Here is a 72089-nt window from a genome sequence, read left to right on the forward strand (position 1 = left end):
TCATATGATCCTGGCCATGGATTTACTTGTTCTGTCCTTGAGTATCTCTACAGCTGAGGTGGCCTTTGCATCTCTCTGACTCCTTCTGATGTTGTCTGCCTTCCACACCACATATATTGGTAGCTGGGAGAGACAACAAAGTTATTTCTCATCTGAAGAGAAGAGCTAAAAGTGATAATGAGAGTACAGCAGAGATTTTGAATTCCAAAGTGCCTTTTCTACACCTACACTGCCGATGACAAGTGACAGTTTTTGTTTTCTAACCTGAGGAAAAACTGCCTGCCTGTGCTAAAAGGGACATTCTAGCCATTGCATGCCAGGAGCCGTGCTGTGCACAGGTGAAATGGTCTTATTTCTGTAGACATGCCGCTTCATGCTTTAGCCTAATAAACACTCAGATGTGATACAAAAAGACACAAGAAATCTTGTGCTAGAAAAATTTCAGGAATACAGTTGTTTTGGTGTCTCTCTTTAGCATGTGGTATCTAGTTTTGCCTATTACTGAAGAATTGTGAAATAGAGGCCATTTCTGAAGATTTGTGAAGAACTCTCTGCTGGAAATGTGTCCACCTTGCTAGATGGGCAACTTCAGTCAAATTTCTATATAGAAAAAGGCAGCAAATATTAGCAAAGAACATTTTCCCTGAGGCAATAGTAACACTTACACTGTGCTCATATGCCTTCTAAAATACATTTGGCAGAAAAGTGCAAACAGTTTCACTATCATGGCTTTAGCTGATTTTAATCTTACTAAGACTCACTGCCACAGTTCAGGAGTAGCTGTCACCTTATTGTGCAAATATGAGCAAACAATACCATCATTTAGATTTCCAGATAAAAAAAATGTGACACTAAATGAGGAAATTGGTAAACTCAAGGTTAACTCTAGACTGGGGTTCAAGGAATTTTGTTGCATATCTTTGCTCCCCTAAAATGTGTCTCTCTCCTTCCTCCTTCCCTGAATTTGCACTTCCTATCTTATATTCTTGTACACCATCCTCATGAACTATTGAAGAGCTAACACATTCCTTACCTGAGGGTTTTCACTCATGTGGTTAAATTGTCCCTATGTTTCTAAGTTTATAGAGCATTTTGAAGCTTTTTCTTGAAAGAAAATGTTTTTCCTGGAGCTATTTCAGGAGATAGATAATGCCAAAATGACCTTGACTTTTAAGACATTTCTGTGTTCTAAAGTTATTAGAGTTAAAATGCACTAGAATAAAAAACCAGCTGGATCTTTGGTCAGAAAATCCAAAACTTTGATCTTTGCTTACAATGTCTACATTTGGAGTCCTTTTCTAACCAGTTTCAATGCTGAGGATCTTGCAGTTACACAGTGGTTGTCCACAAAACATGCATCAGTAACTCCTCTTTTTCTGGGGTTCTGTTGTTTAATATCCAGAAAAGCATAGCAACACAATGAGTATTTCGAGTTCGTTATTTTCCCATGAAAATAATTGCTATTGCTTGCACAGTGCTCCTTGGCATTACTGGGAGGCTCTGTGGTTTGGGCAAGATAACCATCGCTGTCACTCAGAAGATCATGTGCAAGGACCCGCAACAAAACAGTGAAAAAGCTGGAGAAGTTTAGTTGTTTTGGTTTTTTTTCAGTAGAAAACTGGCTGGTAAAATTGTCTCTTTGTGATGAAATGGAGAACACATAATTTTTGTTGCTTTCAGTTTTAAGGATCTCATGACTACTGTGAAGTGAGCACAGTTTATGTGGTTATCAGATGTCCTTTTATATTAGTTTCTCATGTGCTGTTTTAAAACTATACCTGCACTTAACACTTCACCTAAAAAGTGAATTTTAACTCTGCATGGTGGCAAAACAGGAGCACACCAAAATTCTTATATCATTCCTGTCAGATGCCCTTGAGGAGCTGTAAATTGGAGGTGGAGTGGTGGTGGGTAAGGGGCTTTTGCCATTGAAGAAGACAGGGTTACCCAGGACTGAATGGCCAATACATTAATATTCCCATACCATTACTCAAATATTCTCAGAAAACTAGGCATGGGAAATGAATTTAAAATTGAATCCTCTTTAGTACATATTCTTGAAATTACTTTTATTAATCAACATTGATTTTTAAAACATTTTTTACATAATAATTTTTGCTGTTAAAGAGAGTAGCAGGGAACCTAACAAAGGCTTGGGAGCTCATGAATCTGATTTTGTATTCCATGTGTCATGGCCCAGAATCCAGGCTCTGACAGATTTCTTTATGAGCCTTCACTCAGGTTCTTTGTGAGAGTCAGTCTGTAAATGAGGGTTTGTAAGCTGTGACCATGGAAAAGGCTCATTGTCCATAACAGTGGATGCTACAGGGGCCTGATTAATAGTAGTGAAAAAACACTTTCACCTTGGAGGTTGCCAATTCAGGTTTAGCTCAGTCTGGCAGTGACAGCAACTTCTTTGCTTCTCAGAACTGTTAGGGACAAGAATGATTGACAGAAACTCAAGTGGCACCATAAAAATTTACACTGGAGACAAGAGGGAGAACACTCACCTCTATAGGGACATGTTTTGTAAAGGTTTAGCTAGTCTGGTAATCTTCTCAGACATCAATTGTTTTGGAAGTCTTTTGGACAAAACTCTCTCACTATGTGGTCTCTTTGGTGAGGCTAAATGGACTCATTAGCTTAACTGGGTCATAGAAGTACTGTCCCAAACATGAGTCCTGGTGACAGGTTTTCTGGGAAGATTGAGTAGCATTGGGGTGACATTGGTGAGAAGTGTTTCTGCCATGCTATGTGTACTGTGGCATGTGAAGTTTTGTCTATGAAGTGCATGAGCTTTTATCACTTACTTGGCAGGGCTATTTCCTATTTCCTTCTGTTGTTGTGTCTGTTCCTGGCTTTGGTATCCATCTGTAAGATTGCCAGGACAGAAGCTGTTTCCTGCAATCATACAGTGCTTGGATCATTGAAGAGAGCTAAACCCCTTACTGTCTCTGATTGCTGTTTAAAATGCAACATGTGCAGTGGATGAGGAGGAGATAATTTCACTGATGCTGCTCATGCTGACTCTATTTTGTTGGAAGTTTTCAGAAGATGTGATTGCAACAAATGTTCCAACTCTGGTTTCTTATGAGCAAGTAGAACTTCTGAAGATTTTTTTGTGAAATGAGAGATTTGCCCCGATCAAAGTGTTCCATCTTTAAACGGATTTAAACATACTTCCTGGGCTAATTGGTTAGTTAAGAATCTACTGGAGATTAGGAAGAACAACTACATGCTTGTATCAGTGATGTGGCCAGATGTCAGTTGAAGTGGGAAGACCAAACAAAGATCACACCATGAAGTGGATCTGTAGGAACAGGGAGTAGAATGTGATGAGGCATCTAATTGCTGATTAAGCATCAGCTAACCATGCAATTAATCAAAAAATCAAAATCAGATTGCTGGATGATAGGGTCAGTGCACTAATTCTTATTAGCAGCAAAGGGAAAGAAGGATGAGGGTGGCTGTTATGCTTTTCTCATACTGCTTTCCAAGTAGCTTTGCAGGCAAAATTGAATTTTACTTTGTTTGCAAAACTTATTCTTCACAATGATATTTCCTTATGCTTCTCAAGCACTCTTTTCTGTGCACCTTCAGAGTACATAATAAATTTCATTAATTTACCTTCAAAATATTCTCTACTCTGCTTAGCATCTGCTTGTGTTTGCTTTTGCGCTACTTCTCTATGTTATTATGGAATTTAGGATATGAATGGCAAAATGTAAATTTAACAGTGCAGCACTTACAACTGGAATGAACTGTCAACTGCTAATTATTCACTAAGAAAATTCATGGACAACTGTGAATAACAGACACATCTGAGAGTTTTTCAATCTGCCTCTGGACATTTCATAATTACCGAAATGGTGGCATACATTGTATGATTTATTTGTTGTGAAATGTTTACTTGGCTCTGCTCCCACCTATACCACCAAGCCAACAGCTGTAGGAACCTAACAGACTTTCTCATGAGATATCCACGACTTGGTTTTTTTTTTCAAATCTGTTCAGCAAATACAAGAAAACCAGGGTTTTTTTCTGACATTTTAGTATTTCTGTTTGATCCCAGAAGCTTAGAAGCACCAGAAAAACAGAAGCAAATGAAAAGAGAAGGGACTCCTTAAAAAAAGATCTTTTGCAAACAGAGGTTATTGGCAATCAGTGATTCCTTCATCAAATCCAGTAGGTACCTGTGTGCTAGTCTGCAGGAAATCACACTGAACAGTTCTAACACTACCTTTGTGATCCTGTCAATTTTAAAGCCTCCAATGAAACCTCAGGTGAACATCTAAAGGTGAAGTGGAATCGGTACTGACATTTTTTCTGAACCATTTCTTCCGTATGGCTGGAAGTAAAATGTGTGCTGTCAGGATCTGCAGCAGCCCAGTGAGAAACCTCTATTTAAAGAGACCTGTGGACACCCAGTACTGTGCTGTCAAAATTGAAGCTGACCCTGTGTAGCCCTGGTGTCAGTTTGGGCTACAGAGCTTCTCTTTCCTCTTCAGTTTCTGAATACTGCGTGAGGATTGTGAACTCAGGCTCTCTGGGGTGGCTTTCAGAATTGCTGGTCCAGAAACCAGAAACTGGGTGTGGACTTATAGGACAATGGGTGATGGCTTTCCACTGGGGGTAGGTTTAGATTAGATATTAGGAAGAAATTCTTCTGTGAGAGTGGTGAGTCCCTGGAAAAGACAGTGCCCCAACACTGGAAGTGTTTAAGAGCAGGTTGAATGAGACTTTGAGTAATCTGATCTAGTGGAAGGCATCCCTGCCCAAGGCAGGGGGGTTGGAATTTGATGATCTTTATGGTCTATTCCAACAAACCGTTCTGTGGTTCTAAGAAAATAAACTGCCTCTAAAAATGTATTTTCTAAGAAAAGAAAATGCCTCTGATTTTGATTTACAGTCAGAAATCTTAAAACTTCTGGGGATATTTGATATTTTTGTCTCTGGGTAATGAGAATTTTGTGTATGACAGTGGTCATGTTTTCTCATGTCTCAGAAACTACTAAGTAGAGAGACTAGAACTATAACAACAACAACAACAACAAAATATCTCCCCAAATTCCAGGAGCTGGAGCATTAAGTAAAACACTGTTTTTTATGAGAACTGTCTGTCCTAGTTTTGGCTGGGCTAATTTTCTTCATAGTAGAAAGTATGGGACTGTGTTTTGGATTTGTGCTGAAACAGCATAACATAGGGATGTAATTGTAATTGTAAATGTAATTTCTGTAATTGCTGAGCAGAGCTTACATAGAGGCAAGGCCTTTTCTGACTCTCACCCCATCCCACCAGCGAGGGAGATGGGGATGCACGAGGAGCTGGGAGGAGAGCCATCCAGGACAGCTGATTCCAACTGACCAAAGGGACATTCCAAACCATATGCAACCAAACCTCTATATGCACAGCATACAGAGCTGAGAAGAAGGAAGGAGGGAACATTCAGAGTGATGCCATTTGTCTTCCTAAGTCACCGTTGTATGTGATGGAACCCTGCTTTCCTGGGAATGGGTGAACACCTGAGGAGTACCCCTGCACAAAGAGGCGGGGATTTGATTTTAGACAGGCAGAGTTAAAGTGAGAGGAGTGGCTTTAAGTCCCTGTAAGAGTGTATTCCACTCTGCTGCCTTGGGGGATGTGCCCTATAAGCCTGGGAAGAGTTGCTCCACCCCCAAATCCCTTGTGGGGTGTCAGCCCAAGGTGTTCTGCCTTCCTTTTGCTGCTATTCGTTGTAGTCTGCTCCATTAAGCCCTCCTATTGTACCCCTATTGGTTTATGTTCCTGTGACTTCTCCCTTGCTGTGTCACTATTAGACCCAGACCCTAAACTCTACCCTGGCTTGACCTGACAAAACCCACCACCCTGCCTCTGTTTGGAGTTCTCCGTCTCTGGTTTATGCTGGGTCAATTCCTTTGCTGGTGACACCCCAATAAATGGATTCCTGACTTTAAATGGAGACCTATGTTGTTGATTTCCCACGTAGGTCAGCAGTGGCTGAACCCTCCCTGGACATGACAATGTTGCAACATGAGATGCAACAAACACCTGCCTGCCAAAGCGAAGTGATGAATAAATTCCTTGTTTTCTTCTGCTTGGGTGTATGGTTTTTGTCTTACCTATTAAACTGTCCTTATCTCAACCCACAAGTTTTCTCACTTCTCCAGTTCTCTGTTGTCCCAGTAGGGTGTACTGAGTGAGTGGCTGTGTGGCCCTTAGCTGCCAGGGGTGTTAAATTCAGTGCTGTTCTTTCTCTGGAGTCTGGCCTCATATATGCTGTCTTCTCTGTATCCAGTGTGTGCTTGTAAAAGCATTTCACTCTTCTTTGCCAACCTGTGTGATGACTGCAGATCATCCCAGCTCCTCCCTGCCCCCCTGTGTTGTTTTGGTATGAAAAGCGTAAATGTTTTAGGCAATAGATGTTTCTCTGCCTAAAGATGCCGTCCATAATGGGGAAATAATCTCCTGAAATGGACAGGGAACATTAGCCTGGGCTTTGACATTTCAGATCTGAGAGGAGAGTGGAAGTGTTCTGTCAGCAACCTCAGGCATAACAAGGCTGGCAGGGTTGCCTTGGCAATTAGCTTGTTTATCACATCAAGGTCCATATAAACAGACAGCAAAAGATGTAATTCAGAAAGCAATGAATGTAAAATATGCATATCTGTATGTATTAAGTTGCAAGAAAAGTTGGCAAAGAGATCAAATTGTCTCATCAGGTTATGTTCTTTTGGTTTAAATAAAATAAGCATCAGATTTTTCAGCAACTTCAGTGTCAAGAAGTGATACTGATCAAAATACAGATATTATTGTGGCATGATTACAAACTGAAAGATTTGTTCAGATGTGCAAACTGAAATCATACTCAATTCACATGAAGAACTACCCTATGTTGCTTAATGATAGTTTTTTTATTCCTCCCATTTTCATTTAAATAAATGGTCAGGCAATCATAAAGTAGTGTTAGTTTTGGCCTTGGTTTGAGTGGAGTGAAATAACTCACAAAAGCTGAGAAGTTTTGTTACATAAGTCAGTGTTTGCCTAAGAAATATGTAACACCTTATGGGAGGATCAAATTATAAGATAAAGCAGATCGGAACCAAGGGATATTAAAATATGTATGCTTAAAATTTTAATTCTTTAATTATTGAACTCTTATTGATATAAGAACGACTCTGTGATATGCAAGCTCCTATACAAATTTACCTGGTTCCAAAGTGTAGCAGTATCAGTTTAATTTTGAGGCAAAGCTATAGGTGTGATTGAAAGAAACAGGCATCAGTTTGTATGAGATATCTGCAGTAATCACTAACCTGCTTAACTGGACTTTAAAGGTCAGGACACATGTTAGTGGAAAAATCATTCCCTTTGGATTCATAAAACATTCTTACACTTCATCTGGGACTGCAGATTCAGTACGTGCAAATTAACAAAACCAGGAATATTACTTAAGCACGGGAGTTCTTGAGCAGGGAAATTCAGTTAGACACCCTCAGCCTTCCTACAGGCATCGGAAACCCAGGTATCTCTGCAGACTCTACCTTCCCACACAAATGGCCTTTGTGCTGTCTGTGGACTGGGTCTTTGCACATATCATTGGAAAGCTTCAGAAACAGATAAATGACCATGCACGAGAGAAACTGGAAGCTTACAGTCAGGGTCTGATGTAGCAAAAATAAGCTTAAAACATGCACCAAAGTGTAATGTCATAACTCAGTTAATTATATGCTTCTAAAGATCCCTGCATACATATTAAGCAAGTGCTGGCTATGCATCTACTCACACCATACTGTGTATATTTGAGTGACTGGAACAATTCCTGAGGTTAATTACTATAATAACTGAAGGTCTTGACTTATTTGGAACTGATGGAGAAAGCTGCACTTATTCCTCAAATTTATCAAGCAAACACAATTATGCTGGTCCTGACACACAGTTTGACTAATAGCACAGTCTATTGAAGTAAAACTCTCTGCCTTGGCATGTGCCTTTCAGCCTCAGAGACCATCACACATCATGAGATGAGAGCTGGTATAGGAGGGAAAGCAATCCCCACCCATTGGGTATCCCCCCTGACGCCTTGTTAATTACACTGCATTACTGGAAACTGCAGAAAAAGAATGACATTCTCTATCCTGGAAACCTGAGATATGTCTGCAGTAATTCTCAATAAGTAGTTTTCTGTTTTTAGATTACAAAGCACTCTAGTTGGCTACAGCAAGCAGGACAATAAGCAGGATGAACACAAAGCATTGAGGTCTGAGGTGGTGTCTGAACCAGCTGTTGGTGAAGTTCCATCAGAATTTTCAGTGGGAACAAGAGCTGAAAATAGCTGGAGAAGAATGGCTCCCAGCCATCCGAGAAGCCCGGTGAAAACTGCTGATCTGCTTATCAGCCTTTGCTAAGGCTGGCACATATGCAGTGGGTCAGTGAGCCATTGCAGCAGGAATCAAAAGATCCCATCTCCAGCTTGCCTCCCTTGCAAGCCATTGTTGGCGCTTCCTTCCCTTGTGTTTTCACTGCATGTTTCTGTACCCTGCATTGTTGTCCTTGTTCATGAGGTTTCTCCAGGAGAGACTTTCTTTCCCTAAATTAAATGCCTTTTTAATTAAGCTTTCTGCTAGATGCACACATAATCACAAACCTGTAAACAGAGATGAAGGCAGGCCAATGAACCTATAATTTCTAAGGTTGGTTAATTTATGATCTGAAAGCCTTTTCCACTTCTAAAGTAATAATAATCATATTCTTAAAAAATATGATGATGTTCCTCATTCATGACTATCTTAGATGTGCAGTTATGGACATCTCCACTTAATAAAGCCCTCCAATATATGATTAAATCCTACTAAAGCGCCTTCTTAAGAGTTTAGCTGAAGTGGCACTTAATTAGTGCTTTAAGAGTCCCTTTAACAAATCCTATCAAAATACAGAATTATGAAGAAGAAAGTGACATCCATAGCACCAGAATGATGACATTTTTTCCTGGTTCTAGACAGGATGGGGTTCATTTTTGCAGTAGCTGAGGGGCTGGGGAAAGTTAAGACTCGGAGGTTTTTCTATACCACCTCATGTATTACCAGGGGTGGGGTGAAAAGAATTTTCCAGTGGAAAAGGAAGTGCATCCAGAGAGAAGGGGTCTCTTCCAGTTAGGATAGTGTGACTGCAGTTGAGTTGGCTTGAGCTCTGCAGTAAGAATTTTGCATGTGAATCACTCTCTCTCTTTTGTACACTTTTATTATTAATATTGTTGCCATTGCTGTTTGTTTTCTTATCTCACTCTTGTTTCCAGCAAATTGTTCTCTTCTCAGCTTCTGATCTTTACCTTTTGTGTCTCTAATTCTTCTCTCCAGCCCACTGAAAAGGGAAAAGGAAGGGGCAGCAAGCAAGTACCAGTCTGGTGTGGAGAGTCTCAGTGGAAACACTAAATTGGGGACTGCCATTCCTAAATCACGACACATTTATTAATAGAGGTGGTCCTGAGCACTACCTGCTTTTAGAATAGTTTTCAATTTTTGGTTAGTGAAGGTGAAGGCTTCACCCTGCCTGCCTTGAAGAACTGTCTGGAGCACCTCTGATGTGGAATTTCCAAGCTTCCTGTATCATTTTGGCTGTACCAGCCTTTGGGCACCTCATCAAGTGCCGTACAGACCCCTGCCAGCACCCCTGGCAGAGAGCCAGATGGAGGGATATTCATGTGGACATGTCACCCACAAGTAGGAATGTGTCTGGTTCAGAGTGAGATGCCTATCCTGCCCACCCCCCCCCCGCCCTGCTAGCTCTCTGTAAGGGCATTGGTGATGTCCTTGTGCTTGGGGTTTGCTTTTAGTCACAAAATTTGAATGGGACAGCTTAAGTGTCAGACAATTGCCAGGAGTATCTGTTTTCAAGTGGGAAAATATGAAACCCGATTAAAGAGCTAGTGTAGGAAGACTTGAGCCAAGAATTGTAGAATCATAGAATGGTTTGGGTTGGAAGGGTCCGTAAAGGTCATACAGTCCAACACCACTGCTAATGTAGAGTACTATGTTGGAAGGGAAAGGAGCAGCAAGGGCAGGGAAAAGGCAGGGCAGGGCAGGGCAGGACAAGGCAAGGCAAGGCAAGGCAAGGCAAGGCAAGGCAAGGCAAGGCAAGGCAAGGCAAGGCAAGGCAAGGCAAGCTTTATGACCCTTTTAGAGTTTGAATGTGTTTCATGTAGCAGGATTGTAGAAAAGCCAGCTCTTTTTATGTATAATCTGTATCTTCTGGAAGACTTGGTGCACTTCAGAAATCAAAAAAAAAAAGTAATTTTGAACATTCTTCACATAAAAAAGAAGTAAAGGGGACGGGGGAAAAAAGGGTTGAAAGCACTAGTTTGTTCTATCATAGGTTTAATTTCATGTGGTTTTGTGATCACAGTAGCACTCTGCCAAACTTGCCCTTTTTTTGTGAAGCGATATAAATCAAAGTTTAGTCATTTGCTAGAGTGAAAACCTTTTTGTTCTATTTAAGTAGGAACCAAATTGCAGTGTGCGCCAAGGAGAAAGTAAGATAAGTGAAAGTCTTGCACTGTACTAGTAAGAAGTCAATGTAGTATTTGAGGATAGTGTATCTAGACACATAGAGCTTATAGCATAGGCACCAGTAACGCTATGAAGTCAAAAAGCTTAAGATCAGTCAGTGAGACAGTAATTAAAATAAGTGCTTCCCATAGAAGACAACAGAGACACTAGGCTGCAGCAGGTGGCAGAAGTAGAGCTTAACAAATATCTCTAAACCTCCAGGAGTGCATCCTGGTTGACAGCAGTGTGTTGAGCCACCTGCTGCTCTCCTGGGCAAGGTCTGGTAGCCAGTGTGGGACACATGCAGGGAGAGACAACACTGATACTGAGCCACACTTCACTATCTGCTGGTCCCTGGTTTGGACAAGGAGCTGTGTTTTGCTGCTGGTTGTCATTGCTGGGCCTGCAGGGTCTGCATGCAGGATAACTCATGTTCTAAACACCTAGGTGTACTTGTTTGACACTAGTGAGGGTTGAATCATGAGAGTGTTGAATCTGCTTCCTTCAATAAAGTCCTTCATGTCTTCAATAAGCAAAATAATTACAAATTATTTTCCCTGAGTCTGAATTATTCCCCAAGATCCTATGAAACTTAGGAATTTCACAGCTGAAATACCCTAATGACTCAGGGTTGTTATGATTTAAAATCCTAATAGGCTTCCTCTGTGCATTATGACTGATTCTCTAATTGTGATATAGCCTGCTATGCTTTTCTACAGGATTTCTGTCTCATTCAGTGAACATGATTAGTCCTGTTCTGAGGGGTCCCTTTTTGCTATATTTCCACTTCTTAGATGGCCTCTGTGTTTGATAGTCTGACTATAAACCTTGTGCTATAGAGTGCAGGTTAGGGAGAAATTTGGGTGTGTATCAACCCCTTCTAATGCCCTGATCTGCCTAGCAAGGAAACCCTGACATACAATGAAAGAAAACCACTGTATTCTCAAAAAAAAAAAAAATCTAGTCTGGATAATCAGGGAAAGAGGGATATTGAGTGCCTCTTCAGGTAAAGCAAAGTACAGCTTACACAGACTTTATCTTTTACTGCTGTGGACTTGGGAAGGAAACATTCACTGCAAATGCTTTAGGGACCTGGAGAAGATGGTGGATGGGGCTGTCATGGATTCTGTCTGCACTGCAGCCATAGGGCTTGTGTGTGATGCTGGGCAGCGAGGTTCTAACTCTGTGTTTTCCATATCCTGCCTGTGCACAATGCAAACTGTGGAGTCTGTTGGTATAACAGAGGAGAGAAATCAGCAACCAGACTAAAAGCAATTGAAGTGCCTCAAAACCTAATGTCCCCTACCAAATCAGAACTTTCAAATGCAACACCCGGCACAGCTGGACATTTCAGATGAAATATATCACTGTACCTGTTCCCCATCTCCATGGGAAGTAGCAATGCCACATCAATTCTCAAGATTTGCTGATATTTTATATATTTGCTGAATTTATATATTTGTGTATATAAATTAATTATTTTTGTAGACAACTCAAACACTGGTAATGATGAATGTTTTAAAGAACTTATGATTAATGTTGTCTTCAGATTAAGTCTTCACAGTGTACATAAATAAGGCCTGGGGCTGAACATAGACAAATTAAGATAAAATTAATTACTGAACAGCTGGATCTGGAGGAAGCAAACCCACTGTACTCTCCAGGTGGTGAGGGCACTTGAAGATGGTATATGTGGGCATTAAATTAAAGACCAGGACATGTCCTTTGCCTGCACAGGACTGAAGCAACACTGTACAAACCTCTTTTCATACTTATCTTTGTAACTTCTGTAACTTTTCAACATTTTTCAATCAATGTGATGGTTTTTAATGTATTAAATGTACCAAGGCAATGCAACAACTCAAAGAGTTAATTTATTTTTGTTGAATACACATTTAAAAATGTTGAAGCACATTTAAAAAAGAAGAAAACAATCCTCCTATGTAAGTAACAGTAGTAAATGCTGGAAACCACATGGCTGGTAGTGACATGCTAGCTCAGCCTTGTCATGGGCACTGTGGAGGCTACAGCCCCCTTTAAACAGTACCAACACAATATTCTTTTCTGGGTCATATTGTGTAGCATCCCTATCCAGAATTTTACTTCCAGCCTTCAGTGCCTATGTATCTTGGTACACTTTATTCCTGGGCAAGAAAGCCATCTGCTGACTTTTTGAGGAAGGACTGAAGGAAAAAGAATGGAAAGGGGATCTTACCAATCCATACAAATAACTTAAGGGTGGGTGTCAAGCGGATGGGACCAGTAGTGTTCTGTGACAGGTCAAGGAACAATATGCACAAACTGAATCTTGAGAAGTTTTATCTGAATATTAGGAAAGAAGTTTTTACTTTCAGGATGCTAGAGCACTGTCACGGGCTACCCAGAAAGCTTGTGGATCCTCCTTCTCTGGAGATACTCAAAACCTGCCTGGATGTGATCCTGGGTAGTCTGCTCTAGGTGAACCTGCTTTAGCATAAGGGTTGGACTAGATAATCTCCAGGTATCTTCCAATTCCAGCCATTCAGTGATTCTGTGGTTCTGTGGCTGACAATCCCTCCATCTTTCTGCTTTGGAGTTAGTGGGCTAAAACTGGTCTGGTTTTCTGCCCTCTGTTAGGAGTTTGGCTGTAATTTAGTGTGAGCATGAGTTATGGTTGCCAGCAGCAATAAAAAACTGGACTATGCTTTCTGGCTCAGCTTGAGTGTCTCAGGAAGCCTGTAGTGAGGGCTTCCCAGGCACAAAAATACAGCCACCCGGGAGCTAGCAGCAGCTCTGCATCCCTTCACTTTCAACAGTGCAGGGGGGACAGCAGATGGGGACTGCTGATCCTGGGGACAAGGCAACTGAATTAGTGCTGCTAGCAGAAAGTCCCAGGGAAGGAACTCAGAATAGCTCAGACTTCTCTGAAGTGTTACCTGGGCTAGTGATGAATTAGCACACAGGAGTCAGTGAACTTCTAGCCCTGAAGTTTAGTGTACATCCCCAAGGCTAAATTAGGAGGCTGTGTCACAATCCAGCTAAAGCTTATGTGTCTTTCTTCACTTGGGTGCATAAAAAATATGGAATCAAATCATCCAGTGGTTCTAGCCACAGAGATCCTCCAGAGGATAGCAAACAGAGCATCTCACTTGACGGGAGCTTTAGGCATTTTTGTGCTTGAATGCTTCTGCTATAGCACCTCCTTGGAGACCAGACCCAGAACTAGCAGTGGTGGATTTCTGACTCTCATCCTCTTCCCTGCCATATGCACCATCTTGCTGTAAAATACCTGAGCACTCCTTTGCATAACTAGTACTTCGTTGTGTAGGGAATCCAGCCTATACTAAATTACAGGATGACCAATCTGAGCTTGCCAGTTCAGTTGAAAAACAAGCACATCTGATTTCCTGCATGTATGTTTTTCCTGCATATTCTTTAGCTTTGCCTTGGCATTTCAATAGCAGCAGGAGACAATTAGCTTGTCAACAATGGTTTATTGCATTGACATTATCTCTTAATTACACAATTACTTTGTTATGTACTGTAGTATGAGCAATAAAACATTTGAAGTACTTCAATCAAATACAGTTTTAAGGTTTAAAAGAAAAAAGACACAACCCAACTCTGTTTCAAACTACCTGATAAATGTAAGTACTTTTTTTCCCCCCTTAATAGATTAAGAAGTTAATTGTACAATTAGTGCTAGAAAAGGTGTAGGTGAAATGATTGGTAAAATGGTTCTCTTTGTATTTTTATACTGATAGACACATCAAGAGAACAGGGCTGCTTTACTCACATCACTCCTTGTCCTATCACCATGGGACCCCTCAGAAATGAACTGGATCCAGTGCATCATATGCCATGCGGCTAGAGGCATCCTGATAATGACCTGCATCTGTTGGCTATGCCATCAGGGATGTGCTGGCCTGACCACACACCTGGGTACTATGGGGTCACCTCCTAGCACCAGGTCCAAATCTGTGGTAACACCACTGGGTTTTCACTTGAGAAAAGCTAACCTGGTATACCATACTGGCACTGGTGTTGCCTGAAGGTGTGCTGTAAGTGCAGCTCACAGCCAGGCACTCTGGAAACCCACTCCCATCCTTGCCAGGATCACTTACTGTCAGCTGTGTTGTCATGCCCCAGACATCCCAAAGGAGTCAAGGCTACTTTGTCATTACCCTTGAATGACAGTAAAACTTGTGACTTTGTAGTCTAGACAAAACTGGTGCATTTGGCAGAGGTTTCATTTTAGAAGCAAATCTCCTTATTCCCTTAAAAGTCCAACACTGCTGACTCCTAGACTTACATTTTTTCCATGCAACTCTTTCCTCGCCTTGTGTCAAAATGAATATCTTAAAAATAAATAAATAAGCATATAAGCATCTAAATTGAAAAGCAGCAGTTGGCAGAACTGTGCATTTTTAATCTAGATTTAGTCACCCAGATAGAGCAAAGCTTTGCAAGACCCGTCAGGCAAAGCATGTCAGAAATTTCCTGTACTTCACTTCAGAAGGCCGTGAGTCCTTTCCCTGTTACAGGTATAAATGAACAACAACATGGGAATGCTTCCAGTCACTTCTCCCACAGCTCCCCTCTGCCTCTCTCCTGAGATAGATGAGAAACATGGTGGTGACTTTGGCTAAAGATTTCCATGTCAGCATAATGGAGGAGAAAAACCCCAAGGGTTGGTGGCAAGGAGCTGGGATAAGCTGTAGGAGCAGGCTATAGATCCAAACACCTGGCACAGTTTCACTGGCATCCTTTCATTTTGTCAGCCCCTGTACAAGAGGAAAACCCATTTAAAAAGAAGAGCCCTGTTTTCCTGGAGGGTGCTTTGTTCTTTTTATTTTATGAGAACCCTACAGGGAGGATTCAGGGATGATGACTTGAGCAGGACTGCTTTTCTGCTAATGTTGCCAGTCAAGAACTGCACAAATCTATAACAGAAAGATACAGAATACAGATACAGATAACAGAAAGATACCTGAGCAGCAGCTCAGGTCCTCACACATTCACATTGTCACAGAATTTTACCCGGTACCCTATTATGTGACTAGCTCTTTCTGGCAAGTAGAAAAAGATATCATAAAGCTGCATTATTAGTAGAAGAATGAGAGAGGAGAAAGTGCAGGTCTGTTACATGTCACTCAGGGAATGAAAATCAGCAATTCTGAAGAACAATCTGAATGCAGATATTACAGCGACGGCTAAAGAATAAGTCAGTGAACAGAGCATGCAGGTTTTTACACCACTCTCTTTGCTTCCTTGGGCTTCTCATTGGGTTTGCAACACACAACTTAGCTAAAATTCAGTGGGCTGTTCTGCAATATTTTTCAGCACTAAGCTGTGCTGAGACGTCAGTGGAGATCACAGCTCCCTGTGACATATTGGAGATGAGTTTGAGCCCATTCAGGCTTTGCAAAAGTGTGAATAATTTCAGGAAAGATTTTGAAGGCAGAAAATATCAGCAATTTTGGGAGAAGGAGTCCTGTGCACAGAAGTAACAGGGAATAGGTCAGAAAACCAAAAAAGGGAATGCTTTTCCTTGCACAGATATAAATGTTTCCTAGTAGCCTCTGGGTAATGGGTTAAGAAGTGGATAGAGATTTATCTGTCCTTTTAAAATATTCATGTTTCTGTGGCTGTGTGTTAGTTTCATGCACTAACTGCTCTGGCAACCCTGGTCTCAGACCCACAAAATGTTTTCAAAATAGGATTTTTTTGTTTGCTGCCTTTGGCTTGATGGAACTATAATGGCAGAGAAGTTCAGAGGCAGCAGGTGCTGAACCCTGGCTCTATGGTTACTTTTCACCACATAGATGCAAATATCAGCTGCCAGCTAGAGATTATGCAAAATAATTCATTTTGAATGATAGAAATAAATACTTTTCAAACATCTGCATGAAGAAGAAAAACAGAAGATGATGACAATCTAAGAAACAGGGGGACAAGAACAGCATATACAATTAGTATGTATGGGTAGACCTGAGAAGAAAGGGGCATGCTTTGTGATATTTTTGCCACAAGTGCTGTACGCTATAGAATTATGTGTTGTTTTTGCCTTCTTTTTGGCACTACTTCTCAGATAGGTCCTGCTCTCCTGTCCCACCTCTGCCACTCTGGAAAGTGATTTGTAAGTGTCTTTTGGGACATCTCATTTTTCAGGCCTTGGATTCAATTTAGTTTCCAAGTGTTCTTAATAAAATTTGATATTTCATGGTTAAAAATATTTATTCAAATGTAAAGACCAATGTTTTATTTTTTAAAAAAGGGTCTCTTGAATTTAGATTATGGTTGGCGAGGGTGTTTTTCTATTTAGAGGAAAATATGAAATATTTTGGCATATTTTAAAGCTAATTAATTTTCTATTCTAGTTAGGAAATGCATGAAAATAGTTCTTTTTAGCAAAATTCCTGACCTATTCTGTTATTGTATTATGCCTATTCTGCATATATGCTGTTTTCCAGCAACAAACAACCCTGTATGATCACAGAGGAACTTTGGTCTTTTTCTCTTCTCTGCCCTATTCCTCCTGCATAGGAGCTACTCTACCATACAGAATAAGAATTTATTCTTGGTTTTCTTTCTTCCTTCTTCAATCTTGCAGCATACCTGCCTCACTGTGCTCCCACTCTTTTGTGTCTTTCTGCTTTGTCTCCGTTTCTGCAAATGAATAAATTTTTTGCATCTGTTTTTGTGAAAAGGAAAACAATACAAAGCAAAACAAATGAGCTCTGCGAAAGGCCATGGAGGCTGTAAAACAAATCTTGAAAATGGCACCTTATTTGTATCACTAATCAGAATTCTTATCTAATTGAAAAGCAATGAAGCAGATAATTTTTTTGTTGTAGTTTCCATTAACCACTGCCTGAGAAGTGGAGAAATGAAGAGGAATCACAAAACAAACCTTTGCAAGGGCTGGGGATCTTGTTGCCAGAGAGAGCGATGTACCCCCTTGGAGCCTTGGCTGCCCACCTTACCTACCATTGGAAGAATTGGTGCTGCCTACAGAAGCCAGTGGGAGCTTTAAGCAGCTGAAGAGAAGGGGTGGTGGGCAGTCACTAGGTATGCATCAAAGCCATCTCCTCACAGGGTAGTGTAGTACCCACTGGGGTGCAGAGAACCATAAGCCTCAAACTTCTGGGCTTTGCAGAGTCTGTTTTTATAAAAGTTTTATTGCTTAACACCACCTATCTGTGAGTAGCTGATGTGGTCTGTTGCAGGTGAAACTTTATTTTTGGATAAGCTTTAGTGAGACCTCTTACCATAGACCAAAGTGCACAAAAAAGGTGCTCTGTACTTAGGATACCTTAGGGCTCCTGTATCAGGCTTACTGCCTGTGAGAAGACTGGTTTCCACATGCACATGAGCTCTGACCTGTCTGCAATTGCTGCCTCGGATGAACGGGGGGTGCTGTCCCTCCACAGCTCTCTTTTGAGATACATGCACAAACAATCAACATTTTTTATTTCTCCTGTGAGAATGGATAAGCATGTGAAAATTGATCTGTACTTTTCCAATATGTCCTGTCCTCCCATCTCAAGAAAACCTTGACAGATTCAATCAATTCCACAGTGAACCAATAAGCTGACAAAAAAAATTAGAGCCTGGTTGGAAACCAGCCTGGAGCAATGGCATCATACAGGCAGAATTTAATAATGTGGCACTTGGGGAGAGAAAGTGACATGGGGTTCCTGCCTCATTGCTCTGTGTTTCATTGGGTAAAAAACATACTGTTTTGAGGACTCTCCTGGGCTATTGGGATGGGAAGCAAGGGATCCTTCTGGTTGAGTAGGTTAACACCGTTGTGCTAAGGAGCAATTGCAATCTGGCCTCAAAAGGGATATGGGACTTTACTCATAGCTCTTCTCATCCCCTAGCAGGTGTGCAAATCAGCACATTTCATGCACAGATGATGGGGATTCAGTGCCAGGACTTAGGACTTAACTATGCTTGCTTCTACCTGATCAATTAAAAGCAAAGCTGTATGGTATTTTTGCTCTTATATGTAATTTCTGGTTGAAGGTAGATATCACATGCAATTGGCCTGGAGGCTTAGAGCTTATCCACACCTAATATTTAGGAGTGTTTGTGGTGAATAAGTGAAACAAATAATAACCTAAATCATACTGGGAGAATATGAAGGATCAATTCAGCAAACAAAACAATTTCTGATCTTACTAGCTGTACAAATACACACAAAAAATCCCATTCAGGGAATAATACATATCTCATATTTCAGCAGGTTCTTTCACTCTCTGAAGCTCACCTAGGGATGGTGTATCCAGGGATCCCACCAGGCACTTCTTTGGCTATGTGCAGTAACTGCGGGTCCTGTACATCCTTCCTATCAGCCTGTCCTGCAGGTGCTGCACAATTAACCCTAATCACAGATAATCACAAACTCAGTAATTGAGTAGCAATCGAGTAGCAAATGCGGCTTAATTGTCCAAGCAAAGGAGAACAGACTACCCAGTGAACTGGTAGGGGAGAAGAGCTTGGCACAGCTCAATTGCCTGTGTGGAGAGCTGATGTAGATAATATTAATTTTCATGAAAAAGTACCAAAGGTCCCTTAGTGATGATAAACAGATAAGAAAACCTCAGAATTTGTATTTCATCTGAAATACCTCTGTGCCAACAGTGGACCCCAGTCAGTAATGATACACTGGGGTAGTGGTTTGATACAGACTCTTAGTAATAGACTACTTATTTTTTTTTTTGCTTGCATCTCTTCAAGTGCCAGTGTATTATTTTCCTATATTCTCACCTCTGCTGGTAGAACAGTTTAAGAAAAATTTTGCAATAATTGTTAAAACCAACTGGCCAATTTAATTTTACTTAAAATCCTGATCAGGATAAAAGTCTCAGCAATGAGTCTCCTCAGGGAAATTCTGCATGATTACCTTTTGATATCACTGTCATTTTCTAGCAGCAGAAATCCTGCAGTATTTCTGAAACAAGCAGCTGTGCCAGCTTCCTCCAGCAGCCTGGCTTGTAGGCAGTTGCCAGATGTGCTGCTGGAGGTCTGCACCTCCCAAAGCTTTCAGGCACCACAGCTGCACATTGTATCCTATTGCTGCACCACAGAGGAGTATTAGTATTAGACAGTGACCTGGGCCAGGTGTCTGTGATCCAGGGATCAATCACCTTGTTTTCAAACACCTTGTTTGAGCTGAACATTATGGATAGGAGGCAACTTCTGGCATTACTGGTGGTTCTGAGGTTACACCTCTGAGGATCAGAAAGGGCTGCACCAGTAATGTGGATGTGACAGAGTTGTGGACATCAGGAGCTTCTGCTTGAGGACATGCTGTTCCTGTGGCAGCAGGTTAGGCTCTTTCCACAGATGGCAATGTATGCTGGCATCCAGAGGCTGAAATCTTGGTTCAGACTTCCAGAGACTCTTGAGGCTCCTGAAGTAGGTGCAGAGAGCTCATTCACTCATAGGCAGTTTTGTGATCTAATGAGATGTATTGTTTGAGGGCTTGTGGCTAGTTATGTCTTCTCCTTCATTTTCTTTTTTTTCTTTTAATTTCTAGTCAGATAAAAGTGGAAATGAAAAGAATAGTGGAGATGTTGCAGCAATTATTATTTTTTTTTCTTAATTATGATGTGAGCAAAATTACACATTTCACTTTAAATGAAAAGTACTGTTTGAGTAACAGATAATGTCCTGGAGATTTTTTCTAAAAAGGAATTTCTATTCTTTCCTTCAAATGATGTCTCCAGGAATGTGCCCTATTTCTGTCTGGGTTTACTGAGGGTATATACAAGTACTGCTCCCTGCAGGGAACGAAGAGAACTGTAAACCTTTTTGGGTCACTTTCCATGATTCTGTCTCCTCCCTGCATCACTTTTGATGTTCTTCCACTTCTCCTGTGCTACTGATGCTGCTCTCATCACTCATTCACTACATCTCCATAAAAATACCTCCACTCCTTTACTCCTGTCTGTGTGAATGGGCATTGCTGCTTTCTCACCTGTGTGGGAGCACTTCTTGGAGTTACCACGTGCAGGACCTGACAGTGCATGGGATAGCAGCCCTGAATGGGGCCTTCTGTTATAGTTCATCAGACTCTTTAACATTTCTTTGCCCTGATTTCAAGGAAAACAAGTGATGGGTGAGGGCAAACCCCGCTTATCAGATCAAGGTTGTGTCCTCCTGCTTTCTCAGGTACACCCTTGTGGCCCCTTGAACCTGCTCATCTCAGTGCTGTGGTCAGTGCTCTTCTGGGGGCTTCTATCCTTGGTGTTGGTCCCTCTGCTGCATGTTCAGATAACAATAATGTTTTTATTTGGCTTCCTGGGCTGAAAACAATTTGGATCCCATGTAGAAGTGTCTCTAAAAGCCTCTCAAGCTGAAGGGCTGAGCCTACAGAGGTGCTCACAGCACCTCTCACTGTTAGAAAGGAACTGGCAAGAGATTCTTGGGGCTAATAATAATAATAGTGTTGCAGAACTGAAGCAGAAGAGATAGAAATCATTAAGAATGCAGAGAGTTATTGAAGTAGAGTAGAAAGGTATTTTAGAGAAGTTGGATATATTAGCAGGGGAATGCTGATTAAAAAAAAATATCTACACAAATAGGCTTATGATTTGAAGCCGAATTAATGAACATAGTTAAGAGGATTAAAGACATAAAATAAAGCTAAGTAGTTGAGATAGTAATAGTGCACTGACTTCGAGCAGGTTTGGTTTATCAGACTGCAACCTGTGCTCTCTCTGCAGAGAAAAAACATCGAAGATTGAGCAGTGAGCCAAGCAGCACAGTGGGGACTGCTGCTGCTGGGCATCTTCTGGAGACATCTCCCACAGGCAGCTCCTTGGTGAGACTGTGCCTGAAGTACAGGGCAACCTCCTCATGCTGGGGGTGCCCCTTCAGGTTTGGGGCCTATTAATATCTTTTTGCTGGAAGTTGCATCTCTGTATTTGGTATTTGAGCAGACACCAAGGACGGTATTTTCAAATCTGAGTGTTTGCATTTATTACCACCCTTTTTCTCTAGATAGGTGTAGTACTTGAGCAGTATACATATATACTTGAACAATAATGCTTCCTACTCTGCCTTGTAGCAAGGAAGATTATTGACACCTTTTGAAGAAAAGTAAATTGCAGGAGAATTCGAGGGCAAAGCTCCTGTCAGCATAGTCAGTATGACTACAGTTGACTTCATGTTACTGAGCAGCTTCATTTCTCCTCGTCATGACCATACCTCTTCTAGAATTGTGCTGCTGGAATTACTTCAGAGTTCATTGGAGCATCTAGCTTCCTCTACTCTAGCAGCACTTCTTTAACATGACTTAATGCTCTTTTTCATGTGAAAGGGAGATGATTTCCCAGAAAAGACCAGTCTGACAAAGGCATTGCCATGACTGCAACCCTTGGACGCTGCAGTGCCCATATGTTGCAGAAATCCTGAGGGAGTGCATAAAAGAAGAAAAATATGCAAATCCCATCTCTTAAAATGCAATCCCATCTCTTAAAATGCAATCCCATCTCTTAAAATGCAATACTGGCAAAAGTTGGGCTCATTTATTCACACCTGTTTGACTCAGGCCCTGAGGTGTTAAAAGTAGGGCTTTAGGAGTAGCACCAGCATCTATATACACCACATGCCTTTACCTTTTTGATTGTTTGATCCCTGAGATATTTAAGATTATTTCATTATAAAAATGAGGGGGGAAAGGGTTTTCCATGCCAAAATAACCTTTACACTGAAATAAAAGGTGCAATGATTTGAATTATCCAGAATTCTTAAGAAAAACAGTGGTTCCAGCAAGCAGTGCTTTAAGACCCACTTGCAGTAGGTTTTTCTAAGACCTGGTGGCTCTGTTATGTTTTTTAGGCTTCAGTTGTATTGCTATAAGCAGCTGGCAGTTGTGAGCAACCACTGTCCACAAATTCAGCCCCAAATCTCAGTTTCTTACATGTCCATCTTATATTTTCTGTCTTAGAGAATTGTTATTCTTGCACATAGCTACATGTGGTTCCTAGTCATATAATTTACTACTTACTTATCCCTACAGGCCTTGTAATTACTGAAGGTTGGAGCTCTGTTGATACTCTATAGCCTGTCCTAGGAATATGAGGCACTGGGTTTAACATACATATGTACTTGTGTGTAAAGGCAGCCGAAGATGGAAAAGGATATTTTGAGGCCACCTGCAATACCTGAAAAGTAATGTTCTTTATTTCAGAGTGAAAATAAAGCTCTGTGAATACTTTATCCACCATACCAGAACCATGTAGGAACATTACTTTTTTGTCTGGAAAACCTTATTAAGGTGTTTTTCTGCTGGAGTTTTTTTCCTGTTGATGAGCTGGTCCCCCGTGCCTCTCAGAGATCTTCCTTGTGAAAGAGACCTTTAGTTATAGCTAATGTTTTCATGTGAATGTTTTAACTTTGGAAAAACACTACTCTTTAATAAAAATGCTAAATTAAAAGTATTCTTGCCAGCTCATCATATGCAGATCTTTTCATTAACATTACAGAAAAAATATTTTCCACAGAGCTACTTAAATTCTTAAGCTGTCACTATGCAAGCAATGAGTATTCTCCTTCTGGCTGGCACTGCAGTCCAGATCCATTGGGGTGTAAGTCATGAAACTTGTGTTAGCTTCAGCCATGAGCTGCAAGAAGGCATTTGTCCCCTGAGCCAGCCTGCTCCAGAGGAGAGTCTGTCCCAGTGATTCAGAGTTCTTACTGCTGTTCACTGTCCCGCATTCCTCCTCTGCCCAATTATTTCTTCCTGCTCCTGTGCCTTGTCTCCAGGAGCAGCAGGTAATAGAGAGCAGGGGTTTTTTACTCCTTCAGTGAGCATGATTGAGACTTCAATTTCTTGCTCTGCTTGTTGATCCCATGGAGCTAAGCTCATATCCTTCATAATTCAAGGTGACATGACAAGGCTCACTGGGGACTATCCTGGCACACTACATGAATGAACAGTCCTATAAATGGTCAAATAGTTTTCCAGTACTTTTACTTCTCTGTTATGTTGTTCAGATCTCAGAAAACAAAGATTGCTCTGTTTCTTTATAGCATATTGAATCTGAAGAGCTCTTTTGTCCTCTGTTCTTTTTAATAAATATTATGTATTTGTAGTAGATAATTTTCTCACTCCACTGTGGGAGATGCTGCTATTCCTATTTATGCATGGAGACACTGTATTGTAAAGAAGTTATGGGTGTTGGCTCTGTGGCACTGAGTACTGCCAAAATTGTGAGGTTCAGAGCACCCAGCAATCTCCTCCCAGGAAGAACCAGTAATAACACTTCAGAGAATGCAGAGTATTTCTCTATGACTGCAGAGTGAGACAGTGCTGCAGCAGTGAAGTCCTGGACTAAGGATCAACATGGGAAAAACTGCCAAGGCTATTAGCTCATTTTCCCTCTAGTTATACCACACACCGAGTAAGTCTGTTTGAAGATGTCTTTTCCTTTCCTCACTCCAGATGTACTCTGTCCCTTGGTTTTTTTTTTCTCAAGTATTTTCTCTAAGTAGTCTGTGGTCCTTCCTCACTCACCCTCACACACCAGCCATGTCTGTCTTTAAAAGAGGGGATTTTTACAGGATTATGCATACAGACAATATTATCCATGTCGTGTTCACTCCAGAATACTGAAAAACACTATCTTCTTGTTTTTTCATGTACTTCTCACTTCCTGCATGATGTGCCTGACTTATAGAGACATTTTGGAAAATAGAATTAACACTTTTGTGTAGCTGCTGACCAGTCAGTGAGTCAGAACTAAAGCTGGAATGTTGTGAGGGGAACTGCAGCCACCAGTGGTGCTTTCTGCAAATGGACAATCCAGCCTGGATAAAGGGCAACAAAGATATTCCTTCTAAGACATTCCTTCTAACACGGAGCCAAAATAACAAGGAAACTCAAAAATAAATAGAAAAAAATCAATAAGGTTTTTTGGCATTTGAATGAATTTAATTTTTTCATTTGTTTTAGTCTTATCTTCTGAGCTTTGACTTGGACAGAACATGGAAATGATCCCAGTAGACAGTACCTGACCAGGAGAAAAGGTCCAAGAAGTTTGTGCAGACAAGAAGTGTCCAGGTTTCAGAAAGCCATGATTTACAGGACCTCCAGAACCTTTACTCTGCCCTAATGGGAACTCTCACGGAAGCAGGACATCCAGCTGGTGATGCAAAACACCTCAGCACTTGCTAATCTTTTTAGATATTGAACCTCCCTCTGCATCAGACACTTGGTATTTGGCCATTTTTTCCACTTGACTTTGTGATGTTGCTGTCTCTCTTTCTTGTAGTAGCACACCTACCTTGTGATCCTTTTCCATAAGCTACCACAGACAGCTATTAGTCTGACGTCATCCTTTCCTATAATCAACTTCATGCATTTATAAGTGGAAATTTAGAAGAAATTATTTGGAGTCTCGTGGTATCTGAAAGGTTCTGAACTGGGCAAGGACATCTAGAAAGGCTCAGATTGTATTAACTGTCCTATCAGTCCCACTGTTGATTGTTCTAGAAGTTTGCACCCAAAGAGAAAAAGCTGTTTCTCAACTGCTGCACTGTTTTCCTGTAGTGATCTACATGTGCTTTCCATTGTCTTGTGCCTATTGAGTTTTGCCTTCACTTTACTCCAATCTAATCACACTCATTCCTCTTCTCAGCTGAAGCATCTCTCCTGCCACTGTGTCAGAACATTCCTTCTGCTTCCCTTGGTCTTCAGCACATTTGTCCCCGTCCTCATTGGAGCAGCAGTCACAACAGTCTTGGCTCCCGCTCCCTGGCATCCTCCTGGGACTTGACCCTCCTGGAACTTTGCTGCCCTTCTCTGTACCCTGAGCCTTGCCTGCAGTGAGTGTCTTCAGTTGCTCTGTGCAGTGTGACACAGCTCAACCCCTGCTGCCTATCATAGGAGCCCTTTGACCATGCTTAACAATGGTTACAGCCAGGAAAATAATGTTCTGCAAATGGTTTCAGCAAATAAACAAATAAAACATTTGCTACTTTTTGTTTTTGTTTATGGTTTTGTTTTTTTTTTTGTTTTGTTTTGGGTTTTTTGTTGGTTTTTTTTTCCAGAAAAGCTGAGAGAAATGTAAAGCTAGGAGACATTCTTGGGTGAATCTCTCTTTTTTTTTTTTTGTGAATTAGTGGAGGGTCAAATCAACCTCTCAGTTTACAATGCTTTTCAATTTCAATCAAAACATGCACAATAGGGCTTTAGCTGTAAAGGTCAGAAAGGGTCAGAAAACATGCCATTCTTCTCATCATCCCTCTAAATTCTTCAGAAATCTCTCTATCAGATTTTATTGCTATTTTTTATGGAAAATTGAGGTCACTCTGCTGAGTGTTGTATAACATGGACAGGAATGAATGTGGGCTGATGCTGCCTGACAACCTTTGTGCCCAGTGGTGGTACAAGAGCTGCTGCTGGTGCAACCTCCCATATGTGTAAGTTCATTCTCATGCTGGTTAACAATCACCCACCTCTTCCAGAAGTGAAGGACTGTCACCTCAGTCTTCACACCCAGCTGCTGCATTGTCTCTGTAACAATAGTGCCACTGCAACTAGAATGAGGCGATGTTTTCCAGGGATTCATTCAGCAAGAATGTCCCTGAAGTGTGTGAGATCTGAAAAGAGTAGCAAATGACAATTCACTGTAAAGGAACTTTCTTTTTGGGAAAGTGGGAAAGAAGAATAATATGATCTAATAAAAGGTATTATGTTTCATTCCAACACACCTTTCCCCTCCAATAAAAAGATGGACTAGAACAACCAGTTTGGCCAGGACAGAGATTTAGCAACTGTTGAATTATTTCCTGTCGAGATGAAAAACGAGGGATGGGACCACCGTGCTATTTGAGATGATTTATTGTTTAAGTAAGCCAGATAAGATATCAGTCTCAAAGGCATGAGATTTGGAGAGAAGCAACAAGTCAGCCATAGCTCAAGGTACTCACAGGTTTCTTCTTCACGCAGCAATACACAACATTTTGGTCTAATAGACAGTTAACATGAAACTTATTTCTATTTAATAACCTATCACTCTTGCCTAATTCTGCTACACTGCATCTGTCTTTCAGCCAATAAACTGATGGGTCATGTACCCACACACACTTCTATTATAGCTTCTAGGTCCTACCCTATAAGTCACATTATTACAGCTTAAACCTCTCACTATTTTTCCTAATATAATTTCTTACCTACTCAAGGCATATTCTTACATACAATTATAGGAACATAAGTTTATAATGTTTCTACCTAATGTTTGTGTACCTTTATCATTACATTAACCCAAGCTCTTTCCAAGGCTGCAGATTGAACCCTTCAGCATCTGTGTGTGAGAGGTTGCATAGTGATTTGTGTCATTCTGGAAACACACCATGGGATCAATATAAACAGGAATACTGATCTTAAAGTAAAACATACACACGAGACAAAGGAAAATACAATGATTTCATTATTTTTGTTTAAATCCCTTTGCTGTGAATTGCTAGCTTTTGCTGTTAAGCATTTTTGTCACTATGTAATTGCTTTAATTATGGATTGTACCCACTCTTTATGTATAAAGAAACAGTGGGCTTGTGTGAACATGTAAAAACTTTTTACTGCTATTACCTGCTGTCTAAGAGTGCAACCTGGCCACATACTGGAGCTTTGTCCAGACCTGGTGGGGGCTTGCAGCCACTGCTGCTGGGGAGATAGCCAACATATTCAGGCTTGTACCCCAGCACAGAAGGCGTGACACAACCCAACAAGAAGCTGCCTATAAAAGGGCCAGCGACCAGCAGTAAAGTGGATGTGTTGATGGAACAGAGACTCCCTGCATCCCCAGCGCTGCTTGCTCATTTCTTATCAATGCATTAATAAATTGCCTTATTGATTGACCAACCTGATTTTGGTGAGCTATTTATAACATGTGGAAGTTTCTATTTTTCCATTTCCCACAATTTCCTATTGGACAAGAGGTATTTGGAAGCATGGAAGGGAGTGGAAGGGAATTGGGAACAGCTGTTTACTCAGTCTTGGTTCTGCTAATATTGATTAGCTCTCTTCTTCTTGTGTCACAATTGCACAGATCTGTAATTGCTGACATCTTTAAACATGTAGGCATGACTGACTGAGCCAAGGGTTACTCTGGGTGTTCAATTGTGTGCACAGCTGCAATGTTAAATATTTAGGCAAACAATTCCTGCAGCATTTGCCTTCTTTCAATGCATGACCCAGTGAACCCCTGAAGACTGCCTGAGCTGCAGTGACAGCCTTGCCAGCTGGGCACTGTGCCTGCTTCAAAGGCCAAGCTGTCATATCTTACATACCCAATCTGCAATTTAAGTGGTCTCTTCTTCACATTCACCAATCTGCATCTGAGACATTCCCTCACAGCCTTCTAGTCTTGCTCTGTCCTCATCATGTTGCTTGGCTGAGACTTAGCATGGGCTGAGGGTGTCTGGGCAGGCTCTGTTTTTCCCATCTCATGACACCACCCTGGGGAGAGTGTTACCCCATTTGTCACTTATTATGTGTGGGTCAACAAAAGGAAAAAAAACCACCTGCTTAGCTTGTTGCTAACTTAGGAAGAACCTGGATCTTGTGATTAAGGAAATGACTGGGAACAGAGGGCTCCAGTCCTCAGGCTCTGCCTCTGACACAAATGTCCAGATGGCCTTGGGCAAGTCACCTCACCTCAGGACATCCTGTTGCCTGCCTCACCTCTTTACATTAATGTGACTGTGGAGTCCTGAGGAGCATTACTAGAATGCCTGAGCAATTAAAACTGTCAAGCTTTCTGGCATTAGGATTGTGATGGATCTACCCACAATATTTTCCACTTTCAATGGGGAAGAATCAAGTGTGCCACAAAAGAAAACAAAAACCAACAATGAAAATCATGAAAATGAGTTCTCCAGTTGGTGGAGCAAAAAATTATCCTAGTTTTCACTGTATGTGTTGCCTCATGCAGCATAGTTGCTGACCCTACACTTCTGCAACAACAAAACAAAAAGATCCCACTTCTGAGATTAGTTTTTGTCATTAAAGCCTTCTTAGGGTCTGGATTTGTAGTTCCAAGATGGAAATGCCTTCCACTTGCCCACCACTGTACCTTTGCCTAGACCATCATAATCTATAAGGAAGCCTGAAGAGGGTAGTTGTCTTAGGTTACAATGTAAGATGAAAACAAAAGTATGTATTCTATCACCACCTTCATAAGCTGTTAAAAACAGGTGGGACAGCGTTCTTTATCTCTTCCATGGCTCATCCCTGATAACTCCCTCTGGGGGCTATCTTCTGCTGATGGGCCATCAAGTCTCATTGCATGACTCATAAAATTACATCAACCCATTATGAAATGCTCTTCCCAGGAGGAGGAACCAAGCAGTCCTACCTGGGTATAATAAGAGGTTTGGAACATCACAGGCAGCCTTACCTACTGGATTCCCAGAGGACAAGAGCTACATAACCACTGGACCTTCAGAGGAAGACCAGACCCTTCTATAGAATCACTGCTTCAACAGAACCACATCTGTCACTTCAACAGGATTGCAAGCACCTTTTAATTGGACTGCTACCACCACCCTGCCCAACAGGGTGTCAGGTTGTATCCTGACTCTGTCAGTTTAAGCCAGTGTTTCTGTATCTTAATATTCCTATTAAATTGTAGTTCTGACTTGGGATCTCCCACTGGTTTGCTTTCAAACTAGTACAGTAGTGGGATTTGCTGTCTCTTTTTTGTCTGAGATTTGAAACCTGCTGCATTTCTTTACAGCTGAAGAAAATGAGATCTATATTATATATATATATAATATATATAGCACTCATATATTAGTGCTATGTCTGCTTTCATCCCACATCTCCTTCACATATCCTCTCATTCCTTTTAAAGACAGCTTGACTGCAGGTATGAAATACAGTGTGGGGAGTCCATACATTACTTCCTCTGAAGTAAATAAAGATCTATGCTGTTTCACAGTCATTTTGCCTGAGCTACTTACTTAGTCTTTCCTAGGTGCAGGCCTGGCTGTTTGCTGGGAGATCCAGGACTCAACTGAGCTGTCAATCCTCACCTTCCTTCTCAGGGCAACTTCTTCAGTGCAGTGATCATCAACCTAATACCTGTGTGCAAACCAAACCAAGTTTGTGCTGAATGAAAATTGCAGTCATTATGATGTTCCTTTTCCATTCCCCCACCTGATCCCTCAAGGAGAGCTTCAGCTATCAATTATTTGAGAAATTGGAGCCATCTGTGGGGCACAGGGAACTTTATCTTTGCATGCTGAGCATAGCAATGATATGAACTGTGAGTTCCATAGGAAAAAAACACTATTATTATTTAAAGAGCTATTGGCTGTCATTGTTCTGCCCTCCACAGAGGTCTCTGCAGCTTTCTGATTGCCTGGATATTTGACTTTACACTGATGTATTGTACTTATATAAATCGGATGAATCATGTGTTTTCCAAATGGTAGTTCAGCACCTAGCTGTAACCCCCCACTTTGTTCTATGTTGTCCCTAGGGTATTATTTTCTTTCCCATATCTATCTTGGATTTTCTTGTTTCTTTTTGGCTTCAAGGGTTTCTCCAGTATCTTCAGGAAGCTTTGCTTGTGTAGAAATAGCTGCCCCTTGTTGTGCAGTGTTGTGCTTTCAGATTCTGTTTGGATTACTGAACACTCTGCACATGTGGCTGCAGAGCTACAGCCTCACCAGGACCTCTTACTTGCAGGGGCTGGGAGACTATCTAGAAGCAACATGTCCCATTTTATCCCCCCAGTGCAAGACATTAGCAAAGTGAACAAAATGCTTTGGATGGATGACCACCAAGGTGGTCAAGTAGGTGGAGTGCAGGATAAAAAAGACTGAGACTGGATTTGTTCAGCCTGGAAAAAAGAAGGTAAAGGGGGATATTACTGCCTCTTGTCACCTGTCTAAAAAATGATATAGGGAAGATGGAACAAGGCCTTTCTCAGAAGTGCACAGTACTTGAACAGGACAAAGTTACACAAGGATACAAGTTACAGCAAGAAAAAATATTTAGAAAGAAAAACAAATTCCCCAGGAAGATGGTGCAGCACCAAAACAGGGCCCAGAGTGTCTGTGGATGTCCACCACTGGAGACATTAAAAATTCAAATGGAGAAGGCCCTGAACATCTTGCATTGTCTTTGAAGCTGTCCTGCTAAGAGTAGAGCTTTGAGAAGACAGCATCCTATAGTACCTTTGCAACCTGAAATTCTGCAATCCTGACCTCTTTCCTGCCTCCCAGGAAAATGCTGGGGAGAGGAGGAAAGCCTCTCCCAGCTCTTCTGTTTGTGGCTATCCACAATAAAATACAGCTGGGAAAGGAGATCTTGACAGGGGGAAGAACATAGTCCTCTCTCCCTATTACATTACCTGATGTTGCTGCCTTTTCCATTTGGGCAGAAATTTTTCAATAGGGAAACAGGCAAATCAGGATGTGCTTTGCATTTTCAGATGTTCCATGCAAATGGCCTGACTGCCTGTCCAGCCTTGGCTGTTCTGGACTGAGCAAGAGCCAAGTAAGTTGTGGGAAAGAAACAACAGCTTAATCAAACTTGCTGTAAGGAAAATCTCCCACTTGTGAGTTCAGGGGAGAGGTGGGGATTTAGCAAACCTCTGTCTTGTGCTGTCTTTGTGTTTATCTGTGGCTTTATCTATTAAATGGAGCCATTAGGAGAACCAAAATGCTCCCGGAGTCATTCAGAATGAAAACACTTTCCCTTATGTCCTAGCTACTTCTAGCCACCAGAAGAAATTTCCCCTCTCTGGGAGGCTTTTGCTATATACAGCATGTAAGTGATGACCTAGGATGGCTGTGAGATGTCACCCTAAATCTCTGCTTTGTTGAGCATGATGAGTCAGAATAAACTGCTGTGTGTCAGTAATAGGAAAAGCAATGAAGCAAGGTACAAAACAAGAGCTGGCCACTTAATAGGTCCACAGCTGATAGTCAGCAGTGATCAGAAAGCCATGGCAGTCTTGTGGCCAGCATGGAGTCTAGAAGGGTTGTATCTGGTGTGTATGAGGCAGATTCAACAGCCTTCCTTTCCTACCTTTTGGTGCTTCATAAGGATCTGGATGAAAATGTGTTGTTGGGTGTGACCTGGGGGATCTTGGCTCTGGCACAAGACCAGTATAAGTCGAGTAAGTCAGCTTGCTCATTCTTCCTTACCACATTGCCAGAAAAGATAGTGGAAGCATTTCATTCAGTGTCAATGGGATTTCCCCCTCAGACAAAGCTGGCATGAATGTCTTTTCCCTTAGAAGACATATTCCTGCTTTTCTGTTCTGACAGCACCTCAAACCAGACTGATAATGGGTGCTGATCTGTCCATGCCATGTATTACAATAAGCACCTCCAAAAAGTCCATTTGCTAGGCTCAAAAAACCCAGTTTGTTTTAGGATGCTGACTGAAGTGATTAAGTTTCTAAGAGATGGATGAAACTCAGAAAAAAGAGAAAGAGTGGGAAGAGTCTTTTCAGGGCACCACAGGCAGGGGAGTGAGTTAAGAAATTATTCAGTTTGCTGGAAGTGTTTTAGATGAGAAAGCAGGTTTTTTATTGGGTGAAGAGTGTGGAAGTGTGACCTGTGGTAATGACAGACCATTTATTTGTTCCTGTGCCTGTCTCCTACACTGAACAGAATCTTTTCAGACAAGAAGCATATTTCTACAGCAGAATTTTAAAAATTCAGAGAGATGCAACAAGGAGCTATATATTTCTCTCTTTTCCGCCCGTCCACAGCTCACATCAACAGGTAACATCATAAGGTCTCTCCTTATGATTTGTATAGAACAGACAGACCCATGCTAGGCCCATATGTGATAGACTGGCATGTAAGAAAACAAAGAGAAACACCTAAGGAAGTTAAAATTGCTGGAGGTGGATGGGAGTTTTTCTCCCAGACAACAGCTGGCCATTTCTAAGAACTGACAGCAGTTTTTACCATTGAAAAGTGAGATCAACCTGTGAACACCACCTTAAGACCGAAGCCCGGGAATTTCTTTGTCTCTTTGTTTCCTGGCTGTGAAAGGTAACTGAGCTCCAGCTGGCTTCCCGTCCCCTGCCCAGGCCATGTGGCCCGGGCCAGGTCTGGGCTGGGCCTGCTCCCAGCCGGGAGATGGGGCCTGCGAGGCTTGCCCCAGGCCCTGGCCGGGCCAGGCCGGTCCCTGGCTTGGCTGCAGTTTTTGCTGTGACTGAATTCACCAGAGACTGCCGAGTAAAGAAAGAAAAAAGCTCTTGACCTGCGGCGGGCTGAGACAGTGACCACACTCTCCAGAGCAGCCATGAAGAATCTTCCATTGAAGACAGCTCCAGCCGCTGCTCCGGCAGAGATCACAGAACCATCTACAAAACCTTGGCAAGATTTTAACTCTTTGATTATCCAGATGAGACTTACAGATTAATCCTTTTTTCCAGAGAAAGAAAAAGAGAGTAATCAACATGTAAAGAGACTTTATAAAGTATCAGAGACAGTAAAGAAAAGAATTAAGCTTCAGAAAAGGTAGAGAATAAGGAGATGCTTTATAAGCTGACATATTTTTCTGTTAAAGCTATGGAGATGGACAACAGTATTCTGAAAAAACTCCTTTAATTCATGACAGAGTATATTGGGAGGAATAGAGTGTTCAAAGTTTGAATTTTGAGCAAAAGGTAGAGTAATTATGATAGAGTGAGGTGCTAGAACAGAAGGAGAGAAGTAATAGTTGAAGATTTGGGACCACTTGAGGCAAAGAGAAAACTTCTGTTTTCCAAGAAAGCTCACAGAGACAGATGAAAAGAACTTTTGCCTCTGAATAACTCATCCTTAAAATGATATCCCTAGACTCATTGACCCATACACACTTCAGAGTGATGTGAAATGGGAGGAGTGAACTGATGACAGATTTCCGGGCAGCTGGCATCAGAAAAATAGAAAGCTATAACAGAAATAGTTTTCTTGTGAGAAACTCCATAGGTTAGCAGAAGAAGACTTCTGTTTCTCTAAAAGACTGATGAAAAGACTCTAGCAGGAATTGGGACTGTTTTATACACCAAAGTTCCAAAGTTTTTTTGTCTCCATGTTGTCATGTGAACGAGAGAATGGTTAAGTAGTGGGGGATAAAGGGGTTTTCTGGAAGTTTATTCTGGTGTTCTTATTCTTGTAGTTTTGTTAATAAACTTTCTTTATTCCTTTTAAGTTTTAAGCCTGTTTTGCTCTTGTTCTAATCCATATCTCACAGCAAGAAATAAGTAAGTTTTCTAGTAATTTTTTTAGGTACTGCTTTAAAACCACAACACCATATCTCTTTCAAACCCACTTGGAGAACCCAGGTCTGACCTACTGCCTCCCTTGTACTGCCAAAACCTTGCAGGGCTTCTCAGTCCCATTTAAGAAATGGGAAGCTGTGGCCATATTTATTCACCAGTAACTGTATGGGATTTATTTTTTCCTTTTTCCTACCCTGGCCTCATGTTGAAGCACATGTGTAGACACACATTAGCAAGCTGAAAAACAAGCAAGCTACAGTGGGCATTTAATGTAACCCCCTTTATAAGGATTAAATATTTGAACAGTTACATTAATCTTTCAGCTGCTCTGAACTGCATTACCTGCACCAGCAACAGCTGGAAGAACAAGTGCCTGGCCACAAACTTGTTTATCCTCCTTTCCCACTTTGCAGTCCCTGGTAAGCTAATCTAGGGAATCTTTTACAGAGTCAGCATCCATTGGAGACAGTTGCATGTTCAACATCCTTTGCAAATTACTTTCTGAAAGATCCCCTCATATTATTTCTCTTCTTTTACCTTCCACTAGACAAGCAACCAGCAAACTGTATAGAGTATGAAAACATGAGAGAGGAATGCAGGCAAATGGTCCAGGCAGAGGGGATCCATCTCTTCACCTATCTCCTTCCCCGTGGTTGTCTCCTTCCAAATGGGATGCAAATCAGTGCAGATGAAGGTCTGAGATATCAGCCACAGGCTATGTTTAGAGATCCATTTCTGATCCTGGCCTGCTTCTATCCGGCTTCCTCACTAGTGGGGATGTAGCTGCACAGGCTCAGCTGAGAGGTGCTGAGTACTGGTACTGGTATTCCAGGACTAAGGCTGTGGCTCAGATCCATTCAGCACACTTGTCTTCCCCTGACTCCTCTGCAGTCCCTGTCATGTTCAGGGAAGAGCACTGGATGTGGGAGGTGGTTCCAGTTCCCCTGCCATGCTCTATTTGTATTGCAGGGCAAGGGCAAGCTATCTCTACTGAAATGAATGTAGTGAAGTGAGTAGAGGTAGGTTGACACAGGCGGGAAGAGGAAAATCAGGCTTAACCTTTGTGCAGAATATAATAATCTGGCACTCTCTGCAGACTACATAATGGACCTGCTCAATGTAAAACTAATTCAGTGTCTTGTGATTCTGGAACGCCTCTTCATTAAAATTGTACATTCACCTTTTAAAAGAAGTGACATACAAAAATGTGCATATTACATCATATTAAAAAGCAGAGAAAAATTTTGTCACAGTGGGGTTCTGAGACCTCTCTTTCCTGGTTTGGCCAGGTTGAGCGTGACAGAATAATTCGGGACAGGCATGGATGTGGTGCCCAACGATAGCTTTTAATGTTCACAGAGATCCCAGGGTCCAAGGGGCTGCTTCCAAAGACCCAGGGTCATGGCAAACTTCACAATGTAAAGGGGTATCTGAGGGTAGAGGTCCAATCACTAATGTGGATCAGGGACATGACCTATTATGGAATGACTCCATTAGCATCTCCCCAGCACCCCACCTCCCAACGCCTCAGGTTTATTCCCTCTGTGACAGGAACCCTCCAAGGTTTTATCTATCCCAGCTAAATCGATTCCCACAAAATTGCAAATGCCATCTCACTTTGCTAGGTGCAACAAACACTGTTGGCATCCCTAATATGAAAGTTTTTAATTTGATAGTTTACATTCCATTAGCATCCCTCATCTATCAAACCTGAAGTGCATAAATGTAGCATGGCATACAGTACTTCGCATTTGCAAAGGCAGTGCTGTGAGGTGCATAAAAAGATATTTCTTGAGGCTCTAAAATGCCATTTTCAACATGATATTGCAAAACTAGAAAGGAGACTGGAAATGAATGGGCTGTACTGACATTATGAGAAACACATTACAGGGTTACATTTCACAACCTCAACACAAAACATCCGTCTGTTTACCTACGACCAAATGATTGCCTTATCTAATGGTGCATCTAGTCTTATATTGTACACTTTGCAAAAACATCATTGACACTAGATAATAATATAAGCACAAGTAGTGGCTGAATGGATTAAAGGGAGACAAGAGTCCTAACACAACTATGCTGTCTCAGCAGTATAGCACTGTCCAGTGGGACTCTTTTGCTGAAAGCCATTCAGGCAAGGTCAGACTTTGATGAAGAAGAGATACACTGTGACAGCTTGAGCTGCACAGGATAAAACAGAAGTAATCACCCATGATTGAAGACAAAGCTAGCTTCTGTGAGCTCCTAATGCTTTCTTCCTCTGCTCTCTGTACAGCAAGCATGGCATTAAGACTCACCTGTCATTAGAGTGCTTGGACTATTCCCTGACTTAGCTACACAATAGCTTCTCTTTGGAGGAAGATTTAATCTGTGGTGTATGATTGTCTGTGAGTCTTAAATATCTTCAGTAGTAAATGAACTTAATTTAACATTGGGATGGCAGGTGCATTTCAGGGAGGGATCACTGCTTGACTACTCCAAACCGTGGCTCGGTAGTCTAACCCGATAGCTAGAGGTATTGCTTGAAATCCTCCCATGATTTTTTTCCTGGTTCACAGGAATGGTACCTGTGTAGGTGCTCACACAGTGCTGGGCTTACAGGAGCCAGGGCTGCTTGGTATCACTTCAGATGGTGAACAAAGTGAGCAAACTCAGCCTTTCTCCTGTTGTGCCTTTTGACACATTAGGAAACCACACTTCTCCTGGAGACATTAGAAATCTTAAAGCTCCTGGGGTTGACGGGGAAGCAGAGGCTTCTTCAAATACTTGAGAAAACTGAGCTCTAAATCAAGATTTTGGAATGCTCCAGGTGACTGGTCTTTCCATAATGCTCTTCATTGCCCCTTATCACATAAAGCTTCAGGGATCAGCCTGTATCCAATTTTGGTCTCTAACAAAAGAGTTAAAGTTCTATTTCAAGGTATTAATGAGATTTGTAATCATGGGATCTGCATGTGCATTTTATTCTCATCCCTGTCTCTTTAATTTGGTTAAAACAGAACATCACCCGGTAAGTGAGAATCCTACATGGATTTGAAGCAGGCAGTTGAGCCAAAAATCAGGATTCATACAAAGTCTGTGCATCAGAGTGGAGGTTTCTTCCTAACCTCAGAGCATCTTCTGTGTCTTCATCCCTGCTGAGTGTAAACAAGCAAACAAAATGCACCAAGACTAAAAAAGGTCCACCAAGAGAAACTTAGCCACTGTCATCAGCAGAAATTTGCAAGAAACAACAGAAAATGACAGCACACAAATCCCAAAAGGTGTTGTTTTAGGCAGCACTGCAGATGTGAGCACAGAGAGAAGATGGTGAGAGAGCAGCTGTGAAGGATCGAGTCAAACAAAATCAGTTATACTGGACTGATTCAGAGCAACCAAGAAGAGCTGGAAACCTTGAACCATGAAACCTATAGCTCCTTCCAGCAGCCAGCAGCCAATGTCTACATGTGTAAGAGGCTGAACACTTCACAAGTCAAATTGATACTCTCAATCAGATGCACTTACAGGTCCCTACAGGAAGTTGTTTATGAGCTAGGGGTGACAGGACATCTGCCAAGAGCCATGTGTTCAAAGTAAACTCATTCATGGTGGCATCAGTTTCAGAGTAGTATTTCAGCCCTGTGTGTAGGGGTGATTTGGAGTTTATTTTAGGGAGTCATTAAATACTTGCCTCACCCATTTTCGTCACAGGATGAAAATGAGTGATATTGTTCACTTACAGAGTAAAGTGCTGCTATGCACTCACCTGCTTCAGATCTCTTTCCTTCTATTCTCCAAGAGGTTCCGCATGCACCCTTCAGCTATGCTCAATATCACAGTCTGTTTTGATAGCATCTGTTTACATCTCTACAGTGTTGACATTTTGTGAAATACTTACCTCATACATTGTATGCCTGCTTCTAATCTTTTCTTCTGGCACTCTGCTTTCATGCAATGTGCCCCTTGAACTCGTCTTTTTTCCCAATCTTGTGACACAGATGCAGTCAGCTTCAGAGTCCTCTTGAGGAGGAGGCAGATCCTAGACTCAGATGGCAGCTTCCACTCCCTTTTGCGTTTCATCTGAAAATTATCAGAGGTAAAGTGCTTCCATCATTTCTTCCAGGATGCCATCAAAAGGTCACTGGAGACTTCTACCTACTTTCACGTGTGGAAATTCAATTTTGGAAAATACAGATTGCCTGGTACAATGCACTGACGTGCCTTTGAAGAGTGGCAAGCTGCAAGTGGAGTCAGCACAATGTTTCTATTTGAAAAGAAAACACATTTCTGAAAGGAAACAATAAGCACTTTCAAACCTGAATACCCCATACAGAACTTAGTGCCTCTGCTGTTGTTGTAGGTAACCTTTTACTCTTCTGAGCTGGTCTTGAGCCCAGAAACAGGCCAGAACCATTATGTCACATATTTAAAGCAAGACATACATCTAAGGCTGCAAAGCCAAATCACAACTGTGCTGTGGCCGTGGGACATGCACGAATTTACATAATTATATATGTGTGCATTACATACCTCTGAACTCACACATACACATACACAAACTCATTAATGTATATGAACTACATTTTTATGTATTTCTGCTACATGGCAGTGAAGTGGGTTGGCTTCTTTCATCGAAACCAGTATGTGTAAGTTTTTCAAAGCAGAAAAACAAAAGAGGCAAACCCTGAAACCTCACATGGCTCAAAAGTAGCTTCTAATTACAGTTGCTGTTACAAATCACCACTGCTGAGGGATGCAAAAGAGAAAAGATGAAAGCTGAGGGCAGAATTGCCAGCAGCTTTCAAAGCACACTGTGGACTGGTAATGCAGAGTGTGGAAACCTTTAGTACTGAAAACCTCAGAGCATGAGAGGCAAACAAAAGTAGGGAAGGGAGAAGGATGCACTGGCTTGTCACACCATCACTGGAAGGACCCCAAAATGAAAATTTTTCACCTATGTTTACTCATTAACTAACAAAGAAAAAAAGCCTGAAATGCAAGCAGCTATGAATGGGATTTCTGTGAAGCAAATAAAGTAAATAATCAGAATCAGAAAATTATATCTAGTGCTTGTTCAATAGTTTGCTGAAGCATTCACACTATGAACCAGAACAGACTTCATGTCATTTATGCCAAAATAAAGCTCAGTTTCTGTGAACACAGAGAGCTGTAGGATCAGAATCCAGATCACTGAGCCCTTTTAACCATTCATTTATACTGATTTTACACCATATTTAGTTTGCAGAGTTATTGCAGCACAGTGGGATGAAGAATAAGTCTTAGTATATTCAACATTCACAGAGAAAAGCCAAGCAAAGTTAGATAATACTTCATAGGAACTGTGATACAGACCAGTAATATAATTCTGGAGACAGACTGTAACTACTAAGAGTTGTCCCTTTTTATTGTTTGTTAACCTCAAAGGCTTTTCTTTGAAGTCAAACTTATTATGAAAGTGTGGTAGATTTCTATTTTAAGCATCTTATGGATATGGCCTGCAAGGAAGCAGGCATCCCAAGAAACACTTGCTTCAGGCAGAATCCTGCCCTAGCCAAAACAGGACACCTCAGGGTTAAAAACAGAAAAACAGGAGAAAAGGATATGCAGGTGATTTCAGGGGCAAAATCATATCAGGGAAAGAGGACAGTGATCAGTGGTCCCAGTAACAGCCTGTATATTGATATATCTGGGATGGAAAAAAAATTAGAGGGCATTGGAAGTGGAGTTTTAGTCTTTTTTCTTCCATCCTTTAATGGGTAGTATTCTATTGATGCTTCAGTGGGGATTCAAGGGGTTTTTCAAGTCTCAAGGAGACATGAGCAGCTGTTGGTTGATAGAAAGTTATTTATTGTATAAAAACATCAGTCTCAAAGGCAGAGTTCAGAGAGTTAAAGTCCTTGCTAAAAGCTTTTGGTATAAAGTCCTGAATTCTGAGCATCAGCTCTCTGGTATGAAGTCCTGATGTTCTGGGCAGCAGCTTCTCAGTGTGGAGTTCTGCTGTCCTGGGTTGGGTAGCTGGTGATGGTGATGGTGCTGCTGTTCTTTGGGTATGTGTGTGTGATCCCCAGTACAGGGGATTAAATTTGTAAATCATCCAATCAACTAAAACACGATTCTAAACCAAAACTTTCTACACCAATCTAAGTTTAATTCTAACATGCAAAAGCAGTGTCAGTCCTTACCTAAATCCGAAGTATAGAGTATTACCTGCTTACGTATATAGTTCTATCTGTTCTATCTAGAAATGTAAGCTATGTTCTTACTATGTTCTCATTGTTTCTGTGGTTAAGTTAAATATGTGAAGGGTATTATCACTGAATTTTAAACTGGACCTTAAGGCTTTTCACTAGCTAACACACACTCTTAAGGCACTTAAGCTATATTAGAACTTACTTAAAACTAAAACTTACACTCTTACTTCAGGTCTGTGTAGTTCAATATACTTTACTTCTTTTCTCTCTCTGAGGGACTCAGAGAGACTTTTATTTTGGATTCCAACAGTATTAATTTTTCTTATTATCAGCCATTTAAAAATTAGTCGGGCATCATCATCTAGGATTGCATAGACAGTGAAGAGAGGGAGCAAACTAGTATAGGATCAATGAATTTACTTCTTGAAGTAATTTTTCCCATCTCAACCAGGTTATTTTGGGAGTTGTCAAAATTTTAAATGGCTGTTGTTAAGCAAGTTGATTCCCACCCTCAGTGGGTGTGACTTTTTGCTGGAGGTGTGGATAGATTCCTCCAAAGAAACTTGAATTTTGAGACATTCTAGAGGGGACAGCATGGATAAAACACAGAACCAATCTCAAGAAGAGATGTGGGATTAGACTGGCTTCAGACATGGTGGAAGTCAGAGGTTTAAACTGAGGTTTAAACTTTGAAACAGGCACTATATATGGTTGTATGCAATTAATTGCACTGAAATTATGAGATGAAAACATTGCACTGAAGGCTGAGTCTCTGCCTTGTCTGGAGCGACACAGGTGGGCCACAAGTGGGACCTAGAAGTTGTGGCTGTTTTTTCTGCATCAGCTTAATATGGAGTCACAGTGTGTTCAGGGTAGGACAGGGACTGGTGACTTTGAACAAAGATTTTCATTTAGCTCAATCCTATCTATAAGTGCATCTATAAAATGGAGACCCAGCTCTGAAGGAACACAAGGAAAAGCAGATGCAAAGGGAAAACCTTTGTGCCATTGGAAATATTGTTACTGATTTCTGCAGCACTTTACCCCAGTGTAAAAGGAAGATCAGCCACTGCATTTGCTGAGCTGTAAAATTCATGGCTATAGACAGACACTATAGAAACTCTGAGAAGCAATGATAACAGGAAGGAAAATTAAGAATGATGAATGAAACCAAGAGCTGCGGTTAATACTATTAAAATATATTATTTCATCAGAAGATCAGATTATTAAGTCTTTTCAGCCAAGACAAGTGTTGTCTTTCACAGAAGATCCTATATTGTGATTTTTCCTGCTCTTTCTCAGTTATTCTGATCTTACCTTTCTCTCTCTAGCAGATGCATTTTCTTCCATAGCTATTTGCCCTTGTGTGTCATCATTTAAATCATTTTCCATCATTGTTTTCCCAGTTTCTTGTAAGTCTGCTGCAACAGTTATGATCATTCCCACATCCCCTTAGCTCCCTTTCCCAGGCAGATATTGACTTATGGCAGTGCAAGCCACCCCAATATTGATGGAAAATAAGATCTGTATATACTTCTATCCAGAAGAGCTAAATCAGGTCTGGAGTTTGATTTTATTTTTTTCTAAATTATTCTGTGTCATGTGATATTATTTTGGCCCATATATACTCTCTTGATATTTCCATTAACTGTTTGTTTGGTGCAACTATTTTCCTTTTTTCCCCTGTTTCCCCTCTGGCAGGCATGCTGGACAGATGAAGGCACTTCTTGCCTTACAAGGACATCCTTAGAAAATGTAGGGGACCTATCAGTTATGAAGGGAGAAACAAAGCAAGAAGAAACTCAGTGAATTGATCACACTAAGAAAGCCACAGGAAAAGGGGGGGATTGAATTTGAGTGTTATGAACTCATGCTTAAAAAGATCTATTCTTCCAGATAAATAAATTAATGTATCTGTAGGCATTAGCGATAAACTAACATGTTTATCATGTTTTGACTATGCTATCTATCAGAAAATCTTAATGATTTCACCCATAATTGATCTGCAGTGGCATCTTTAACGTTTTTTGTGAGTTTTTGTTGCTGCTGTGTTTTGGGGTTTTTTTTTGTTTGTTTGTTTTTGTTTTTGTTTTAGTTTTTTTGGCTTTTTTTTGTTGTTGTGTTTTGGTTTTGTTTTTTCTTCTCTCTTTGTGTAGAGGCAAAGGAACTGAATTTAAAAAAATGCAGAAAGGCATAAAAGTGTTGCTTTCCATCACGCCCTGTCCAAGGCTACTTCTCTTTTCAGGAGGACAAGATGTTTATTTCAGGAAGGAGCAGAACTGGAGGACGCTGGAGGGGAAGATGACCCTTTGACATCTACAGGCTGCCTTCTCAAATGCAGAAGATGAAACTTGTGCTTCACTGAAAGGAAAAACATACTCCAGTACCAGCTTCTATCAGCTTACTTTCCGCTACCGTTTTTAAAATTAATATGTTATTGTGCTCTTTTCTACTTCATGTAGCTTCTCAAGGACTTTCCGCTTTAGCTAGAAATAGCATGTAATGCTGTGTTTTAATAAAAATACACCAAACAGCTTGCTACTTCCAGCTAAACTTAACTCCTTGGTATCCAGATTTTTTCAGAAAACAGGCTGTATTAAGAGCCATCATGATATTGGAAGTCTTGGGCACAGTTCCTACAAAGCATGTTGGATATTTCAGGTCTTAAGGAGCAATTGTGCCTTTGTGAGCTGGCCTTTACTATATGTTGTTGAGGCCTTCACACAGACAAGGTGCAGTTACATCTGACTGCCTGTTCTTGGTGTGCTGATGCAGTGATCATTTAATTGGCTCCATGGGCTGAAATATTTGCTGAGTTTTTCACTGACACCAGCCGAATGAGGATGCATCACTTCAGCTAGCATCAAAATGGGCTCTGTGTAGTGCCTTAGGTATCCCCTGGATATAGGTTGCCAGGTCCATCAGTTTTCTTGAAGTTCTCTCCACCTATAATACGTCTCTAAAGACAGCTTGTAACTTGTGGCCTTGAACTAGATACCTCCCTGAAAATCTGTCAATCCCCAGACAGCTCCCAGTGGAAGTGTCAGTTCTTCTTGCCATGATAATTTCACTGCTCTAAGGAGCTACAATAGAACTCCTTTTTAACTGGATCAGTGTTCTTTCCTTTTCACATAGGAAGCCCCAGTATTGCTGACACATTGGTATTTGCTCCATTCTTGTCTCTCTGCAGCTGGATTGAAGAACCTAAAATAACACAGTTAAATTCTTTCAATTTGAGTTCCTGGAATCTCATGCATTAAGAAGTCCTTTGCTATTGGTGTTGATTTCTAGACTCATTTATTTTCATTCTGAAATGACACATTTATTCCAATAGCAGTAGTACTACATCACATGAACATTCTTTGTGGACTAAAGAATTATTTCACTTTCTGAGTGGCAAAAGTTGAACAAGATTCAATAAATGTTTCCACAAATTTTTTTTTGTGCATACCAGTTGAGATGTTTTCAGTGCCACAGGTTTTTCTTCTCGGTTGTTTATATGTGGAGGTCCTTAGAAAATTAATGGCAAAATTTTGGAAGCCTTTTTCTGCCCCATCCCTGATTTCCTTTCAGCACACCAGCCTGCATTTACTAAAGGCTGAGCTTCTTCCCAAACTTTTGTTGATTAACTAGACACATACACAAAATTTCTGGTAAAAAAAATACTCTTTCGTTCCTGACCTCACAGACATGGTTGTGATAGATTGGCATTTAAGAAAACAAACAGAAGTTAAGGAAGTTAAAACCTAAGGAAGTTAAAACCACTGGAGGCTGATGGGAGTTTTTCTCCCAGACAACAGCTGGCCATTTCTAAGAACCGACAGCAGTTTTTACCATTGAAAAGTGAGATCAACCTGTGAACACCACCTTAAGACCTAAGCCTGAGTATTTCTTTGTCTCTTTGTTTTCTGGCTGTGAAAGGTAACTGAGCTCCAGCTGGCCTCCCGTCCCCTGCCCAGGCCATATGGCCCGGGCCAGGTCTGGGCTGGGCCTGCTGCGGCTCCCGGTCGGGAGATGGGGCCTGCGGGGCTTGCCCCAGGCTCTGGCCGGGCCAGGCCGGTCCCTGGCTTGGCTGCAGTTTTTGCTGTGACTGAATTCACCAGAGACTGCCGAGTAAAGAAAGAAAAAAGCTCTTGACCTGCGGCGGGCTGAGACAGTGACCACACTCTCCAGAGCAGCCATGAAGAATCTTCCATTGAAGACAGCTCCAGCTGCTGCTCTGGCAGAGATCACAGAACCATCTACAAAGCCTGGGCAAGATTTTAACTCTTTGATTATCCAGATGAGACTTGCAGATTAATCCTTTTTTCCAGAGAAAGAAAAAGAGAGTAATCAACATGTAAAGAGACTTTATAAAGTATCAGAGACAGTAAAGAAAAGAATTAAGCTTCAGAAAAGGTAGAGAATAAGGAGATGCTTTATAAGCTGACATATTTTTCTGTTAAAGCTATGGAGATGGACAACAGTATTCTGAAAAAACTCCTTTAATTCATGACAGAGTATATAGGGAGGAATGGAGTGTTCAAAATGTGTTCAAAGTGTGGATTTTGAGCAAAAAGTGAAGTAGTTGTGATACAGTGAGGTGCTGGAACAGAGGGGAGAGAAGTAATAGTTGAAGATTTGTAGCTTTGTAGAGGCAAAGAGAAAACTTCTGGTTCCAGAGGGGCTCAAAGAGACAGATAAAGAAAACTTTTGCCTTTGAATAACTCATCCTTAAAAATGACATCCCTAGACTCATTTGACCCATAACACATTTCAGGGTGACGTGAAATGGTGGAGACAACTGATGAGAGATTTTCGGGCATCTGGCATCATAGAAGTAGGAAGCTATGAAGAAAATTAGTTTTCTTATGAGAAAACTCCATAGATTAGCAGAAGACTTCTGTTTCTCTACAGAGACTGATGAAAAGATTCTAGCAGGAATTGGGGACTGTTTAAACACCAAAGTTCCAAAGTTTTTTTGTCTCTATGTTGTCATGTAAACAAAAGAATGGTTGGGTAGTGGGGGAAAAAAGGGTTTTCTGGAAGTTTTATTTTAGTTTTCTTATTCTTATAGTTTTGTTAGTAAACTTTCTTTATTCCTTTTAAGTTTTAAGCCTGTTTTGCTCTTGTTCTAATCCATATCTCACAGCAAGAAATAAGTAAGTTTTCTAGTAATTTTTTTAGTTACTGCTTTAAAACCACAACACATGGCATAGGTAGAGTTATAAAAGTTCAATCTCCAGTACCCTAAGACTCCTCACTGTTTATGATTCTGTTTTCTAACCTGAGTGAAATATGTACTTATGCTTAGACTGATAAAGACTTTTTGCATTCTGTCTGTGAAGGAGTTAGGTATGTTTATCTGAGAAAATGCAATAGCTTATCCAAACCTTGGCTTTCTAGAAATCTCCAAGATTTTTGTTTCCTGTTGAGCAATGATGAGTGTGGTCATTTCCAAGGCAGAGGAGACAGAAGTGTCCACTGCAGGAAGACTCATTCTCTCTTCAAGGAGAAACTCCCTAATTCCTTTCTACATTACAAATGCACAACGACAGTTCCCTGTGTCTCTGCTCCTTTGGAGCATGTCAGGGAAGCAAGGAGGTAGTTACAGGCTGAGAAAAGCAAAAAAGATCTTTCTCTCTGGCAGTCCTTACCAGAAGCAGGGATTTGTCCATTCACCCAAGGGATATACTGCTGGGGAAGGCATGGTAGTATACATCAGAGGGATGGTGAGAGATGAAGTGCAGGTATAAGGGAGGCCAGAATGGTAATAATGGCTTTTGTTAGACTGGCCTATTTATTCAGGAAAAAATAATAAGCCATCAGGTTTTAATCAACCACAAACCAACTGCTCAAACAAATGGCTTCATAAACCATTACACCCTGGCACTTTTCCACCCAGTATGTGCATGAGAAATTTGCCTTATAAATGTAGAGAACTAACATCTGTACAAAGAGAAGAAACTACCTAGTGAAAACCTACTACTGGGATTCATTTCAATGAGGGGACTTTGACTACTCAGGGTAGCTATCAACTAATTCTGCAATTTGCTGCCTCATTTCATTTTTCAGCCTAGTATTACATAATCAATAATATCCTGAAGTCCCACAGACAGAAAGTACAGACAATGTACCTTTCTGGGCTTGTGTTGTTTATTTTTAACTGTGGAGTTCATGATCTTGTGATTTCCTTACTTACTTCTCTACTGAAGATAACACTGGATTAATGTGTCTCCAGTTTTTCTAAATTGGTAAGGAAAGATTTAACAGTAAGAAATTATCAGTTTTCTAATGCACATTGCTGGTGTATTCATGTGCAAGAATTTAGAAGTTTTTTTCCTTATGTACTTTATTCTTGTTCCCATTTTTCTAATTTTTTTGTAGTTGTGATATTTTGAGGTGTGATATTCTACATGATGGGAAATTTTGAGATCCATCTGGACAGCAGTAATTTATGTTGCTTTCTAGCCATTACTTTCCCCATTTCTAATCCTGTTTTAATACATTTAAGACATTTTAATACATCTACACTGCTTTTTACAGGATTATTCTTTGCTAAAATATGAATCATTAATTACATTTTATGGCCTTTGGCTTTAGCAAGAAAAATAACAATAACATCAAGGTAAACCAAATGTCAAGTAGTGTGCTCTTATTATAATGAGGAGCCATGAGACCATACAAGAGACTGTCTCCTCAGTACAAGAGATATGGAGTGGGTCCTGAAGAGGGTGACAAAGAATATTAAGGAACAGGAGCATCTCTCTTACTGTGAAAGGCTGAGGGCTGGGCCTGTTCAAATGAGAGGGGACCTCATCAATTTTTATCAGTATCTGAAGGGAGGGTGCCAAGAGGATGGAGCCAGGCTCTACTCAATAGTGCTGAACAATAGGACAAAGGACAACAGGCAGAAATTGATGAACATAAAGTTCCATCTGAACATGAGGAAGAACTTTACTGTGCAGGTGACTGAGCATGGCAACAGATTGGTTGTGGAGTCTCCCTCCCTAGAGATACTCAAAAGCTGTCTGGATGCAATCCTGTGCCATGTGTTCCAGGATGACCCTGCTTGAGCAGGGAGGTTGGAACAGACGATCCACTGCAGTCCCTTACAACCTGACCAGTTCTGGGACTCTGTGATATGTTAACTGAACACAGCTAACCAAGCTGACACACAATTGGGACAGCTGACATTAAACTGACATATTAGCAAGGGAAAGAAAAAGAATTCACTGTAGTTCAAAATAAGCAAAACCAGATGAATTATATGATTAAGGAATTAAAGACTGTAATTTCCTGTGGAATGAGCATTACTGTTACAGATAATCTAGAAACTGAGAACATGTTCCCAATACAGAGCCATATAAAAACGTTTTCATACTAGGCTTACAGGAGCTCAGGACCTCTGGACAATGAGCCAATATGATTTCGCAGAAGCCATTTACTGTTTACATTACACACTTATTTATACACTCTAAAACTACTGCTCTCACGATCATGAATCTTTTCATTGGTGCCCCTATCCTGTCCACATGCTCTGTATACATCCCTTGGGGCACAGGATTGGCTACAGTCCAGGTGTTCAACTGCCCTCTGTTATCTGGCTCTTGTGGTCCTGTTCTCTTGTTTTTCAGCCTCTTCTTTCTCATTTTTAGAATAGCTTGTGTCTCAGCAACCTTGAAAAATTCCAGAGGGTCTGATAATAAATTCTAAATACAGTTTGGCTGGAGCACATCATAGACCAAGCTGTTCAGATGCATTGCTACAATTCCCCCTTTTTATTCTTGCACCAGCCAAACCCTCTTTACTGTTTTTTCTACCAAGTGAGTCACCAGTTTTATGATGCATGGAATAATACAAAGTAATATAGTAACAACTAACAATAATAGCAAAGCTCCCTAGAGAGGTTCATGCAACACATTTCCTTCAAAATCCTCACACCTGTGCCCATGGGCTAACAGCAAAAATTCTATAGCAGCTCTGTTTTGTAGTGTGTTGTGTCTAATACTATCTGCCTCAGTGAGTATTGGATTTAAGATGGCTGAAGTTATGTTTAATTGCCTGACCATCCAGCACCCCAACCCATCATGAGAAGAAATCAATCTAAATCAGCCTGGCTCCACTCCATACCTAAATCAGTACTAGCCTGACCTAGAGAAGCACTCAGTATTCTGACTTCCAAAGCTGACCAGTGTGAAAAGACCAGCTCCAGCAAGAAGGCAAAACCATGAGCTCCCTTGGAATTTGGCCTAGTCCCCAATCTTTTGCACATGTTTAATTTTGTATCACCTCTGGTTATGCTACACCAGTGGTTAAATGGCTTTCATCATTCCATCCTGTGGGCTCAGCCAATCCTCTCCTGTTTTTTGTTTATCAAGCAGTCCTTTCCGCACCTGATGTGTCCTTTCAATAATAGATTGTCCTGTGGAGTTACCGGAATACCTGTGCTATGATTCACTCCCCAATGAGCTAAGAAGTCCTGGGTCTGTCAGGCTACACATCCTGGCTTATTATCCATTTTGATTTCCTAAGGTAAGTGGTGGCAAAAGAAGAGATGTTGCAAGCTTTTTCCCAAAACTCCAAGGATTAAAATCATCCTTACACTCTGGTCCATATTGATGAGTAAATGACCTTTTTCCTTTGTGTCTTATGTTAACAATTACTTTCATATCAGAAGTCAATAATGTAAGCTCTCTCAAGTTACAAGGACCACCCTTGATGTTTGATGGAATAACTACAGAAGTGTAATTACATCAAAAGGTCTGATTCCTATATATATACAGAGTGACGTGGAGAAACATCTTTCACCACTGATTGACTTTTTCCTGTGTAACTAAACACAGAACTCTACCTTTAAAGAGTCAAGAAGTTCTAATTCTTGGGGTTTGAGGGATGCTTCAGGAAGATAGGGAGTCTACCATTCCCATGTATTAACTGGAATTTAAAATTTCTACACATTTGTCCCAGCAAAAGCACCTTGCATCACCCCACCAATTTCTTCCGGTATTGGCCAAATATCTAATGGTAAACTGACTAAATGAGTTGAAAATGGATTTTCTGGAGTGGTAGCAGACAAGCATATGGTATTTAAATCTGCAGCATTAGCTAAACTCACCCAAATACTGGTTCTAGGCTGGCTAACTGGCAAAACTACACAACTAAAGCAAACAAGGCAAACAAAGCAAAATTCAAACTTAAAATTTGATTGAACTCCATATTTCTCTAAGGTTATCCTTTGACAAAAGGTTCTTTTCTCAAATTTCAATTTTCAAGCAAATTTTTCAGCTTTTATTTTCTTTCCAGTCTTGTTTAAACATCACTCGGTGATGAGACACAAAGATACTTTTTACACACTCAATTTTTGAAATTTGAACATCATCTGATTCTTCTACAAATCCCTTCTTTTTAACATGAATTGCACCACACTTTTGCCAAAAGAGCTCTACCATATTCCTGTTTTTTACGGTCTTCACATTGATATAAAGTCCAAGATTCACAGCTTTGCAAATGGAACAAAAATAATGTCCAGTGTCCTCCAGGGAAATGAAAACATGACTATTGTTTTGAGGTCCAAATAGTTGAGACTCCGGATGTGTGTCACTTAAGCAGGTGAAAGTCCATCAGCTGAAAATGTTGATCCTTAATATTACTAAATGTTCTTTCAGATCCTGCAACGGCGAATAACTGAAGAAAGGTCATAGAGACATGATAATATGATGATAACATAAAAGTTCTGTTGGTAAACTGTCTGTACAGTTTTCAGACATAACTGTGTCTTGGCAGTTCCACTTCTGGTCCTGTTTTGAGTACTAAGGCTGTATGGTGACTGTTTACCTGGTCTTATGTTTTCAGAGGCAGTTGGTGACTGGTCAGATGAACAGGTGACCACCTAGAACCTGTCAACAAAACATAGGCACATCTCCTCCACAAGTTACTGAATCATTTGGGGTTATCTGTGGTACACTTAATAGAGAATTCAGATTTTATAATATTTTCTAAATTTTTAGGTAAATATTTCATTATTCAAGAATGTTCTTAGGGCGTTGGTTCCTTTTGCTTTTAAAAATGAGATGTACCTCTTCTGTCATACACATGAAAAATATCAAAACAAAACTATACACATAATGAACAAAAACCCACAGCAGTCAGAAATCAGTCAGATAATAAACATTATTAATAACATATGTGATATAGAATTACTGTTAATCACTAAAACACTGTACGAGCATCTCAGAGTCTGCAAACAGCTGATAAAATCAATGAAGGATTGGACACCAGCTCTGGAAATGATTCTCCAAGTTCACTTGAAAATTGATCCAGCTGTCATACCAATTGGGTTCAATTGCAAATCAAAAGCAAACTCGAACATTGCTTCAGTACAGAAAACATCTGGATCTGTTGGCAAACGTCCCACCCAGGTAAAGTCAAGGCTTGGCCAGGGCCTGGCTTTAAACTGGAAAGATATCTCTGTTGGAAACCGAAAAACAGAAACTTCTACAGACGCTGAAGGGTTCACTTTGCAGCCCTAGAAAGAGTTGGATTAATGCAGTGATGAAGGCACACAGACATTGGGTAGAGAAATTATAAACTTATGTTCCTATAGTTATAAGTAAGAATATGCCTAGAGTAGGCAAGAAATTATATTAGGTAAAATAGTTTGAGGTTTAAACTGTAATAGTGGGACTTATAGAGTAGGTTAGAGATCTAGAAACTATAACAAGTGTGCATGAGTGTGTAACCTGTCAGTTTAGTGGCTAAGAGAGAGACACAGTGCAGCAAAATTAAGCAAAGGTGATGAGTTACTAAGTGAAAACAAGCTTTGTGTCCACTGCCTATTGAGTTAGAAAGTTATACATTGTTGTCCAAAGAAGAAACTCGTGACTTCTAGAGCTATGTCTGACTTGTTGCTTCTAAACCTCACGCCTTGAGACTGATATCTTATCTGGATACTTGAGCAATAAATCATCTCAAAGCATAGTAGTCCTATCCCTCGTTTTTAATCTCAACATCTCTTAACTCATTTTCAAAACAAGGTTCTTAATAATAGCAGCTATGAGATGCTTAAAGCACAGCAAACTGTTGAAGTGCATTTGTGTAAAGCAAACGACTAGAAGTTTTAGGAAACAGACCAATCAAACCATCTGGTTGGTTTAATCTGAAGTTTCTCTCGTGGTAGCTGACTTTCAGCAATGATACATTTTTCTGGAATTCTGGACGCACTGAAAAACAATAAAGCTACACTAAATTAGGCAAAAGTAAGCCTTCTTAAACAAGGGAAGGAGTTAAAGAGGAAGAAATCCCTGTACAGGAACAGCTGTATAACATGTCTAAGGAGATGCATATGCAGTTAGAAAACAAAAAGATCTCAAATGACGTGTGTCCCAAAAGGCAACCACACAAAGAGATGTTAGAATATATGAGAAGCCAGCTAGAAATACAACAACACCCTATAAATAATGCTCATCATAAAAAATCCATAAATTCACATTAACCAATGAATATGTCAGCAGTAAGTGTCTGAGAAAGACAGTATTTTCAAAACATTTGTCTCAATGACAAAAAATGAAACAAGGTAAAAAACTTCTAAACTTCCTAGTATTAGTAACAGTCACTGTTCTTCCGTGTTACCTATCGAAAACAAAAATGGCACATTGCAACAAGCAATAGAACCCCTGATGAAATCAAGGGTGCAACAGACTGCATTCCCCTCCATCCACAAGCAGGTGTTTGATTATCAGTGTTCCATCACAGCTGTTTCAGTTGTAGTCATCCTCATCTCTCTAGGAAAATAAGTATACTTTGCAGTCTAGATAAGTGCCTTCAACAAAATGTGAGAGAAATTAGATTAAACAATATTCAAACCTGGTAGAAATTAATTTTGACAGAAGGAAATTGTTGTTCTGCACTAAAGTGGTTTCTTCCTGTTGTTCCCCACCCGGGTTTGTGGTCTGCTGGATCCTTCCCCTTGCCCCTTCCCTTCGGTTTCACCCCATTAACTGTAGACTTCTTTTCCCCCAGTTTAAAACTCCCTGTGATTCCTCCCTCAGTCTCCTTTTTCCCTGGAGTGGTCCCAAGAATAAACTGTGCGATTGTGGTCCTGGAAGAAAGAGCCTCCTTTGTCTTTTACCTTTGTCCATTGTTGGACCCTCCTCCCCGCCGGTGGACTGGAAGCTAGCTGGGTGATTCCCGGGGCTGGGAGTAGAGAATTACAACAGGAAATAACAAAACTTAACCTCAAAAGAATACCAAAGTGATAAAACCTAACTTAAAAACACTCAGACCTAAATACAGTGAAATTTAGCTTTACTTAATCTTACCAACACTTAATTTGTATCAAATGAAAACATAACTCATTCTGACTCTATTATCACAAAAGGCAACTGAGAATTTAGTATATAGCAGTTGAACATAACATAGTAGCAATATGGATTTACTATAGAGGTTATAAAGATGGGACAAGTATATTATGATTTTATGTAATTTGGCCTTGAGAATAACTCATAACTGCAGATATTATTGAAAATACTCATTCGTAGTAGGAATTTTCCTGGTACAGGCTTAAGTTTGTTAGGACTTTTGAAGTGAAATTTTAGTAGAGAAAAACTGTAACAACACAGGGTTTGGCAAATTGCCATTTGGCTTTTGAGGCACTTTGCAGAAATACCAAGTTCAATTTTTAATAAAAATCCGAAGTCCAAATAGGTATATATGCTGTCACGTGTGTTTTTACAGCAAAAAGATTTAAAAAGAAATTACCTTTTTAAAGTTGTGGAAAAAACAAAAAAATGGGTAATATATGGTTAACTTAAGTTTGTCTTCTTGTACAGTGAAGTTTTCCTCGCTAATTATTTTTTAAACCATTAATATCTTCTGTAGATAACATTAATGAGAAGATCGTTTTATCACTAGCTGTAAATCGCTATTTTGGCATTAAGTTTTAAAACTAATTATTGCAAGGTAGCTTTTTCATTCTGCTTGTATTTACTCTAAACATTTCTAAAGAGGGGTTTTTTTTAAATTTTCTAAGGGGTCACAGTATTTTCTCAAAACTGTAAACCCACAAAACCGCAAGAACTCATAATTCCTTAAAAACACAAGATTAACTCTAAAAAGATATATAAAGACATTCTAAGAAAACAATGAATCATGACTTTTGAACAAACTGGGTACTTTGTCAACTTTTATATAAGTTTTGTCAGCATTTCTGTTAAAGAAGGTAGATCTTGCCATATTATATTCATATAGAAAACTTTAAATCTCTCCAGTAACTCCTGTTAAAAATCAGTCTTCGAAAACCGCAAGGTTAACTTTAACAAACATATTTCAGTGTATCTTTTAGACATTCCGGTAAGGGGCGGAGCTGTTCGGCTGCTCTCCGGCGGGCGCGGGGGGAGCCGAGCCGTGCAGGGCTCGGGAGGAGGCGAGAGAGCCCGGGGCACCAATACAGTTCTGTGGCTTTTTCATCCAGCGAACACCAACAGCCTGACTTTTGTAGCTGTGTCGACATTTTGCTTTCTGTCGGATCGAGAGCAGTCCTTCTCCTCATTCTACGTTGGGGCATTGGCAAGGCTATAAACTGTTCTTCTGCTATGTCAAAATCTCCTCCCTTTAAACCTTTCTGTCCCACTTCAACACAATGAATTAATTCCGGAAAATTCCCTTGATTTAAAATTTGATGGGTCTCTTCCTGGATCCGGTGACCCTTCATTTTGCAAATCTGTCCCTTCTCCTGGGTTAAAACGTTTTCCTCGCCGTTTTCCCCCCTCCTTGCCACAATAAAAGCGGCCAGAGGAGGCGCTGTAGGCGGAGGTCACAAGTCTCGGTGGTTACAAAATTACGTCAGTGGCAAGGTACGGAAGTGATCGCACATGCGCAGTGAAGGATGACAGGCAAAGCAGGTCTCTGCTCGGCGGTGGCAACTGAGCACGCGCAGTAGCGCTGCGGGGCAGCTGCGCGCTGTCCCGCCTGCGCTCGAGGGGGGCGCGTTCCTGCGCCGGCCCGGGCCGCTTGTGGCAGCCTGCGGCCGGGCCTCCGCCTTTGCGTGCCACAGGACCCTCTTCAAAGGGTCTGGGTCTACTTCATGTCACGGCGCTGTCATCACACCGCTAGGGTCACCAACATGCGGGAGCTCAGGACCTCTGACCAGCGAACCAATATGATTTCACAGAAGCCATTTGCATTATGCACTTATTTGTACATTTTAAAACTACTGCTCACACAATCATGCATCTTTTCATTGGAGCCCCTATCCTGTTAACACGTTCCGCACACATCCCTTGTGGTACAGGATTGGTTACAGTCCAGTTGTTCAGCTGCCCTCTGTTATCTGGCTCCTGTGGTCCTGTTCTCTTGTTTTTCAGCCTCTTCTTTCTTATTTTTAGAATAGCTTATGTCTCAGCAACCTTGAGAAATTCCGGAGGATCTGATAATAAACTCTGCATACGGTTTGGCTGGTCCACATCATGGCCCAAGCTGTTCAGATACATTGCTACAATGGCTGGTGTTCAATTTGCACTTTAAGAGTTATTTAAAAATACTGGTGTGAACTGCTCCCAGTGAAAGCTGTGAATAGCTGAATAAAACCATGAAACATCTTTCCAAGGCTAGTCAGGAGCAGTCTGGTTTCAGAAGCTGTGAGACAAAATCAGATCCAGTGTGGCTTGCCTGCCTGAAAATCCACTTAATGTGGACATCTAAATAGGGATGTAGGTTCTGCATATAGATTTCTTCATTAAGAATTTGAGAGTGAAATTCCGTTATCCTCCTCTCAGTAAATTTTTTCACTGAAGACCTGGAGTGTATCAAATGTTTACGTGTCATGTAAGAAATCCATCCAGCCATCACTGTGACTGGTGAAAGCTATTACTCAGTTCTGAATAATAATTTTTATTTTTTATTTTTTATCCTGGTCATTAGAGGAATAATTTCGAAATGAGAATGCAAAAAGTGACACTTGACTTCCACAGACACAGCACAGAGGATGCCTGACATAGTTTCAGAAGATGTTTGAACATTGCACATTTAAAATGTAGCCAGTATGAATTTTATGGTACAGTTAATAGAAAGGTAAAGTATTGCTCAAGATCAAAACTAGATTATAACTCTTGTGTGCTCCTTTCAGTATAAAGTAATGAACTCAATTCTCTTTTTCACTGTGGTGTAAAGACAGAGTAACCCAACAAAATTAAACCCAAAATGTTAGGCAAATTGATACAATGTTAGTCATATGGTCATTGAAATCAAAAGGGTTAAGAGGCTGTGGACAACATGTCCTTCACCAGGCAATAGGTGCTGGCATAATCTTTATGCTTTTTACCTGGAACAGGCTTCAGTTCTGCCACACCTGCCAAAAAAGCCTTTATTTTATTCTCAGCTCATTACTATGCATAGTTTGCATATACTATGCAAACAAGTTGGATTGCTAGTCTAGATTTATAAATGCAGTGAGGTATAACACAGTGAAGTCTAGCTTGTTTGACTTAGAGAGGAGATATGTAAATTGCCAGTCATCTTCAATAATTTAGTCTGATATGACAGTGTAATGAAAGCTGAATAAACTGCCAAAAGCTGTGGTCTTGCCTTCTGCACTTTCTTTCTTGAATTGGGATTTTGCTGGAAATTATTTTGTGGACTTCCCTGTCTGATGGGAGAAGGAAATAACATGGTTATTATTAATACTCCATTAACAAGCACGTGGTGTTAGTTTAAAAGGAAAAAAAGCAATTTCCCTGAGAGGAGCAAACAAGTTTAAAAGCTCCTGCCCCACTTTGCAGTAGAATAAACGTGACAAGGCACAAAAGACTGAAACATTAGCAGGATGATCATCATCAGGCTATTAATCATTTTCCATTTTATTGCTGAGGGTTTTATACAATGCAACACAATTCATTACATCTTTCCTGATACATCTAAAGCTGAATCCTGAAATGCTTTTTGCTGTTAAATAATACAACATAGTAGACACTATAAATTACAGGAAATGGTGGTGTGAAGGATGTTGGATGGTGAATAATTTACAAAGATTAGAACAGAGCAGAGGGAGGAACCAGTGGTGGAGCAAAAAATCGAAGTGGAAAAGAAGTTTTCACAGGAGATCTGAAGAATTAATGGAAGAGGAAGACCTAGGAAGTTTCTGTGCCAGAAATATTCTCATACTGGAAGACATGCTGAAACTGTTAATTTGTGATTGAGGTAGAAGGGGTCTAATAAGTAGTGCAGATGAGTCCAGGAAATTCTGAAAAAAGATCTTTGGAAAAAAACCTTAGCAGGAGTGGGGGATTCACGTCTCCAGGTATCTTCAGGGAGGGCCAGAGATGAAAACGCTATTTTTTTCCAGTCCTTGAAAGGGATGCATTTTCATCTGGTTCTGGAGTAGTTTCCAAGCAGCCCAGTCTTATCACCATCCCCCCCCCCCCCCCCCCCCCCCCCCCCCAGTCCTGTCTGGGAGTTTCACAGCCATATTATATATCCTGAGGAACAGGGTTATACCATGGATAAGATAATCCTACCCTGAGCTCCAGAGCTGGTGCGACAATAAAGAACTGGTGCACTTCTGGTGAGTAATACTGCATTAGAGGCTGGTAAAATGCTGGTTTCTGGAATGTGGAGCAAGGGACTGCCATGATATGTTTACTACCACCACCAGAGGAGCAATTTGGGATGACACTGTAAAGTGTAACCAGTAATAAATTATTAATTAATGGCTTTTAAATGGTCTGAGTTCAGTACATGGTGGTGAGGCTGTGAATGGAGAAATTATTAAAAACTTCATGTGTTCTTGGTCATAGAACTGATAAATACTGTGAAGTGCTCTTCGATTGCTGAGTGTCTGGCAGTTCACTTGCACACCACATTCCTATTTCTAGTTGCCAATAAATGATGGCTATGCCTCTGTTTGTCAGGCTCCCTGTAAGAACTCAGCTGCCATTTAGCACTTGTGGGCACACTGGGAAGGTATGTATTCCTGTGTGTTTGGAGGCTAATTTAAATGCCTGTGACATAGCCTCAGATCTACTCACCCCTCCCTCTCTTCTCTAGCCTCCTAGACCCAGCTTTTACAGTGTCAGTCGAGATAGCACTGTCTTCAACAGATCAGAGACACATTTTTGATAGTTGCTTCATTGCAAAAATTCAGGAAATGATGTAATCACCCACCTGCACAGAGTACTTTCATAGCTAAGAATGAAATATATATTGTCATTAATTTCTGTTTTGGGGAGCTTTGCAGACCTGAAGAACGTGATTTTTTTATGTAGAGCATTAAATCCTGTTTTCCTATAAAGTAAAAGGGAAGACAGAGTATAGATAGCTGTGTTTGCCTCCCCCGCCCCGTTCCTTCCACTGGCACTGCTGTTGTGGTTTTGCACCAACAGAAAATTTTTTCACTACAATGGTGGTAGAGGCACAGATTAGCTGCTGAGGCCATCATTTCCAGGCACAGAGGGATAGTGAAACACCTTTTAATACTAGTATTTGAAATTCACTGTGTATGCTAAAGAAAAGGTGAGATAATAGTGAAGAAATTGCTGCTGCAAGCTGATGCCAGCTGGATTCATCAAAGGATGTGAATGGTGAAGCCATTGCTTGATTGCAATTCAGGACCTGCACTCCCTCTGGCTTGTTCTAGGCTGATTGTCTCCAGCAGTCCTGCTGGAGGAGGACAACACACACAAACAGGCAGAGGAGGGAACTGAATCCCTCTTCCAAGACAATAAAAAAAAACACTTGACCCATCAGATGCTGAGGTGTTCTGGGAGAGAGCCCTTGCCTCTCTGGTGCAAGTTGTTTGCTTCTTGGTTAAACAGTCCCTGTCCCAGAATGGCTCCACAGGCCATGTACTCTTAGGAAGAAAGGCATTTTCCAGTCACTGCTCAGAAAGGGAATTATGAAATAAAGCTAAAGCCTAAGAGAATTCAAGACAGTTCAGGCTGATGAACTGCAAAATCAGAGGTGTGCCTCAACGCAGGCTGTAAATAAGTGTGAGCTCTTCCAAGAGTGTGAAGGAAGCCTCAGAGCTGCTTGTACTCAATTGCTCTTGTGATACAATCCTGAGCCAGCCATCTGTATTGGTATTCCCTACAGGATAGCAGGCATTTTGTTTGGTCTTTGAAGCCCCTCCAGCACCAGGGAGCATGATCCCTCTGTGAGGGCTTTCTTCTAAGTATGAGCAGTGCTACAAGTTTGGCACTGCTTCATTGCTTTACCAATGTATTTTCTTCTTATTTTGACATCTGGGGTGAGAAAGTTTTTCACCAGAACCTAGATTCAGTCCATATATTTCTGTTTGCTCTGAAGAGCTGATAGTTTCCAAGATTTCTGTGCAAAGAGAAAAACCTTTACAACAGTAAATCCTAGGATAAAAGTAGGCATAGACACACGGAGAGCAGCAGCAGCAAGGAAGGGGCTATGAGCAGTTGCTTGTGGCATTGAGTGAATGTTGTGACCACTTTCTGCTGGAGGTACTTGTGTCCAGCTGAGATGTAGCACCATGTTCCAGCAGGGTCCCTGCTGTTGAGGACAAGTCAAATAAGTATTGTATATCACACAGGAAACCATCCTTGTAGGATTCCAGCTTAGAGATGGAAGCCATTTCTTACTCCTTTATGTAAGTGTATCCTTCACGTAATGCAGATTATTTGCTCCTCAGGTGAATGTCACTGCACACACTGAAGCACAGGGAGGTTTAAGAAACCTCAGAAAAGACAACTGAACTTCTTATCCTACCTGTGTACATGTGCTGCTGGGGGGAGTCAGGTCTCATAGCCTCTTGTCTGTACATCTATACCTGGAATATGTTTTTAGAAACAAATGGAAATCACCCATTATAGTTAGGGCTCCCTAACATGGCAAGTAATACATGAGTGGAACTTTGTTCTCCTGGAGTGCAGGTTCAGATAAAACAGCTGTGTGTGTGTTGGAATCTCAGGCATCTACATACAGGTGCAGAGTTGCTTACTGTGTGGCCTTTTAAGATCTGTTAGGAGAAAATAAAAGTTTGGGTGAAAGAAAAGACTAATAACTTTATCCCAAAGTACCCATTCCCAAGGTATATTGAAAAACCAGAAGACTACTAAAATCAATTAAATCACCATCTAACTGCAGATCTGTCCCAAGGAGCCTGCAGCAGCAGGCTAATCCCATTTAGCCATGGCTGTGGTGGGTCTCCGTCCTTGCTGCCCAAAAAGCAGAGGGCCAAGAAGGTCATGGAGAGGATACAGAACTACCTCAAACAAGATTTCAGAGACTTGTGAAGTGAGAGCCGGAGGAGTTATACAGTCTTTTGCTGTCGGGCAAAGAATGAATTTTGTCTGTGACAAGAAAAGGTGAACTTTAAGGCAGTTTGCCTTGATGTTACCATTTGCATTCTGGAAAATAGTATTGAAGCAGTTAGTTGGCTCGGCCCAGGGCTTTGGGCTGTTGGTTATTTTTTGCAGCTCTTGGAAACATACCTATATGACCAAGACATGGGTGTGTTACTTGCACAGGTATTTGTAAGATATTTCAAGCATGTGGTTCTGGAGCCTGGGGTTCTGCAGGTTTGGACCCTCTTCATCAATCTTCTATAATAGCATAAGAAAAACTTGGTTCTCTTATTAAAAAAAAGAAACAAAACTTTTTTTTTTTTTTTGTTTCTTTGAGCTACAATAATATTTGAAAATAAGATTAAAATCCATGAAAATGCTGAAGATAATATTAAAACCAAGACACTGCAAACCACTTCATCATGAACAGAATTTAAAAATGTTTGCAGAGGGTCTTTGATGTTGGTTTATTTTTATTCAAAGTAGGCTGCAGCTGCAGGTTACACAGACAGTGACGTGCTGGAGGAGGCTTCGGGAACTTGAAAATTTGGTATCAAGTTTTGATCTTGCTGCACTAAAGCTATATGTCCTTGAAAGAATGGCTTCTATCCTGAATTCTGGCCTTCTCCCATGGTGATATGAGCCTTTCTTTGAAAAGAGCCTTGCAATTCTTATATAAAGAATAACATGAAGAAAAGGAGAAGCAAAAATATTATCTATGTGTGTGCATTGCTTACAAGAGGTGAGAGAAATATTTGAATATATTAGATGGTGGATGAAAGTCAGATCCAAGTTTTGAGAAAATAAATCTTCATAGAGTGCTCTTTTGCACCGCCAAATCCTCCTCCTCTCCTAAGGGTTTGGTCTGAAACCAGACCAAAATTACCAGACAACTCCAAAGGAGTATGCTGGAAAGAGGAGGTGCCCAGGATACCACCATTGCTGCTCTGTGCATATGCTGATTTCCCCAAAAGCATGGCCTGAGCTGCTCTCTCTTCATCTTTTTCAGAGGGAGAATGACTCAATTATTTTCATGCCAGACATGCATGGTCATGCACGCTTCAGCCCTCACACTGCAAAGCTCTCATTCCTCTCTATTTGAGTCTACAATCTCATTAGAATTCCTGCAGGAAACGTGCAGTTCCTCAAGGCCCAAAAATATGCAGAAATGCCGAAATTCCTCCAGTCCTCAACATACGGTTTATTCTCATCCCCTTGTCCATGACCTTCCATTCATTTTCAGCTTAGTTGCAGCTCTACCTTTTTCTCTTCCCCTCTAATCTTCTGGGGTAATGCTTTTTCTCCAAAATCCCTGTAATTCCCATCTGGATTCTGGTTTATGGGAGCAGGGCACTTGTCTAGAGGTCAGACCTTGGTCACTGAGGTTTTGTTCTTAATCTACCTATGCATGAAGTGCTGAAAGACTGGGAAAGTTTCTTCAAGAGGCTAGAGCAGGAATTCCAGGAGCACAGGGAAAACACATTTCTTTCATGCTCTCCTGATACTGTGACCACAAAGAGCATTCATTGGCTGCAGTTGCTTTGACTGGGAAGTCACATCTTCTTACTGATGATGTCCTTGGCTTTCTTACCTTCTAGTTCAACAAGGCTCCAGCAGGGGAAAATGCCTCTGGCCTGAGCACAGGTATCAGCTTGACTTGTTTTTGTTTCTAGGAGCTCCTTCCTTTCTGCAAGCTTAATGCTGTTCCTCCTTTGTAGCTGGTTGCACTGTGTGAAAGCACATTTGTGTTGTAAGATGTTATCACACAGAGAGCTAATGGGATAAGTTAGAGAAGCACTCAGAAACAAGGGTATGAGAATTCCTAGTTTCCGGAAACAATTGCCTTTATTGCTGCTACTGAGAGGACTGCCGTGCTTCCCTACAGAGCCTGTCCAAGCCTGTTGCCTGCCATTGTATATGATACTCTGCTTTGGGAAGGCTGCAAACAATTTTTTATTACCAGTGGCCATTGAGTATGCTGGATAACTCAGGAAACACAAAGACTAGGAAGCTGATGAAATACCTCTTCTGTCCATCTGCCTTCCTGGTTAGGGATGACATATGCAATAGGTTACACCTCTCCCTGCCGTGGTGGGGTAGGTGATTTCTCGTGCCCATGATCAGCAGAGCTGCTAAGCTGCATGCTGGAAGAACAAACTCAGACACGTCCTTGCTAAACGAGGAGCCGAAGAAGGATTCTCTGCTGGGATCTGGTCCATGCTCTCCTGGGCTTCCAAGAGGTTTGATAGCTCATGTAATAATTACCCTGGTACTCATTCTTGTAGACCAAATTAATTCAGACAAATGGTTCCAAATCAGCAGCCCCAGAAAAAAGAAGGCCTTTCAGCAATGTGCTCTTGTTCTTTATTGTTTATCCTACATTAATGAGCTGGTGAGGTCAGGGCCTCCCCCAGCTGAATGCAATCTCTTTCTATCAGATAGTTAGTGAGAGACAGCCTTGACTGGTTGAAATTATTCTCCTAAAAAGGAATATGAGGAAAAAGAGAAGTCTTGAGATACTCCCTTACAGAAGCAGATCAGAACATGCTGAATTGTTCCCCTGAACTCTCAGGAAAAGTTGGGGATATGTCAGTAGGTGAATAAAGATCTTCTGATCTGAGGACTAATGTAGCACTCTCTTTTGTATCAGTAGTTCTGTGTCTTGTTGTCTGTTGTCTTTTGCAACATGTTAATGAAGCCAGAAGACAATCCGGATGTGATGACTTCCTATAGTCATTGTGAAGAGCCCCACAACTACATTGATGGAGCTCTTTGTGGTGCCAGCCCTTATGCAGCACCACTGGAGCTCAATTCAGTAATTGGAACATTCAGGACACTTTAAAGTATTTTTCATACTGATTTGTCAAAAACTAAATTCCATGTGGAGCTAGTTATCCTTTTGAAAAATAGCCTTGTTTCTTACATTTTAAAAATTTTATGGTTTTGTTGGGTTTTTTTTATTTGAAAAAGGATGATGTAGCTGTAGGAAGTTTCTTTTGTTGTTTTTCATCTCATTTCACTATTTTTAAAGAAAAAAATTCTTTTGACACTGAATGTGATATACATTCAATACACATCCTATAAATCACCAGATGGATATCATCTAGTAATGATGTCACCATTGTTTTTATCAAAGTTAGGTATCACTTAGAATTTCACAGGGTAGGTGTTTAGGTACATTTTACTGCTGAGAGGAATGCAAATATTAAAGATGAGACTAATTTTCTCTTTTCAGCCATGGTTCTTCAGTTGTCCTCATCACCTACTTAGTGTTTCCTTCTGTAGCAGTCAAGCCAATTACAGATCTAGAACCTGAGAATTCAGCTGTCACTTCCCCATTTCTCCACAATTTTCCCCGAATCCTGACACTCCAGCCTGGAGTTCCATCAAAAGTAAAGCTTCATTTAATGTTGTTTAGAAGAGTAAATAATTAAAGAAACAAGCAAATTTATCAACTACAAAAATTCATGCCTACTTTCTCACACATGTGCTTGAGGTTTAAAAGTACATTTCCTTATAAACCTTAGCTAGCAGAATGAATATTGTATGGCAGGAGCTTGCTCCACTTGATGGGGAGAGATTCTTGCTTTCTTCTCTGTATTCCTTCCAGTACTTATGAATTTCCTGGAATTTTTTCACAGATGTACCTTTTTCTTATATCCTCCCCTTTTCTCCTCTGTAGAGTTTAGTATTATTAGAATCTATATCTTGATGTTTCCTTTATCAGGTTTATATAACACAATTGTAAGTGAAACATTCAATAGGTAGGAAATGAGAACCTGAGTATTTCCACTGTATTTCTTTACAACATATTATATTAGCTGATGTAGGTGATGGGCTCCAAGAAGGGACTGGAAGGCTGGGTATAGCTCATGGTTCTGTGGCTGGGTGGTTTCAGCAATTTTCCTTGTCTTAGTTCACTCACCAGGAAATGCAGACTATAACACCCCTCATGACTATTGAGCACTTTAGTATCCAGTGATGAAAAAGTCTGTATAAGACTGTCGTGTAACCAAGGAGGAAGCAAGGTTAGAGTGAAAGAGAGAAGTCACACTAGATTTCAGAGGAGATGAAGCAGTTTAATCCAACTCTTCCTCAGGTTCAGTATGTTTCAAGGGAAATAAACGATCTGACACCACACAGACTGCTTGCATAAAAATAATACAAAAAAACTTTCCACTGCAATACCCTTCTTTGGATCATGTACACTGATATAATAGTTAAAAAAAATAATTTTTCATTGCTTATGATGGCAGCTTGCATTGCTCTTGTACTTGTCCTGGTTAGATACTCACATCAGAGCACATATATTTTCAAGGATTGCCTTGCCTTGATTTGTACTCATCTATTTCTTTCCTTCAAATCCAGTACCACTGAGGGGAAAAAGAGAGTCTGTGAATGCAGCTACTGAAGCTGAATAAAACTTCTGAGGTGTGGGCTCAGAAGAGACAGACACAAGGCACTGTGGTTTGTACCAATAAGAGAAGAGATATTTCTACTCAAATGGACTTCTTGTCCTTGACTTCTTTCAGGGAAGATGTACATGTGAAATGTCATTATTCCTTTCACCAGTTTAAAACCCAATAAATTTGGAATAATAACAATGAATCTATTTATTAAAATCCCTTGTGGAAAATCTAGTAATCATCACGCTTCTCTGATGCTTGACCACACAGAGAGTGTTCTGATGTTTGAATCAATTAATAATGCTGAATGTGAAAGACTAGGAAAGAAAAAAGGCTTTTGTGTGCTTCATAATATATTTGCTCCTTCATTCATTCATTTCAATTGCATTTGCAGATGGGAGACTTGAAGTGTAAAAAAAGTTGCTTTTGACCCATAGCCTGGGATTTGCACAAAATTTGCAGAAGGAAATGCTTTTGCCCTTCCTTGCATCCATTGTGCCCAAAGTGCTCCTCACAGGGAAGAGACAACTGAGGGGATGATCTGGGATGAAAGGGAAAAGGACAGTGGGACCCTGCTTTGTATCTTGGCTCAGGCCCTTCTCATGGGAATGGGACACTCACAGGCTGCTGTGCACTTGTAGTCTTGGGAGGACCATACGAAGTACATCACCTCTGCCTGTAGCAATGCATCTGAACAGCTTGGGCCATGATGTGCTCCAGCCAAACCATATTTAGAATTTATTATCAGACCCTCTGGAATTTCTCAAGGTTGCTGAGACATAAGCTATTTTAAAAATAAGAAATAAGAGGCTGAAAAACAAGAGAACAGGACCACAAGAGCCAGATAACAGAGGGCAGTTGAACACTTGACTGTAACCCATCCTGTTCACAAGGGATGTGTGCAGGATAGGGGCACCAATGAAAAGACTCATGATCATGTGAACAGTAGTTTTAGAATGTACAAATAAGTGCATAATGTAAATGGCTTCTGTGAAATCACATTGGTTCGCTGGTCAGAGGCCCCAAGTTCCTGCATCTGCTCCTTTCTTTCCCAGCCTGAACCAAGCTGGAGGGGCTTTGCAGTGTTGTCTGACAGGTCTCTGTCCATCTCCAGGATTGGGAAGTGCTCCTCTCCAGAGACTATTGTCTTCACATGCTGCACTTGTCAGCCCCCATTGTTTGCTGGCAGGGAGACTCTGGCAGCAATTAGAGGAAAGGTCATCAAAGAACATGCAGCATGGCTAGACAAAACTAGCCAGGCAGCCAAGAAAAGTGAGATTCCCTGATGTTATTTCTTGTGATGTTATCACTCCTACATCAGATTCCAGGGAATTGTAGTTTTCAGAATCAAGACAAAATGGTCAACTCCCCTGTGCCGGCTTCAACATGCTTTTTCACTTTTCTCTGCATCAGTTACCAAGCACAGTGCCTTCACAATCAGTCACTGTGGAATCAGGGGGACTTTAACTCATCAGAGAACCACACAAGCAAGCTGGTGAGTTCTGCTGACAGCTGCCTGCATTACCTCATCACCACATCCCTCATCTGTTCCCTGCTCGTACCCATCTGGCGCTTGTCTACCTGCAGAAAATTTGGTGGGTTTTAGAGATTCCTTGGTTGCTTGGACCCTCACCTCTGCTATATCAGACTTCTGTCCAATGGTTTAAATAAATTTAGGTGTTTTGCTTTATTCCTCACTCAGTCCTTATACACAGGCCTCCGAGTAGAGGCATGTTCTTCTATAAATGTATCAATTTGGAGGACGAAGATATTGCCCTCCTTTAGCCTTTCTGTTGCTAAATTTTCTGCTAATTGATAAGTGTGCTTCTGAGGGAACCACTAAACATGCTGAGTATCCGAGACACTAGGTGACATTAGGAGTTGATGAAACTGTTTTTCTGATGGTTTGAGATGTCCCTGAAAACTTATGTTCTTTTGTCTCTATGTGTAGAAAGTCCAAAGGCAGGTTCGCTTACATGGGAAAGCTTATGAAAGAAAGACAAAGAACTTACCATTTGTTCCTTATGGCTTCATTTGGCACCTTCTTTCCTTTCTGTTTGCAGCAGAAAAGGCCACACAATCTTATTGGGAGAGTCACTGCCCTTCACTTCTATTAAGACATTAAACAAATAATTAGGTTGTCTACTGAAAATGCAGAGAGACAAATAAATGAGTTATGAAGTAGTTGGCATAGTAACTTGTATTGCCTGGAATGAAGTAATTTTTCCAAATAGTCACTGAGAGATTGTCTCCTTCTCTTTTTCTGGTCTTCAAATACAAATCTCAAAAGCTCAGACCAGTCCGGGGGTTTTATCAGTGTCTGCTGGCAGGCAGAGTAAGAGTAGAAGGTCTGAGCTAGTCTGCACCAGGTGAGGGAGTATGGCACAGAGAGCCAGCTCTGGCCATGGCTGCCTGGAAATGTTCTGCCAGTGTTGGATGAGGGCTGCAGAACACACACCTCAGCCAAAATGTTGTACAGATACTGTGTTTGGATACAAACTGCACCAAGTCCTAGAGCACTGGTGCTGGCTGCCTGCAGCCAGACAGGGCTTCTCATGACTTCTTTTTTAGCTCCCATGTCATACAAATATCCCATTAAACACCACAACTGTCCCCATTTATCAAGCTGTGACTCAGTTTCCATTCATGTCCCACTTCTTCTACCAGGACCCTATAAAGAAACAGGCATAAAAATCTGCTACCTTGATGTAAATTACAGTGTCTCATATTTTATGACATACTACACAAGAGGATTCATATCACCCAGACCATTTAATCTTGGGGCCAAAAGCTTTTTGCTTAGCTTCTAGAATAGGTCCAAATCCCATAGCTGTTTCCACGTTGTTGAAGCTCTATGCCTATAAACAGCATTTGTGGGTTTTTTTACCTAACAATAGATGGTGCTCTTTGTATAATTATCTGTCTCCACAGTCCCTGCATATACCTATTTTTTAATTTAGAGCAAACATAAGAGATTATCATTGGGTTTGGGCACAACAAGATCCCAAGCAGCAAAGGTAATAAATAAACATCTGCAAACAAACCTGTAGCACAGATAAACTCTCTGTTATGGCTGATCTGCCACAAGGACTCAGAATAGATCCTCAAACTTAAGTGCTCAGGTGATGAGGGGCATTTAAATAGGCAGATAAATAGATGGAACAAGTTACAAAAATAATAAGCAATGATCAAAATCTCTTCCCTAGCTTGCACAAAACAAAACTCCTACTGACTCAGAAAAGGTGTGTCATGGTATTTTTTTCATTATGTGTTTGAATAAAAAGGAAGGAGATACTAAACATCATCAAGTAAAATACACTTTGTTTTTCCCTGTATTCATTTTAACTCTTTGTAAAGTAGAGAGAAGGATTCTATTTTTTCCAGGACTTACAGAAATCACAATTATAACTAAAATCTAAGACAACAATATTTTCCAATCAAGTTTAGAGGAGGGAAAATCATAAAATGCCTTAAAATTTACTCCTCAAATAAAGAATAGTGATAAGCATTTAGAATAGTTTAGTGACTGTAAAGCTGTAATTTTTTGGACATGATTCCCTCCCATTCTTGATGTTATTTGTACCCAAATGAAGGTCTTCACCCTGACATCTACCTTCAAATCTTTTCTATTCACACAGTTTGCATAATGTGTCTAATTTTTGTTCTAAATTGATTTTAAATTGAATGTCAGCTTGGAGGTCCTGTTCCTCGGGCTCTTCAGAGACTGAACAAGACTCTTTGGAGACTGACTGAGCAGCATCTTGGCCCTTTTCCCCAGTGCATTTGAGCCCTCAAAATACATTCCCAGAAACCATCCTTGGATGCTTGCAGCACTGAAGCTCTCCTGCTGATACTTGCTCTCCTCAGCCGGTAGAGCAGAAATGAGGAAGAGTTTGTCTCTTCCTGAGGAATGATTACAGCTGCCCTATGTCACACAATAAGGTAAATACCAGCACTGACCCAGTGCTCTCTTATCCTTTTCCCCATGCTTTGAGCCCTCCTGCTGTGTCTAGGCATGCCTTGGTGGTATCTCTTCCAACAACGATCTCAAGTCTACAAGAGCTGCACAGGAGCTCCTACCACCAATGGCTCCTAATTTAAGCTCATGCATCTCCAGTGCTTAAATTAGGAGGAGGACCTTGCTAAAGTGGTACTTCTGGTGAGTGAGGAAAGGGGGACTTTTCAGGGGGAAGTCATGTGATGTGAGCCAGGAGCTTTGAGTCCTTTTTTCCTTCTGCTCTTCATCCTTTTGCTGGCAGGTTCTTCTAGTCTGTTAGACTTACAGGCTTTGCTGGTCTTTCTTCTCTCCTATTGTGTTTCCTCTCACTCAGATAAATACACTGTCACCTCTTGATGCTTTCCTCCATGCACTTCATCAATATGTAAAAAATACAAGAGGAAATTATTATTTTTAAAAGGGCAATTTGTGAAAATACTGATCTGTCTAATTTTATTTTTAGTCAGCAATAGAAATATGACTGACTTCTAAGAAAAATTGTTAGGCTAACAATATTTAGATAAACACCTTATCTATAAAGTGAAGGAAAAAAAACCCCTGTTTCCTTCTTAGCAAATATTAATATTTCTGACTGTTGGAATTAGAACTTCATGAGAAACAAACCAAAATGCTGAAGTGAATTCTAGGCCAATTAACACTTCAGGCTGGAGAAAACAAAAATATCTTAGAGCTTTGAAGCTTTTTACCCTTATATTAATAATGAATAAATAAATAAATAAATAGAAATTACAATCAGAATGACACAATCATTCTATCTTTATCCCAAGTTTAAATTCTGACGAAGAGGGATTTTTGAGTCTTGGGGAAACATTCTGCTGGCAAATTCTCAGTTAACCTGTAGCATCCATCAGCACCGAGTGTACTGAAAGGAAGAGAATATTATGCTGGTGACCTAGAAATGGTATTTCTTGCTGTGGTAACAATTTTTTCATTATTTCTAACACTCTTCACTTTCAGAAGATAGACACCTTCAAGTATGATCTAGACAGCCAAGACCAAATCCTGTTTTCTTTTATGTTCATGTAAACCATTAATACCTCTGCTGAAGTCAGTGGAATTATTAAATTTATGCCACTATAATTAAGAGTAGATGCTGCCCTGTGATCCCTACGGCTCTGTGTACCCTAATGTGTCGTAATGGGTAACCACTGAGGAGTATTTCTGAAGAAGGCACACGATAACATTTCAGTGGAGGACATAGAGGTACTCAAATAAAGCAACTGTGAAATCAAATGACTTTTCAGTCTGTTTATGAGAGACTTTGTCATCTCCACTTTGAGACAGCTGGAACAACAAGTGAGAGATCTTAATCTATATCGCAGAGAGTCTTCGCTTCAGTGAAATCCAAAAATACACACAGGCTCCTCAGCTGGCATGGTCCTGTTTGTTTTCCCTCTAGGTTTGAGCACTTGAGGAGCTTATGTCTTTTGCATGCTCAGGGTGGGCTCTCCTCAGCCCTTGCCCAGAACAGGATTCATCTTTAATATATTACAAGCAGTCCTTGAGCAAAGATATAAAATGGATAAGGATTAGCATGATGAAAAAGGAGGGGTTTTTTTTCCCTGCTGTACTGCAAATAAAGCTCATCACTTGTTTACATGCTTGGCTGCTTGCTTTATAACAATAAAATCTCACCAGCATTGATGAGGTGGAAATTTTGAGCCTTTGAAGCCTCTAAGCAGACAGATCACATATGGAAAGTCCAGTGAAAAGTTAGGTGACATAGAGACCTCAGTGTCTCATTAATTCCTCATCTTGGGTCAGACAGGGGAAACCCAAACTCTATTTGGGCTCAAATGGACTCAAAAACTTCATTGAGGTAAGACCTAAGTGCATGCCAGCTGGTTCCTGTTCATGACATCTCTCTTTGTGTTCTTAACATGTGGGACACGTGACATGATGTGTGCTAGTTTGGCTGACACTGGCAGAGAAAAGCATTGGCAGAGATGCCCACTGGACATCCCCAGGCATCCTGTTCCCTCCCAGAAAGAAGGGTGCTAAATGTTGGTGTATGCCTTAGTCTGGTACCTGGTGTAACAACACTGAAGCCAAGGGAGCCAGACTTCTAGACAGCATAAGCTAGCACAGATCCACTGAAACAGTGGAGCCTCCAGAAATTCTGGTATCAGCCTATAATTCTTTTACTGTCAGCTTTTCCTGAGTTCGACTCAAATAACTGCTCCAGAGAAGAAATTACCATTTTCCAGTCCTTATAGCCATCCAATCTTCTGTTATGGAATTCAGATGTTTCTTGCAGGGTGCAGTTCAGCCCAGTATGTATCTCACAGCAATCATAAATTCTGTTTAATCCAAGAAAGGGCCCTAAAGCAGAGGGAAGAGAAGAGGATCACATACTGAAAGGATGCAATTAAACCTTTAATGACAAATACACTAAGCTGAAGACGGATGGGAGAAAAAAAGCAAGCTGCTCATAGGATTTTTAGTTTAGAGGATTTTTAAAAATTATTAATATACTGTCAGTGTTTTCCTTTCTGTATGAGGTGTCTCAATATTGGCATGCATGCTATGCTATGCCAGGTATTTAGCACACTATACAAGTGGCATGCCATGGAAAATGCTCTATAGCAGAAAGTGTTACACTCGTGTAGGAATACTAAATGCCTTCTCACATGTCAGTATCAAATTCTCTTGTTTCTGTTGCTGCCAACACTGAGGAAGAGATATGCTAAAGCAAATATGAAAACTTACAAACACACATATATGTCTTTGGTTCAGTCTTAGAAGGGTCAGGCATTTTCACTGGCTTGAAAAAATATTTCAGCAGCTGAAGGGGCTTCCTAGTACTGTTTTTAACTGAGTCTCAGTCTAGATGTTCCTGTGCTCAGATTAATTAAGCCTAGGTGCTTAACAATATCAGCAGAATGTAATTCTTGTCCATAAATAGCTTTGTGCTTGCTTTGCATAGGAAACAGTTAAAAGGAATGGTTTTTGAAGGGAAAAGTGTTCCATTCAATAAACTAGTTTTAATTTTTTTTTAACATCGAAAACACTGGCTAGGATGGTGAGTCACCACTAACAGCAACAGTGGCTTGCATTTCAAAGAGCTGCCATGGAAAAAAAAGCCCAAAGAGTTAACCTAGTAATAAAAGTTTCACAGCTCATGCAGCTTTAATTATTCACCAGGACACAAAATCATAACCATAAATTATAATGCTATGAATGATTGAGGGTTTCTAACAGGCACAAAGCAAAAAGAAACACTTTGCGAAGCCCAACCATTGTTGGACTAATTAAATGTCTTTGAAAAGGTCCTAATATCTGAGTCTGAATTCCCTTATCTCTGCAGGTGTCATTGCAAGTTAACACTAGCTGCCAAAACTGGTCATGCTTGAGCTGATATTAATCTCTGTTGCTTGTTGCTTAAAGCAAGCCCAAGGAAATTTTTTTGGGCAGAAGATGCTTTCCCTGGGGAGGAAAAGGAGAGAGAACTCAGACCAACACAACCCCCAAGTGACCCTCAGTGGTGCAAAGGTCTTCCTCAAGCTGGTATGAAACTTCACGAAGACATCTGCTTATTCTGCCGACTAAAGTAGAAAAAGGACTCAGGAAAATAGTGAATTTGCTCAATAGGACTCTCAAGGGAGTCTGATGAGACCTAGTCTTCTGCCACTCTGGGTTTTATGCTTCACACAGAGGTGGAAGTTGGTCTTGGAGAAGAAGGGAAAACTTCACCCACTATTAAAGTGGGACTAACACTCATGTGGCTGCCTGAGAACAGAACTCCTACCTTCAGATCACTCAGGAAAAAAAATCCTTAAACTTAAGAATGTAGGACCTGGCAGGAAACAGAAATTGGGCTGTATGTTAGGAAGAAAAAAAATACAAGCAAATAATGAACAAGGTATAGGTTATATATAATAGTTTCCAGTGTTCAAGACCCAGAAACATTAGGAATATTATAGGAAAAAAAGAACATCAGGATTTTTCTGCTTTGGATTCCTAGCTCTGAGATTGTCCCTGAAAATGAAAAATAATAGAAAAAGACACTGAGGTGAAATATACTCCTATTGGATATATTTTTTAGCATTTTTAGTGTTGAATAATACCCATTCTTTTGATTCTTGTATTGTTGTATTTTAAAACTTTACAGCTTGCACCATGATTTTGAATGATCTCCCATTTTATTTGAAATAAAGAAGATCTGTTGCTAGCTTCTGTGTCTGTGGCAAATTATTGTGACTTTAAAATCCACATAAAACCTTGGGAAAGTAATTTAAAGACCAAGGAGTTTGTTGTATCATAGGGTTTTGGGTCCTGACTGAGAACTTACTTATGGCAATTCAGAGACAGGTTTTTCCAAGGGAATTGGTGCTTAGCTGAAGCTTTCAGCTGAAAGCTTAAGCTTTATCTGTGGCCATGAATGTTTTAATCTTAAGCATTTACCCCTTAATGGCATTTAAAGCCTGAAGTCAGAT

General features: G+C 40.7%; 2 long non-coding RNA genes across 2 annotated transcripts; one reads left to right on the top strand and one right to left on the bottom strand.

Annotated features, from left to right (window-relative positions):
• Positions 1–13995: 13995 nt before the first annotated feature.
• On the bottom strand, positions 13996–32724 carry LOC147654992 (uncharacterized). The gene is made up of 5 exons (XR_015281254.1): positions 32506–32724; positions 29503–29623; positions 25996–26139; positions 18797–18910; positions 13996–17190 (listed from the first exon to the last, which is right to left on the bottom strand). It is a non-coding gene; the product is annotated as an uncharacterized LOC147654992 (long non-coding RNA).
• Positions 19653–22974, top strand: LOC147654993 (uncharacterized). The gene is made up of 3 exons (XR_015281249.1): positions 19653–19947; positions 20259–20333; positions 21258–22974. It is a non-coding gene; the product is annotated as an uncharacterized LOC147654993 (long non-coding RNA).
• Positions 32725–72089: the final 39365 nt, after the last annotated feature.

The sequence above is a fragment of the Cyanistes caeruleus genome, chromosome 2 (genome assembly GCF_971803275.1).
Source record: "Cyanistes caeruleus chromosome 2, bCyaCae1.hap1.1, whole genome shotgun sequence".
NCBI classification, from domain to species: Eukaryota; Metazoa; Chordata; class Aves; order Passeriformes; family Paridae; genus Cyanistes; species Cyanistes caeruleus.